Source organism: Vicia villosa, linkage group LG2 (assembly GCF_029867415.1).
Source record: "Vicia villosa cultivar HV-30 ecotype Madison, WI linkage group LG2, Vvil1.0, whole genome shotgun sequence".
Classification (NCBI taxonomy): domain Eukaryota; kingdom Viridiplantae; phylum Streptophyta; class Magnoliopsida; order Fabales; family Fabaceae; genus Vicia; species Vicia villosa.
Genome location: NC_081181.1, coordinates 120,208,898 through 120,279,836, shown reverse-complemented (window position 1 = coordinate 120,279,836; position 70,939 = coordinate 120,208,898). Strand labels below are relative to the sequence as shown.

General features: G+C 38.5%; 3 protein-coding genes, 2 long non-coding RNA genes and 10 other non-coding genes across 24 annotated transcripts in view; 6 read left to right on the top strand and 9 right to left on the bottom strand.

The window, feature by feature from the left end:
• The window catches only part of LOC131651922 (probable apyrase 7), a 3,504-nt gene extending 206 nt beyond the window's left edge, over positions 1–3,298 (bottom strand). The window contains exons 1-3 of the mRNA XM_058921647.1: positions 1,116–3,298; positions 582–921; positions 1–277 (exon numbers count right to left, since the gene is read on the bottom strand). The exon at positions 1–277 is cut by the window's left edge and continues 206 nt beyond it. Coding sequence (XP_058777630.1) covers positions 605–921; positions 1,116–2,934 — 2,136 coding nt within the window. The 5' untranslated portion in view covers positions 2,935–3,298 and the 3' untranslated portion in view covers positions 1–277; positions 582–604. The remainder of the gene's footprint in view (positions 278–581; positions 922–1,115) is intronic.
• Positions 3,299–18,613: 15,315 nt separating this feature from the next.
• On the bottom strand, positions 18,614–23,462 carry LOC131651921 (WAT1-related protein At4g19185-like). Of its 2 annotated transcripts, none has more exons than XM_058921646.1 (9): positions 23,206–23,462; positions 22,879–23,116; positions 21,949–22,011; positions 21,726–21,842; positions 21,317–21,602; positions 21,031–21,186; positions 20,570–20,721; positions 20,329–20,474; positions 18,614–19,010 (listed from the first exon to the last, which is right to left on the bottom strand). In XM_058921646.1, the coding sequence occupies exons 2-9, from the start codon at positions 23,079–23,081 to the stop codon at positions 18,931–18,933; spliced, it is 1,203 nt and encodes a 400-aa protein (XP_058777629.1). In that variant the 5' UTR covers positions 23,082–23,116; positions 23,206–23,462; the 3' UTR covers positions 18,614–18,930. The 2 variants fall into 2 exon arrangements, with proteins under 2 accessions (XP_058777629.1, XP_058777628.1); XM_058921645.1 differs by having other exon boundaries at positions 18,615–19,010; positions 22,879–23,110.
• Positions 23,463–28,338: 4,876 nt separating this feature from the next.
• LOC131651920 (uncharacterized) lies at positions 28,339–40,688 on the top strand. 8 transcript variants are annotated; one of them, XR_009298516.1, is made up of 10 exons: positions 28,339–28,678; positions 28,784–28,841; positions 28,948–29,515; positions 29,641–29,722; positions 30,864–30,963; positions 31,154–33,146; positions 33,691–34,520; positions 34,959–37,874; positions 38,427–39,976; positions 40,054–40,687. It is a non-coding gene; the product is annotated as an uncharacterized LOC131651920 (long non-coding RNA). The 8 variants fall into 8 exon arrangements; XR_009298519.1 differs by having other exon boundaries at positions 31,154–34,520; positions 34,959–35,078; positions 35,707–37,874; XR_009298518.1 differs by having other exon boundaries at positions 31,154–34,520; positions 34,959–35,078; positions 35,703–37,874.
• LOC131654248 (U5 spliceosomal RNA) lies at positions 31,969–32,085 on the top strand. The gene has a single exon (XR_009299293.1). It is a non-coding gene; the product is annotated as a U5 spliceosomal RNA (small nuclear RNA).
• On the top strand, positions 33,449–33,565 carry LOC131654235 (U5 spliceosomal RNA). The gene has a single exon (XR_009299280.1). It is a non-coding gene; the product is annotated as a U5 spliceosomal RNA (small nuclear RNA).
• LOC131654255 (U5 spliceosomal RNA) lies at positions 35,253–35,369 on the top strand. Its single transcript, XR_009299300.1, has one exon. It is a non-coding gene; the product is annotated as a U5 spliceosomal RNA (small nuclear RNA).
• On the top strand, positions 36,357–36,507 carry LOC131654221 (U4 spliceosomal RNA). The gene has a single exon (XR_009299269.1). It is a non-coding gene; the product is annotated as a U4 spliceosomal RNA (small nuclear RNA).
• LOC131654213 (U1 spliceosomal RNA) lies at positions 37,300–37,460 on the top strand. The gene has a single exon (XR_009299262.1). It is a non-coding gene; the product is annotated as a U1 spliceosomal RNA (small nuclear RNA).
• Positions 40,689–45,844: 5,156 nt separating the features above from the next.
• LOC131651919 (uncharacterized) lies at positions 45,845–54,224 on the bottom strand. 2 transcript variants are annotated; one of them, XR_009298513.1, is made up of 4 exons: positions 52,305–54,224; positions 50,977–51,761; positions 50,419–50,538; positions 45,845–47,069 (listed from the first exon to the last, which is right to left on the bottom strand). It is a non-coding gene; the product is annotated as an uncharacterized LOC131651919 (long non-coding RNA). The 2 variants fall into 2 exon arrangements; XR_009298512.1 differs by having other exon boundaries at positions 45,848–47,069; positions 50,977–54,224.
• Positions 48,037–48,197, bottom strand: LOC131654212 (U1 spliceosomal RNA). The gene has a single exon (XR_009299261.1). It is a non-coding gene; the product is annotated as a U1 spliceosomal RNA (small nuclear RNA).
• LOC131654220 (U4 spliceosomal RNA) lies at positions 48,990–49,140 on the bottom strand. Its single transcript, XR_009299268.1, has one exon. It is a non-coding gene; the product is annotated as a U4 spliceosomal RNA (small nuclear RNA).
• LOC131654232 (U5 spliceosomal RNA) lies at positions 50,128–50,244 on the bottom strand. Its single transcript, XR_009299278.1, has one exon. It is a non-coding gene; the product is annotated as a U5 spliceosomal RNA (small nuclear RNA).
• On the bottom strand, positions 51,886–52,002 carry LOC131654234 (U5 spliceosomal RNA). The gene has a single exon (XR_009299279.1). It is a non-coding gene; the product is annotated as a U5 spliceosomal RNA (small nuclear RNA).
• On the bottom strand, positions 53,344–53,460 carry LOC131654247 (U5 spliceosomal RNA). The gene has a single exon (XR_009299292.1). It is a non-coding gene; the product is annotated as a U5 spliceosomal RNA (small nuclear RNA).
• A 1,489-nt stretch (positions 54,225–55,713) lies between the features above and the next one.
• On the bottom strand, positions 55,714–59,339 carry LOC131651918 (phosphoribosylamine--glycine ligase). Its single transcript, XM_058921644.1, has 4 exons — positions 58,665–59,339; positions 58,196–58,566; positions 56,970–57,500; positions 55,714–56,465 (listed from the first exon to the last, which is right to left on the bottom strand). The coding sequence occupies exons 1-4, from the start codon at positions 58,930–58,932 to the stop codon at positions 56,055–56,057; spliced, it is 1,581 nt and encodes a 526-aa protein (XP_058777627.1). The 5' UTR covers positions 58,933–59,339; the 3' UTR covers positions 55,714–56,054.
• Positions 59,340–70,939: the final 11,600 nt, after the last annotated feature.

Here is a 70,939-nt window from a genome sequence, read left to right as displayed (position 1 = left end):
GATGTTGTCTAAATATGATGAAACAGATCCATTCTTTTGCATGTTAGTCTTTTGATATGCTTTACTTCACTTCCAAAAGCTTAGGAGCACCATAAAAACTAAACCACTGAGGCAGAACTCGAACACGTCAAGTAGCATAGTATTGGAGACGTTTGAGCTATGCAACTTGTGGAGGAATCCAGTTTAGAAGTGAGCTTCATGAGAAGTGAATTCACTTGGAATCAACTGATCAGACTGCATGCATCTTCAGCTTCAGTTATCTCCATGACAAATACCTCTGAAATACTCAGACAGAAATAAACCTTTTACAAATTTCAGATTTAGCGAAAAACAATATATTGAAGGACTTTCAGATGTCCTTTTATGAAATAGATTGGTCTTTGTTGATGGGGCAAGAAAATAACAGGATCAATGCGCCTATAAAAATTTTAAGTACAAGATTAACTTAATCGATCTACAATTCATAACCGACAAATATAATTTCCGCCAAGTATAAATGCAGTCCAAAATCTACAACTAGTGTTGTCTATAGCAGATTGCAGAAAATAGAGGAATACCAAAAGTCTGATATGTAATCATACCAATATTTTCAGAAAATGATGCCTTAACCCTTCGCCAGGTGTGCTTCAGCCACTGAGGAATTCAGGTCTTCTCGAGACTGCGATCTTCTACTTTGCAGACGCATCTGACTTCTATTGGGAGGCCAGAAGGCACCCATATTACTACCGCTGCTGTCAAACTGCATCTGTCCTAAACTATTTGAAGAATAACTATGTGAGACGCCACTAGATGATGGGTACAAAGAAGACCCGACAAGCTGGATGCCACCATTGTTATCACCAAAACCACGCCCCAGGCCAAATGGGCTTCCACGTGAACCTGCAACGGTTGGGCTGAGCGGCATCTTTATTCTTTCATCCACTGCAGCATCATCGGTGTAAAATGGCATCAAAGATCAGTTCTAAACGGAATTTCAGTATATTATATACAGAATGCATAATCTATCCCAAAGCAACAAAAACATATGATTGGTATTTGGTAAGCATCTTGGAAACAGTTCATCTGTGAAGTTATTATTGGGTAATCAGAAATCAGTGTTTGTGTAAATAGCTTACCAGATCTCATTGGACTCCATCGCTGAAACCTAAAAGGTGAAGGAATATTAAGAACAGAAGCACCAGAAACGGTGTCATGCCTGAACATGGGAAGATATTGCCTCCGGAAAAACCTTGGCATCCAATTCGAATTGCCAACTAATGATAAAGCGCAAAGAAGGATAATAAAAGAAAACAACAGAATGGCAATAAGAATAAGAGGATTTATTTTCATCCGGAACACTTCAAAGTTCCGAAGGCCGAATCCCGTGGAATATGCCCTCCCAGCTTCTAACAACGCAACCCCAAGTGTCCAAGTGATGCTGCCAGATCCAACAGAAATTTGGTTATCATTGATGTGCAAACCCTCTCTTAGTAGCGAAGTAATGTATGGTGCCCTGAAGCAGTATTGCTCAATAAAGGGCTGAGGCACAACACTTTTCTCGGCAACATCCCATCTTTTTTCACAAAATTCTTCACCCTTTTTCAACACGTCATCAAGTGTGGCATCAGAAGTCAAGTTGAAAAACCGATACACAACAAAAAAACCAGAAATCACATAAAAGTGTCCATACGGGCGAGGGAGATTATCACGCAAAGCACAAGGTGTCACTCCGCAATCAAGTCCTGGACTGAGATTTGACCATTCAGACAAATTGACGACAACTTTCGCAAGTGCACTGCATTGTTGCCAATTAGGTGCACCAACAAGCACTAACGGAGTTCCCGACCCTCCTTGCTTACTTAACTGTTTCTCATCACCAATACTTCCACTTTTATCACAACGAGAGCACACGTACTGACCCTTGTATCCAGACTGCAAACAAGGATGCTTGAGCTCTATATCTTTACCATCCATATCTGCATTGGCTAATGATCCAAACTCTTTCTGAAACAGATGCTTCACAGACTTCCCAAACGCCTCATTGAGACCATAACCCTCAAGAGAATAGGCAGTAAGATGATGATTCACCGATCCAATCCTAACATACAAACTAGTTTCGCTATTAATTTGTTGATCACTCTCGAAAGTAACCTGCAACGACGATCCCCCCAAGTCAAGTGCCCCATAAGTCGCCTTCCTAGGAGTAACACCCAAAATACCACTATGATAATTAAGTGAAATCCATCCAAAATAAGCTTCCTCGGTACCAGAAATAATCTTAATCCAATCCTTCTTACACATAAAAGGAGAATCCTTGATCACAGACCAAGCATGATCTAACAACCACTTAGACTCCTTCCTAGGAAGTTTCCTAACACCAGCAGTAGCATAAAGAAACACAGAAGTACTCTTATGAGCATGAACCGGTATCTGCTTCTTCGCCCACCTAACCAACGGTTTCAAAGCAGTTCTCAAACCAGACACATTATAAACCAACTTATCAATCCCAGGTTCAGTTTCCACTCGATCGTAAGCACGGCCAGTAGCCTTCTTCTTATGCAAGCCATCTCCTAATGACTTAATTGCTATAGGAAGACTACTATGTCTCTTATATTGAATGTTAGCTTTATACACATAAACACGAGTTCCGGTACTTCCACAATCAAGCACAACATAGTATTTACCAGACCCAATATTCCAAAAAGAGAAAACAAACATGAAAAACACGTATGTGAGTAAAAGTAACAATGTGAGTAAAAGTACAAGCCTGATTGCTTTGATGCATTTCTTCCGAGAAGTGGTTGGTATTGTTGGTGTAACTGATTCAAGGGGTTGTTTCAAATGGGAATAGGAAGAGAAATCCTGAAGGGATGAAGATATTCTGAGATTGTTGTTTGGGTGAGTAGAAGAAAGTGAGGATTGTGAGTAGAAGGAAGCGATTTTAGCAAAGATCATGTCTTTTTGTGAAATAGAGAAAACCCAGATGAATTTTAGTGATGGGGTTTAGGTTAAGCATGGCATTTCGTGTGATGAATCAAGTTGAGAAAAACAAAGTGATGTTGAATTGGAATTGGTTAGGAGAATGAGATTCTGAGGAACAAGATGATGGGGACATTACTATGTTTGGAATTGGAATTTTGAAGAGAAAATTTGGGGTGAATTGGAAGAGATTGATAGAGAAATTGAAGAACATTCGTTTGTTAAGGTCGTCGGTTAGGTCGAAGGTAAATCACTTCAGACAAAAACCGAACAAGACGAACATTTTGACGACACTTTCTTTTATCTTAAAATCAACAACAACAACAACAACAAAAAAGTTAATTTAATTTTTAAAATTTTCTTCCCATGGTTTTATAAACTTATAAGTATAATAATTAAATTCTGGTAAAGTTTCTATAATGAGGGTGGTTGAGAACAAAATAAGTGGTAAGTTAAGAAAAATTACTATATTTTTTATGAAAGAAAATTTTCCATCTTTGAACTCTATTATTATGTTCTACGAAATAAATAAATAAAAAGAAGAGAGGTGGCTCAAAAAATAGTATTGGTTTTAAAATATTCCAACTTGCTATTTAAACATGCTTTCCATTATTTTTTAATTAATATTAAATAAAATGTGTATTCAAAAGATATTATAGATCTTGAAAAGATCTAAAGCCCTTCAATTTTTTCAATTTATTTCTCTTTATATTGCATCATCTAAACAAATTTTCGAGGTTGTGTGATTTAGGTATTGTTTGTCCTAACTTTTTATTAATTTATTTTCTATTTTAAAGAAAAAGTAGGCCAAACAATATAAAAAATCGCTTCTTATAAAAAAAGACTTTTATTTTATAAATAAAAATATAATTTAAGAAATTTCTATTTAAGTAGTTGAAAGAAACTTTATAATAACTTTTCGAAAGATTTACTCCTACATAATTATATATTTTTGAATCTTAGTGAATACAATTTATACTATCACATTATTATAAATTATTTTTTAATTTTTTATTACAACATACATTTTCAGAATTCTTCCCATATTATTTTATTTTATCTAATTCTGAAAAATATATTATTCATTCACATGCAAACATTATCTTCACATATTTTCAATATTTATAAAAAAATTATTTAATTTTTTTAACATATTTCATATCTTTTAGTATTATAGTAGTATTTTATTTTAATTTGTATCCATTTTTTTGAATCAAAGGATTATATTAATTAAAAAAAAAAGGTAATACAAGGTGTTCGCTAGGATCCACCCCTCAAATACACCAAAAGATAAAACCTACAGCTTAAGGCAACATTAAAATAACTATATGTGGTCTAAGCAAATGACTAGTCCACCATCTATAAACAATCAACTTAATGATTTTTTTCATCTATATTCCTATTATTCACACTATGCCCAAAACAAATATCATTACGATATTTCTAAATCTTGTATATGGTCTCTGTAAATACAAGTGGTTAATAGCTTCATCTTTGGTACATATCATACATTGAATGTTTTCCACCATTCCAAATCTATATAATCTAGCCTTAGTTGCTAGTTTGCCATGACAAACAAAGCATAACAACATTACATCCTTAGGTCGAGCTTTGTTATGGAGCATTAGATTGTACCAAGGAACAGTGGGAGTATCAGATGACAGACCATTATATAACTTCTTAACATTAAACTTAGCTTCCTGCAACATTCGGTTCTATTGTGAAAACAATGCCAAGAGAACACAATAGGAAGGCAAAAAGAACAACAAGGATTGGTTATAATTGTTATTATTTACTTTCTCCTTAAATCAAGATTACAAGTTACAAGAATAATAGATAACCCTCTCACCCTAAATTAGGATTTGTAGTATGCAATGATGAGAGACTAATATGTTATTTATAATAAACCTAACATACTAAACTAATGGGCTTTTTCACAAATACTCATCACAAGCCAACTTAGGGTACACGTTAACTTAAATAATTGGACATAACAAACATGCCCAATTCGAAATACTAAGAACCCTAGCATTTCGACCCCCACATACTAGAACACACTTTGGCTATAGAATGTAGGTCTTCGACACCAGCATGTGAGAAACCTTCGACTGCATGCTAATCTCTATCGAACCCGAAGCTACTCTTCGATCCACTAGAGTTCGATCCAATTCTCACAAATCTCCACCTTGGAACAAACTCTAATATCAAAGAACAAACTAGCTTTCGTCATGCAGCTTTATCAATTACATACAACGAAAAAACTTGCAACTCGGAAATTTCATGGTGATCATATCAGCAGCATTGTGATATAATGAACCCTTCAGCACTTGGACTTCTCCATGCTTAATTACTCCTCTGACAAAATGCAAACTCACATTGATATGCTTGGTTCGCTCATGATATGTTGAGTTCTTCGATAGGTGTATAGCACTTTGACTATCACATTTAACAGTGATACCTCGACCTTGAAGTTTCAGCTTCTTCGCAAAGCCTTCAAACCACAATTCTTCTTTCACAACTTCAGTTAGGGAAATATACTCCGCCTCAGTGGTTGATAAAGCAACAACCTTCTAAAGTGTTGCTTTCCAACTACTTGTTGTGCCAAACATAGTGAAAACATATCCAGAAATAGATTTTTTGGAATCCATACAACCTGCATAGTCAGAGTCGACATATCATTCGATTACTACTTGACTATCTTCACCCAAGGCTCCATCATAAATTAGGACTCTATTTCGAGACTCATTTATGTATCTTAGAATCCACTTCAATGCTTACTAGTGAGCCTTTCCAGGATTCATCATGTACCTACTTACAAGACTTACTGCATATGCTATGTCGGGCCCCCATATTTTTTTAATCCAATTTTATCCTTGATGAAAAATGTTGAAATACAAAGAATTTTTGGTATACCGAAAATTTGAAATTTCCAGTACATACCAGAAATTTCAAGTATCACAATTTTATTTTATTTTTGCAAAAAATACCGGAAATTTCAGTTATAAGAAAGTTTCTGGTACATCATACCAGAAATTTTAGTTAATTTGAAATTTTCGGTATACCAGAAATTTCAAATTTATGGCTTTACATTTTTTTTTTTTTGCAAAAACTATCGGAAATTTCGAAAAATCCAGTAATTTTTTCAAAATTTCTGGTATTTTTTTGAAATTTCCGGTAAAAACTCACAGAAATTTTTAAAAATCCGGTATTTTTTCAAAATTTCCGGTAGAAACGTATAGTTTTTGAAAATTAGTAACTTTAAGCAAGGGTATAATGGTAAAAGCATAACTTTGGAGGGGTTGCAAGTTCAATTTTAGGGGTGGCAGATAGATTTCTCCCATACATCTTGGAGGGCCGACCCAAAGAATTTGAAAGAATAAGGCAAAATATAAAATAAAGTTTTTAATATATATATATATATATATATATATATATATATGTATATATATATATATATATATATATATATATATATATATATATATATATATGTGTGTATATATATATATATATATATATACTTATTGTTCTGGACTGGGCCAAGGTTAGGCCCACTATGATTTTCGGCCCAATAAACCTCAGAGGCCCACGTTCCTCCTCTGCCCTCCTACGCACTTAGGACGCCCATCTCAGACATGCTCGGCTGTCCTATATCCCCGGAGCATATGACGCCCGATATGCTCGGCATCGACGACCCCGCAAACACCTTCGTTGCCGAGGACCCTGCTCCGCGCAGTGGTCCTTCACACCCAATCCTCCGAATACTGCGGAGTCCACGTGGCCCCTATTAGACCGCGTCTCCCTTGGATTCTGGAGCGGTTAACCAGGACAGAGGGCATCACGCACCTCCGATATTTCCGCCTAGGAAACCTGGCAGTCTCCTAGTTGGGCTTGGAAATCCAGTCCACTAGCGTGATCATGGCCCAGCGCTGGGGGCTATAAATACCCTCTCTCAGTAGAGGGTCAGGTATTCAATTCTTACTCACTCTTAGCTAGTACTTGCGCTCCTTTGCTCGTCAACTTACTTTGGCATCGGAGTACCTTGCAGGTACACCCCCCCCCTTCTCCTTCCTAGAAGATCCAGTCCGAGCAGCCTACGACGATTCTTCTGATCAGGTACGATCAGTGGCGCCGTCTGTGGGAAACTTGCTTCCCCATCTTTAACAAACAAAGATCAAAGCTAATCATCTCCAATCGTCATGGCTGACAACAACAACAACATCCCAAGCGCTGACCCCTTCCTCCTTCACGAGCTGATCGAGGAATCCTCCCGCGAGCTAGCTAATCGTCGTCGGGGGGATCGTCGGCAACAAAGGTCCGGGCATATAACCCAGGGCACTCAGCTGTTGCAGGTCCTACAACAGGTCCAGAATGTTGACCAAGTTCCTCCAGAGGGTCACGTTCAGAACGGCGAGCAGATCCGAACGACCAACGGGCCGGAACATGCCCAGAATGTGAATGAGATCGACCTCCGAGACGGGCAACATGCTTCCTCATTCACCCACACCTCCGAGAGGCGGAGAACCCGTCATGGAGAAGACGAGGAGCCACTCAACATTCCCGAGGACACTGATCCCATCACCGTCCGCTTGCTCAAAGAAATACAGTTGACAAATAGCCTCCTCAGAATCCAGGACGACCGAATTCACGAACTGGAAAGACAGCGACGACGTCGCCCCTCTCCGCGGAGGCGCCACAGGTCTCGCTCCTATTCCTCCTCGCGCTCACCGCCGAGAAGATACCGTCGGCGATCTCCGTCCTCTTCGAGGTCTCCCCCGAGAAGACATCGCCGCCGGAGGACCCGTTCCCGTTCTCCACCCAGAAAGAACAGGAAGAACCAGAAACCTGAAGCCGCTGAACAAAGGAGCCCCTCCCCCGAACAGGGCCGCCGGGGCCCCTCCAAGGCTGCGTTGGGTGACAACCAAGATGATTCCCGACGAAACAGGCACTACCATTCACCAGGTCCGAGCGACGAGGAGGACTTCCGCAGCCCCTTGTCCGCCAAGATCCGGAGAGCTCACCTCCCTCGAGGGATGGAAAAACCGCCAATATTGGACCAATACGACGGGACCACTGACCCCGACGACCATATTCGGAGCATCGAAGCGGTCATGGACTATCACGTCGTCAGAGGCTCGATCAAATGCCGCATTTTCCCGACCACCCTCAGGAAGGGAGCGATGAATTGGTACAGGAACCTCCCTCCGAACTCCATCCACTCCTGGACCGAGCTCAAAGAACTCTTCTTGAGCCACTTCACAGCCTCCCGACGACAACCAAAATCGGAAGCCAATCTCGAGGCCGTGATACAAGGACCCAACGAACCTCTTCGGGATTACCTTGAAAGATTCAACAAGGAGGCCGTCCAAGTGCAGACGGCCGACTACATGAAGAGGTACCTCTTGGAGCGAGGACTACTCCCCGGCAGTGACTTCAAGAAGGCCATCAAGATGGAGGAGGTGCACTCGATGAATGCCCTCCTTCGCAAAGCGAAGGCATTCATCGACTTTGAAGAAGTCGAGGCAGCCGCGGTCAAGACCTCGAGAGGCAATAATGCCGCTCGCAGCTCAAACCTCGAGGATCCAGGGTCACGCCGAGGACAAGACAAAAGAAGGGACGACAGGTCCCGAGATGTCAAAGAACGGCGAGGACCGGCAGGGCGTTTCAACGACTACACTCCTTTGAACACCTCCCGGGAGAGAATCCTGGCCGACTGCCAGAACGCCGAATTCAAAAAATCCAACATCAGGCCCCCGAAGTCAAATCCTACAAGACCGGGGACGGACAAGTCCAAGTACTGCAAGTACCACAAGAGTCACGGGCACTTGACCGACGAATGCATACATCTCAAAGATGCCATAGAGACCCTGATCAAAGAGGGCCACCTGGCAAAATATACCAAGAAGGGAGAACCCTCCAGAAGAGACATCCCTCGAAACTCTGACGAGGGGAACTCACCAGATAGCAGACCGCTTCAAGTCGCGTTGTCCGTGACCCGACCGGAAGACTTCATCCCTTCACTCGGCGTGACAACCGCCCTCAGCACCTGGGAACATTTCCCCACCGCGATGGTCATCTCCAACGGCGGCGACCCCGGCTCTCTCACCGTCAGTTCAGTCAAGAGAAAGTTCGACGAGTTACTCAGCGCCAATGCCGACCTCGGCCCTACTCTGCGGAAATTCCGAGGAAAGTCGGAGCCAATCACTTTCTACCTCGAGGAACTGCCCGGCGGAGCTCCAAACGCCACCATTCCCCTCCTCGTCCGAGCCAGAATGGCAAACTTCGATGTTCGACGAGTCCTGGTGGATGAAGGTAGTTCGGTCGACATCATGTACTCTCACCTTTTCCGAACACTTCAGCTGGACGACTCGCACCTCACTCCCTATGTGGGTTCCGACCTCCAGGGTTTTAACGGAGCCACCACCAAACCATGGGGCTACGTCGAGCTGATTGTCACCTTCGGGGAAGGGGAAGCGTCCAGACAAGTCAAAACCAGGTTTTTGGTGATCGACTGCAAAACATTGTACAACTGCATCATCGGACGCCCAACACTGGCCGAGCTAACCGCCGTGCCCTCCACGGTCCATCTGAAGATGAAGTTCTACACGAGGACGGGGAAAGTGGCCACCATCAACGCCGACATTAAAGCTGCGAGGAGAATCTTCGATGCCTCTGTCAAAGGACTAGAGCTGATCGCCCCTCCGACCAGCTCCAACAAAAAACCGAGAGCCGAAGACAAACGCCCCCGGGAAGATCAGGTTCCAACAGCCAACGTCTGCTCAGTCGACCTCGATGCAAGGTTCACACAAGAAGAACTGAAGACCGGGGGAGAGACGCCGGCCCCCCATCCCGTCCGGCCTGTCCCCGACGGAGATTTCGAGCTGATCCCCTTGGGAGACAACGCCGACAGAGCAGTGAAGATCGGCAAAGGCATCCCTGACCTGCCAAAGAAGCAACTCGTAGCCTGCCTTCGAGCCAATGCCGACCTGTTCGCCTGGAGCGCCGCAGAGATGCCCGGACTCGACCCTGAGGTCGCCTGCCACCACCTCTCCATCAATCCAACCGCCAAGGCCGTAGTACAACGTAGGCGTCGGCAGTCTCCCGAGAAAGCGGAGGCTGCCGAGAAAGCTGTAAAAGACCTCCTAGAGGCAAATTTTATTTCCGAGGCCAAGTATTCAACTTGGCTCTCAAACGTTGTACTTGTTAAAAAATCTAATGGAAAATGGAGAATGTGTGTTGATTATACTGATGTTAACCGGGCATGTCCAAAGGACGCCTACCCTTTACCTAGTATTGATAGACTGGTCGACAACTCGGCCGGCTATAAACTGTTGTCCTTCATGGACGCTTATTCTGGTTACAACCAGATTCCCATGGCGAAATGCGACAAGCAATGCACGGCTTTCATGACCGAATCGGGCAATTATTACTACAACGTAATGCCCTTCGGACTCAAAAACGCCGGGGCAACTTACCAGCGGATGATGAACAAGGTCTTCCGAGGAGAAATCGGTGACACACTCGAGGTATATATGGACGACATGATCGTCAAATCTCGAGAGGACTCCGACCACACGCTACATCTCGAGCGGGTCTTCAAGCAGGCCAGGTCCTGCAGGATGCGCTTCAATCCAGAGAAGTGCACCTTCGGAGTACGGGCAGGTAAATTCCTCGGCTTTTACTTAACAGAACGAGGAATAGAAGCCAACCCCGATAAATGCCGAGCATTCTCAGACCTCTCTACCCCCACCAATAAAAAATCCATCCAAGTACTAAACGGAATGCTCACGGCATTATCCCGCTTCGTCGCGAAATCCGCCCAGCATGCACTTCCATTCTTTAAGCTTCTTCGGAAGGAAGCAGCTTTCGAGTGGTCCGAGGAATGCGAACAAGCATTGTCCCACCTCAAACAAGTGCTATCCAAACCCCCGGTGCTATCCCGACCAGACAGCAACGAGGTTCTCTATCTCTACTTGGCCGTTTCAGGCGAGGCGGCCAGCGCGGCCCTAATCCGAGAAACGGAAGACGGGCAGAAGCCGGTGTACTTCACTAGCAAAGCCCTTCAGGGACCCGAGGTCCGCTATCAACTGATAGAAAAAATCGCGCTAGCCCTAATAACGGCCGCCAGAAGACTGAGGTACTACTTCCTCGCCCACACTATTGTCGTCCGAACAGACCAACCAATTAAACAGCTACTCAGCCGACCGGACATGGCCGGGAGAATGCTGAGGTGGTCCCTCGAACTGTCCGAGTTCGACATACAATACGAGGGCAGGAAAGCGCTAAAAGCCCAAGCACTCGCCGACTTCGTAGCCGAGATGACGACGATCTCCAACTCCCCAACACCCACCGAGAATAAGTGGACCATCTATGTTGATGGCGCCTCAAGCCACGCGGGCAGCGGAGCCGGTATCATCTTGGAGAACGACGAGGGGCTCGTCATCGAAGTATCCTTAGTCCTATCCTTCACCACGTCGAACAACCAGGCTGAGTACGAAGCCCTCCTAGCGGGCCTGCGCCTCGCCGAGGACGTGGGCGCTCAAGAAGTCATGATTTATACCGACTCTCAACTGGTCGCGTCCCAAGTCAGCGGCGACTACCAGGCCAAAAACGACACTCTAGCCGAGTATCTATCGCTCGTCAAAGAAAAGATGAAAGGATTCACAAAGGCAGACGTCGCACACATCCCTCGGGAGCACAACTCACGGGCCGACCTTTTATCCAAGCTTGCGAGCACGAGGAAGAAAGGAGGGAACAAGTCAGTGATACAAGAAATCTTGTCCGATCCAAGCATAGGCAAAAACGCGCAAGCCATACAAGTGTTTGCCATCGGAGACGACCATTGCTGGATGACCCCGGTGTACAAATACATCACGAACGACGAGCTCCCCGAGGACCCGAAGGAAGCCTCAGCCATTAAGAGGAGAGCATGCTCGTACACAGTCATCGAAAACAAACTCTACCGACGAGGCTTCTCCGTCCCACTCCTTAAATGCATCGACGGCTCGCAAGCACTAGAAGTACTGCAAGAGCTTCACGAGGGGATTAACGGTCAGCATCTCGGCGGTCGGTCGCTGGCGAGAAAAGCCCTCAGAGCCGGCTATTATTGGCCGACTATGCAGCAAGACGCCAAAGAGCATGTTCAGAAATGCGACAGATGTCAGCGGCATGCCGACATGCACCTAGCTCCCCCCAACGAGCTTAAATCCCTTTCCTCTCCTTGGCCTTTCTCCACCTGGGGAATGGACCTCCTCGGCCCCTTCCCAGTCGGATCATACCAGAATAAGTACCTGGTGGTCGCCGTGGATTACTTCACGAAATGGATAGAGGCCGAACCTCTCGCCAAGATCACGTCTCAAAACGTACTACGCTTCTACAAACGGAACATACTCGCTCGGTTCGGGGTGCCACAGGCTATAATCACCGACAATGGCACCCAATTCACCGATAGGAAGTTCCAAGAATTCGTGGCCAAGCTCGGCACAAAACAGCACTTCACCTCAGTCGAACACCCTCAAACGAACGGGCAGGCGGAGGCAGCCAACCGAGTCATCCTCCGAGGACTGAAAAGGAGGCTCGGCGAAGCTAAAAAGGCTTGGGTCGAGGAACTACATAGCGTACTTTGGGCGTATAGAACGACGCCCCATTCGAGCACGGGCGAGACTCCCTTCAGATTAACCTACGGCACCGAAGCCGTAATCCCCGTGGAAATCCGAGAACCTTCTCGGCGCACCGAATACCCCCTCGAGGAAGAACTTAACGACGAGGCCATGAGGGAAGAGCTCGATATGGTAGAGGAGATCCGAGCAGGATCCTCCCTCCGAGAAGCTAAACTAAAACAGCAAATAGCCCTTCGCCATAACGCCAAAGTTATAAAGCGCGAATTTGAAATCGGCGCCCTAGTGCTCCGCAGAAACATGAAAGACTCACGCGAGGGAAAACTGGCCCCAAACTGGGAAGGCCCGTACCGAGTTTACGATAAAACAGAGAACGGCGCCTATTACCTCGAGGATCTCCTCGGAGTAAGACTTGCTCGGCCCTGGAACGCTGAAAAACTCAGACGTTACTACAGTTAGACCCGACCTAACACTCCCGGACGCCTGTATCCGACACAGGTGCTAACCGGGTATGGACCCACGTCGTAGGTACAAACGCGAGGACTCCACGACAGCAGCGGTCGGATACTACCACAAAATGGGAGAACCGACCACACGGAAGACTCTACACCTAGACCCTCCGTGGAAGTACCTGCATGGCAGAACCCCAGCTCGCGATGGGACCGTTCACGCCGCGAGGACTTGGCCATGATCATGGACTCGTACTCGCTAACAGCGCACACCTGCTCTGCGCACCCGGGCCGTACTCAACACGCCCGGGCAATCAATCTAGGCCGAGCATAGTCCACAAAACCGATAATATCACAAGTATATGAGTAACTCTCCGGCGTTCCGAGCATAAGCCATCAGTTACCTAAAACAATCGAAAAATATTCTAAGTATGGAGGAAATACCTCGTCATACGAGCACAACAGGAAAGTTATCAAAACACGAGCATACAACGATAACACCGAAGGTGCAGATAAACAGATATAAGCAAGCAAAGTTATAAAACATTAAAATTGCCGACCAACATGGTCGACGATGTCCAAAAATTACAATCAAAATGCCGGGCACGCAGGCCCCCAAAGTAATCCGGGCATTACCCAACAAAAGATAAAATGGCACGCAGGCCGAAGAAGAAGGGCACGCAGGCCCAGGACCACTACCTACTCTTCACTCTCTGGAGACTCGGGCACCAACGCACCGTCCACAATCTTCGAAGAAAGCCCGACGTTATCCTCCTTCAAACCAGGGTTTAGAAGCCTAAGTTGACGGACAGCACGCTCGAAACCGACTTCAGCCATGTCGGCCAAGCTTATCTTCAGGCTATCTATCTTCTCCACGAATTCAGCCCTAGTCCGCAGAACGGCCACATCCGACGACTCGTCAGCCGAGGGAGCCCACTCAAGCTGAAGGTCGGCGAGCTTTTTCTTCTCCGCCGCAATCTCTCCGTCCTTCTGCTTGAGAACCGCGTCGATCTTTCTCTTCAACTCCTTGCGGTCGGTCTCCAGGGTCTTCACCCTGTCCTCGGCAGTCTTCTTTGCCGCCTCCGCCTCTTTCAGGGCCTCGGACGAGCCCGAGCCACCACTGGCTAACATTTGGGCCATCCCCAAAACCCTCACCACGGCAGCAGCGTCGCACGCCAGCTGTTTCTGAAGGGACGGAGGGTCCATCTCACTGATCCGACGAGCTTCATCCGGAGAAGTAACCATGGGAAACTTTTCAAAATAACCTCCATCCTTGTAGCAAGGAGGCAATACAAAACCACGCTCGGGACCTAAGCTCGACCGCTCATGACGCCCCTCGGTAGCACGAGGTCTCTTGGAAGACCTCTCGTCCTCCTTCATCCGAGGAGAACCTGCTGAGGCCGAGTTCTCTGCAGCACCAGTGCCCCGATTCTTCTTCTTCTGATTCCTCTTTGCATCCAGGGCCATCTTCAGGACTGGGTCCTCCTTCTCCGGCATGGCATCTGCAAAGAAAAAATAAAAGGAGTTAGCGAAAACACAGGACAGAAAAAGGAAAGCAGGGTGAATAGGCACAACCTAACAACGCCCGAGTCTCCTCGGGGGTCCGACAAGATAGCAGAGCCTTGGTATTAATAGGCCGCTGCTCCACGACCGGCACACCATTCTCGTCCAATATGGGACTCCCATTCCTCGTCACCCACCGGGACATAGTAAAGCTGTCCACATATTTGCATAGGACCGAATAGGACTCTGCGTCTTGCTCGTCCAGGTCCCCATCTTCCCAAACGTAATGTTTAGGGGGAGACGAGAAGTGACCTTTCCACCAGAAAAACGGGAACCTCGTACAGAATTCCCTTGCTACCTGCCCGTCCTCACCCCTCACTAACTCCCCGTCGGCGTCACGAAGGACCACGGAATCCGACACATCGTGGTAAGCCGCCGGGCTGAGCGGACGAACGACAAAGTATCGATCCTTGAAACCCTTCAGAGTCAGTGTACATCCCGAAGAGCTTCCGCTCGGCATTCTTGAACGAGACCCAACCATATTGCCCGTCTGCCGCCTGTCTTTGAACACGAAAGCACCGGCCGAACAATGCGGTCGTGGCGCCAATACCCAAGTAGTCACAAACAATCTCGAATGCTCGCATAAAAGCAAAAGCATTGGGGTGCAATTGGGACGACGCCAAATTTAGAAACGCCATCATCGATTTCTGAAAGTCGGAGAAGGGCAGTCGGAAGCCGAGCTCCTTGAACACGTACTCGTACATCGCGAAGCCATCCCCGTTGAACCGAGAACATATGCGCTCGTCCTGAGATGGGCACGTCACTTGGTAATTCGGCGCTTCGCCCTCTCTCAAAACCTCGATTTCTGTAAAGACCCCATCTAGAGACTCGGTATATCGGGAAGTAACCGTTGAGGCTTCCTCGGCTATCCAGTCGGCCGCAACCGTGCATTCGTAACTAAACAAGGGCATTGGGGAGACCCCTCCCTCGGCGTCCGGGCCAGGTGAATCAACATGGTCGTCGTCGGCCAGAGAGGGCGCATTTTGATCCTCGATAATCTCGACGTCTGAACTTGTGGCCGTCGAGGCATCCGACTCGCTACTCCACGACGAACCAGATCCCGAGCCGGACTCCGAGCTAGCGCTCGAATCAGATTCACCTGCACACAGAAGGGAGAAAGTGAATTCGACAGTTCATCGAATCCACCCTTCCACCGCAATGCAAGCGAAAGGGTAGAGCAGGAGCGGCGGAGCCCCCGGCTAAACCCCCATCGAGGAAAGACGCCCGTCAGCCGAGGACTCGCGAAAGCACGCGACATGACAACGAAAAATCATCCGAACAAACACGGTGGCCCAACGCCACGTCATCTAGTCCGCCGACCCATACTACCCCCGGGCATCGCCTGGATAACCCGAGGAGGAAACAACGATCGCTCGTTGATTCCAGCCTACGTCTACGACGACGACCGCGAAAATAAAGCACACAAACCCTACGGAAAAGAATAAAGCAACGAAGAGGGAAGCGAACTTACGTGAAGACATGGTAACGATGACCGGATGAGCTTCTCGGTAGACGAATGGTATGGTGAACAATCTGGAAAAGTATCTTCCGGGGAACGCCTGTCTGATGCCGAGCAGGTAGACAGAGAGAGTGAAACTTCCAAATGAGAGGATTCGCCCCCTTTTATAGGGAAAGGGCTCGGAAGGCGAAACGTCGCCTCTTCTGACAAACGCCGCCTCCTAGACCCTAGGCCATTATTACCTACGCCACGTCAGCGCGTGCCACCCACGCGCGACGTTTCGTCCCTCCACAGGTTGTTCCTCCGAGCACGCCTGGTTGACGAGGAGCCATCTCATCGAGCATCTCCCCGGCCCGAGCATCAGGTAAAGTCACAGCTTCTTGACCAGAAAACTCCGACTTGGGGGGCTCCTGTTCTGGACTGGGTCAAGGTTAGGCCCACTATGATTTTCGGCCCAATAAACCTCAGAGGCCCACGTTCCTCCTCGGCCCTCCTACGCACTTAGGACGCCCATCTCAGACATGCTCGGCTGTCCTATATCCCCGGAGCATATGACGCCCGATATGCTCGGCATTGACGACCCCGCAAACACCTTCGTTGCCGAGGACCCTGCTCCGCGCAGTGGTCCTTCACACCCAATCCTCTGAATACTACGGAGTCCACGTGGCCCCTATTAGACCGCGTCTCCCTTGGATTCCGGAGCGGTTAACCAGGACAGAGGGCATCACGCACCTCCGATATTTCCGCCTAGGAAACCTGGCAGTCTCCTAGTTGGGCTTGGAAATCCAGTCCACTAGCGTGATCATGGCCCAGCGCTGGGGGCTATAAATACTCTCTCTCAGTAGAGGGTCAGGTATTCAATCCTTACTCACTCTTAGCTAGTACTTGCGCTCCTTTGCTCGTCAACTTACTTTGGCATCGGAGTACCTTGCAGGTACACCCCCCCTTCTCCTTCCTAGAAGATCCAGTCCGAGCAGCCTACGACGATTCTTCTGATCAGGTACGATCACTTATTATATTTATATAATTTAAGAATTGTTTTAAAAAATGAATATTAGTTAAAAATATTTATTTTATTCATGTATAATATTCTAGATCTTAGTCAATTTTTATGATTAAATGAAAATACATAAGATATTAAAATCAAAATTACACATAATTTCTCAAATACAATTATAACTTAATTATATTAATTTAACATTAATTTTATTTTTCATTAAAAAAATATTTGTGAAATCTTAAAATAATTAATTAATTATACTATAAATGTATTGTTAAATAATACACATCTAATACTATTAGGTATGCAGATTTGTTAAACCATACTAATCATTATACAATTGATTAAAGAAAAGAAAAAAATAATAATACTAAACCTAAAAATCCAAAGGAAAAAAGAATCGAACTACCAACCTCTAATAGATTGAAAACATACCTGGCCAGATTATTAGCAAATCAAATTAAAATTATGCTTTGGATAAATTACATGTATTAACCATATTTAACACCCTAAAAAAGTGAGGCACAAGGCACTGACCTTGCTTGCCTTTGGGTCGGGCCTGACACCATGAGAAGTTACCTCAAAAGAGAAGAAAAACTCTACTTCTATGGTAGAAGTAGCAACCACAATTTACTTAGTACTTGTCCATGAAATAGCTCCACCGACCATCATAAAAATATATCTTGATGTTGATTAGCAGAAGGAATAAACACAACCGGGAAAGTCAGAATATGAATAGCCAATCACATATAGATTGTAACTCTACCTATACATTAGCATATAACATTTTTTCCTTGAAGGTGCCTCAACGCCTTTTTTTTTCCGTCTTTCTAGTGGTCCGTACTTGGATTACGCTGATATCTTCCTAAAATTCCAACAATAAATGTAATGTCTGGTATTGTGCACACTTAAGCTTACATAAGACTTTCAACTACAGAAGCATAAGGGATATGCTTTATTCGTTCTCACTGAAAAATCATTCTTAGGACATTGTCTCAAATTAAACTTATCACCTTTCATAATGGGAGTAACACTTGGTGAATAATTTTACATATGAAATTTCTTTAAAACCTTATTGATATAGGTTTCTTGTGATAGTCCTAAAACTCCTCGACATCTATCTATATGGATCTTAATGCTAGTGATATAAGATGACTCACTCATATCCTTCATATCAAAGTTTGTAGAAAATACTTATCATTGGAAGCAATTCAAATATTATCCGCATAGAAAATAAGAAGAAAAAGAATGCACTCCTTATAACCTTATGGTATATGCATTGATCAATGGGATTTTCAACAGAATCAAATGAGAAAATAGTTTCATGGAATTTAAGATACCATTGACGGGAGACTTGTTTTAAATCATATATAGATTTCTTAATTTTGCACACCAATTGCTCACCATCACTAGAGAAGAAACTTCCAGGTTGTTTCATATAAACCTCCTTTCTAAATTACCATTATGAAAGGCTATTTTCACATTCATTTGATGCAATTAAAGTTCAAAATATGCAGCCAATGCCAACATGATAATAAGATAATCTTTTTTAGATACAAGAGAAATAGTATACGTGTAATTGATTATGTATTTTTTGAGTAAATCTTTTCGCAACGAGCCTAGCCTTAATGAGTTCTTTTTGGTTTTAAATACTTATTTGCAACCCATGGTATTCGCCTCATTAGATAACTCTACAAGATCTCAGACAAAATTGTCTTTCATAGAATTCATTTCATCATTCATAGCATCATACCAATTTGACTCCTAACAACTCATAGCTTGTGCATGAACGGGAGCAGCATGTGCCTTGTTATGAGCCGGAGAAACATGACCACGGGAAAAAGGATCTTTCAGTAGTACAAGATGATTCTCCAACAGCTTGCATTAATTTAGCTTAATCCTGACGCACTTAAGCATGTTGGGACACTTGGCCATGTATGTATGGTTATTCATCATCCATTTTTCTGTAATTAAACAAGACAAGACATATCATAATTAAAGAAGAAGAATCAATGTATAAACAAGAAATGACAAACAAAGAAATTCAAATTTTGTTATCTGTATTGAGAGTTAGGATTTTGAAATTCAGATTACACACAAAGAGCAGACAGAAACCAACATTTTGAAAGTTAAACATCAATCATAACCCTGAAATGTTTCAAATTCATATCGAATCTAAATAGAAATTGCATTTCTATTGATGTACCCTAATGTATCTTAACTACACTCTATTAACCTACTACATGCTTAAAAAACATTTAAAAAAAAAAACAAAGATATGAGAAACTTACTAAATGTGAGAGATGAAAGTGTTTAATTTGAATGGAAAGGAGTAGAAGTTGATAAATTGTTTGATTTTAATGAACAGTTGAAGGAAAGGTTGAGAAAATGTTACATTCGGATGAATAAGTTTTGTTCCGTTTTTGAGAGAAGTTATTTCAAATGTAATGGAATGGTAAGGACTATCCATACACATTTAAATGAGTGTCTAGATATCAATCTTTGGACTTGATCTGAGTTTCAATCTATGGCTTTATTTTTTACCGGTATTAGGTGTGGTTTTGAGATTGAATTTGTTGTGTTTAAGTGCATGTGTAATACATGAGGTGCAATGAACTTTCATCGCTCAAAATTTAAACTAAAATATAGTCCTGAATCGGTCCCTAATTGTTTATGTTCAAATTCAATGCCACAATCCATTTGCTTCTGAGAAGTTTCTTTTATCATGAAAGCACATGTTTTGCCTATTTAGAAACAAATTATAATCTATTATTGAGCAGAGAAGTTTTTGTGTTAGAATATCAAGGGCAGACTCCCAAAGATTCCCAATGCTGCCAAAATGCAGAATTTAAACCATTTTTTTAACTTCATCACTATTTCATCTCAATGCTTTTGATGCATAAACTTTCAATATGCTATAGAAGTAATCTAGAGGAAAGTGTGCCAAATATCTTCAAATGGTTCTATAACCTGCACTTGAACTTCATATAGTTTTGTATTTGGGGTATCTACAAGCAGGCCCTTCAAACATAATGCAAAAACAATTATACATAAATCAAGATATTTATAATTTTACAACAAAACCCTTAACAATATTTGAAGTTTTCCAAATTAGTTCGTGATTTGCTCTGGTTTATATCTAATTTTATCAATTAATGTAACAGCAGTAACAAATTGAAGAACCATGACAAAACTTTTTTTACAAGGCATTGATATTTTGCAATTCATTTCTTTAATCAGATAGCTTTGGAGATAAACTAGAAAGTCCAGAAAAAATGTGACCTATCTGATATGCAGTTTTATCAAGGATAAGTGGCTCAGTTTCCCCGGGACCGTGAGGAGTAACTACAACTGTTGCTCGTCTTTCTCTATACGATCCCCAAGTAACTGTATATAGACCAGCAATGATAAACGATCCACCTATGATGCTGTTGTTTGTCACACGAATAAAGATAGTGTTAGGTTTGTAACCATTTATTCAACCAATAACTGGAAGTAAAGGGAGGTATATATGATACTATACCTTCCCAAGTAAACTGGACTTCCGAGGAATATCTGAGACAGTATGGCAGAAAAGCCGGGTTGAAGTGGATTGTATAGGGCAACCAAAGCTGGACCTAAAATCTTATTGCACCATGTAATGAGTCCATAGTTAAGCGCAGATGCAATAGTTCCCTGAACAAATAAATGAAAGTATTTGTTGGAATAAGAGAATAACCGTTCCCCAAAGGGGGAGATTAGTAATAAGTTGTAACAGAAACAGATTCAGTATTGAATTTCAAAACAAAAGTTGAATACCGTAAAAACAAATCTTTCTTCTAACAATAATTAATAGCTGATGTGTTGCAAACAATTAAGAGAGGCCAAGTTTTGAAGACAGCTCAAAATATTCAGTATATTAGTAGTAGTATGGGCCAAAATCATAAGCAGTTATTAATAATGAATCATGAAACTGGAGACTGATTTAAAACTTTGGTAACTCACAGCATAGATAACAGCAAGTATTTCGGATGATGTCAGACTCCAGTTAGTTGATTCGTTAGTAATTAAAAATGACACCATCACCATCAGAGCAGCTCCGAAGAAGTATGAATATGCCGTGACAGATAGGTTTGAAGGATACTTTTTTAACACCGGTGCCTGAAAAATAACTAAAGGTGGTAAATTAAATGCACCAATATTACACATACTGAAGACCACTAAAGTTTTTGCTTAATGCTGTAACTAATAGCGCCATCTAATTTAATAAATATCATAAAAAGATGCATACCTGAATGGCTAGAAAAGCAGCCATACACATGCAGTTCCCTATCAAGCACAGAACCCCAAGATGAAAATGGTCAAACCCGAGATCCTGTAAACCGCCAAAAAACCATCCAGAAGGCTCTGGCTGACCTCTCGCACTAATTTCATTTTGTGCTACATGATCAATTTCTGCATTTCCTATTACAGCTGGACCGCGATACAAAACCATCAATATGGCACCCGAAACACAGATAATAGTTCCTACAACCTTTGCCAGACCTTCATATCTGAGCAAGTTCACTCTTTCTGTACTGCATTAAAAAGTTTATTGAGGTATGCATTACTGTATGTCCTACGTTATCCGTATAAGTTAAGTAATATTTAATATTATACGATTTGTGTCTGTGTTTTAAGATACACGACACAAAACTGACCCCATTATTACAGCAAATAAAAATGTAAAGACTGGAATGGCCGGCTGTGTGGCAGCAGCATAAGTTGGATTTGTATAGCTTAAGCCAAGAAGAAACAGAAGTTGGTTGCCAAATATCCTGTTCATGAATCACAAAGCGAAAAATTCCACACTCATCAATAAGAGATTCTATTATTCATAAATGATGGAAATAGGAAGTAAGTGACTAGTATTGAAAACCTCACCCAGTTAATCCAAGGAAAAAGAATGATATCAGGAGGTTCTTAGTAATGGGCGGTCGTGTCCGTCTTCAGCCAACATGGTTTGATCAAAATAGTCATACAGCATTAGGAAAGTGAAGAATATAATAAGACTTAGAGAGCCCAGAGTGGTTGCAAGTTAATTTTTTATATAAAATTTGAATATGTAGATTGCAGAATAGTTAAATGTACTGAGGAGTGAGGAGGTCATGACCTATGATGCTAACAATCAAGATTAGCAGTCATCGTTATATATGATGATAATGGAAGTCTATAACCATTAGCCACAAACAAACAATAACATTACTAGAGCAAGATCTTTAAAATAAAAATTAAGAACCTCAAACTAATAAAAAAAAAAGAAGGATAAACTACATGATACTAGATAATGATAGAATGTATTCTAAATTAACAGCCATAGAGCTCCAGATATCACTAAACTTAGGTGTATACTCTCTCCTAATCATACCATACTATCTGTTCTGGGCCGCCTAGAAGGCCCAGTAAGAGAGGCCTAAGGGCGAACACTATTGAGGATAACCGCCACATTCCACATGAAGAGGTTATAACCGCCCTTGTTATATAAAGAGAGAAAGTGCCATTTTATGGGTAATTCAAATCTATTCTCATTATTCATCATTTCTCGTTGATTTGATTTTTGGAGTGTTAATCTTACAGGGTCACCCAGTACATCGCAGAGGTCCAATAAGGATCCATCTCACATTTCCGCTCCCCTCGCGGAACACTATCTATTGTTAAAGGTTATGCACAGGTCTTAAGAAATCATTAATCACGCTTATTTTTAATGAAACAGTGTAACATTTTTCAATTGCATCCAAACCCAGATAAATAACTGAACAAAGGGGCACAATTTTACAACATGATTTTGAAAAGGAAAGGAAAAAAGGAACATACTTTTCACGGATATAAGCGATAGGAGCAAGGATAGAGAGTGCAAGTAGATCTCTATAGAGGCAAAAGACTAATTGGTTAACCCCAACGTTAAGGGCCACTTTGGTAATTACATGGTAGCCACCATTGAAAAGCTGCACCAATGCCATACCCACATGCGCCTTCCATGCGTCATTCCCCATTGATCCTGAAACTATTGCTGCCATTGAAATCAATCAAGTTTCTTGCTTGATTCCTGAAACTCCCAAACAAGAAGAAATTTTTATGTGACGTGTTAGAGAAATGGAGAAGAATTGGAAATTGGGGTTGTTGGGTTGGTGAACACCAAACCTGATGGTTCTCTTCCTTGCTTTAACTCGAAGAAAAGTGATGTGATTTTTGACTGAGCGGTGGTTGATTTTGATGAGCTCTGAATTGTTGATGCCAACCTTCGATTTCTACATGGCATTACCGGCGATTTCCTTCATTTCTTATCGTTTACTTTCTTCCAAAAACTTTTCTCTGAATAGCTCTGCATCTATATCACTAATAAATAAGTGGGATCTTAGATAATAATAACTCGGTGATGAATATGTGAAAATGTCACAAAGAAAATATTAAAATTTAAATCCTATTAAAAACTCTTCTTAACCAATTGTTTCAACTATAATAAAAATAGTTGAGGATATCTTATTACACTCCTTATATCTTTATTTATATGACGAAATTTCAATTATGCTTTTTGATTTTATAGATATACATTCGAAAACACCTTTTTTAATAAAATTTGATTTTTTTTATGTACATCTACGAAAGCATTAAAAACATAGTGAACATTGAAAAAATTCAAATTAATTTAGTTCGGTGAATCTTCTGTAGATGTATCTACGGAACATGTTAAAAACATAATGTTTCGTAAATATGAAATGTTGAACACGTCACTACCTTTTGTTACGTGGTAATGTGCATAAATTTTAAAAAAAATTATATTTAAAAAAATTCATTTTGAGATCTCTAGACATTGGGTCCATATAAGGGTTCTTATTTGCTCATTTTAAGTCCGATTTGTCTTGCAATGAAAGCATGTCATCATACCATTTTTCTCCGTCAGAATTGGTATAATACCCCAAACAAGGAAACTCCTATTTCTAAAAGACCAGACGATTTTTTCTCCCCCTTGAACGAAAGTAGATTTGTGGGCTAAATACTCTAGTTCGACCCAAGAGTAATCTTCCACTGCGATCTCCACCATCAGAACTAGTTAGGCGAGTAAAGATTTAAGTTCACAAAGCGGAGCAGAATAATATGATGAGAATGGACAAGTATGTGGTAACAAAAAAAAAAGAAAATTGGAGAATAGCGTCTAACTTTTGTAGGAAAGGGCAGTACGAAGATAAATAGTTTAGATTGGGTAACGAGGAAAAAATCTGAGGGTAATCAACATCTTATTCCATCAATCCACACGAGGCTAAAAGATACTTAAGTACTCTAGGTAAGGTAATAGTTCCCTAACCTACATACCCATGGATTGGTGACGTGTTAACAAGGAAAAGTGACAATAGGTCAATGATAAGAAAGTAGTAAATGCGACTGTCCCCCACTACTTTCGTGACTGACTCTAAACATTTCGAAATTAAAACGACAGTGATAAATTTCTAAGAGGCTGCAGCCACTGAAGACTCCCCGATATATTAAATGTTAAATTTAATTAAGATAAAGATTTCAATTAATGTTAATAGACCAAATATATCTCAAATAATATAAAATTGTTTTTGTATTTTTCTTTCTTTCTATTTTTCACTTATTTCTCTTTTTACTCTATCTTATTTTGCTTTTGGTTTTCATGTTCTGTACTGTAACTCTCCAGCACTTCTTATGCTGGTTTTTTAAATAAATTTTGCTTCTTCGAAAGAAAAAAAACCTCTATGGTCGGAAAACGTGTCCCATGAACTGAAAAAAGCTCTCCACCATTTCTTGATGTAACTTTTACTAACTGTTTTTGCGGGTCACTATCACCACAATACCTTTTTTTTATTTTAATAAACAAAATATTTGTACATATTTATACTTATCACTGATATTTATAAACATTTATAGTTATAAGTCATATTTCTAAATATTTATATTTATTAGACATATTAAATTTATCATGTTGGTGATTTGATAAATATTTTCAGTTATTAGTGTTTAGGGTTATCGAATGATCTGCGATATAAATGACTATTGCATTTCCATGTTCTTTTTTTTACATAGCTACTATGTATAAATTCAATTAATCTATATTATGTTTTGATAATCTTAAATTAACATTCCTCATTCAAATTTTTAAACTTCTTTTCTTACGTTTGTAATACATTATTCATCATAAGATTTGACTTACCCGTGCGGATGCACGGGTTAGATAATAATAACTCGGTGAGGAATATGTGAAAATGTCACATACAAAATATTAAAATTTAAATCCTATTAAAACTCTTCTTAACCAATTTTGTTTCACTATAATACAAATAGTTGAGGATATCTCATTACACTCCTTATATTTTTATTCACCTCACGAAATTTCAATTATGCTTTCTATTTTTGTAGATATACATTCGGAAACACCTTTTTTTAACAAAATTTGGCTTTTTCTGTAAGTACATCTACGGAAGCATTAAAAACATAGTGAACGTTGGAAAATTCAAATTAATTCAATTCGGTGAATCTTCCGTAGTTGTATATACGGAACATGTTAAAAACATAATGTTTCGTAGATGTACCTACGAAACCTTCTGTTATATTTTCAAATCAACTACATTTCACTCTTAAACTCCAATATTTTTAACAAAAATGAAACATCAACTTTTAATACATCAAAGTAGTGCAATTTAAAGGCAATGGAATAAAGTACACCAAAAGAATACATCGTACAAATCATCCAAATAGTGTCAAATACATTATCAAAATAAAGTATATAAATGTAATCAAAATACAGACGTCAATAAAATCAGAGGCATCACTATTGTGTGTGTCGGACAAGATCCCTCTCCACTCCTCTACCTCTGACCCCGCCTCTGCGTCCACCACGTCGTCTGCTAGCCACTCTGCCTCTACAGTCAAGTGCCCACCTGTCTTGGCACGATGTCGACGGTACAAAAATGTCACATCTGCCACCCTAATGATACCATCCAGTATAAACCAGTGATCAGACTCCATCAGGGAAGAAATCATCGGCAATGTCTGCCTGCGCCATGTGACCATGTCAGCTATCTCACAACAGCGAGGAAAAACGTTGTTAGTGTGGTCTAACTGAAACTGATGAGTATGTAAGATCTCCTCATGGAATGGTCTGGATGGTGATCCCGCTGCAGTGGGGATCATGTAGGAGTGTGACACCGTGAAGTACCAAGTGATGTACCCGTCGACACAGCTTCAGTCTCTCTCTGATCTGGTCGCCCGAGCCTCATCAAAAACCATGTGATGCTCAAATTCTGCAAAGAACTCATCTATCTCCCGACAGGAAATGACGATATGAGCGGAGACAAAATGGTGGTGATGTATCGTCTGACAAAAGTTGAACTACCGCATGACGCGCTCTGGAAGATTATGAACAGTAATGGTCAAACTGGAAGCCAATCAACCAGAACATAAATCAACGTCATCCCACACAATAGTCTCACTGTGAGTAGCATAACAGTCGTATCGGATGTCCTCTGCAGCCATGCGGTCAGGAGAGTGCCTGTAAGGATCCGACATCTGGTTCCCTCTGAGGGGGATGAAGGCACTAGCACGCCACATGGCCTCAGTGTAGCCAAACACCTCTCCCCAGCCAATGATCATGGGGAAGTGTTGTAATATCAAACCCTAGAAAAAACACGGGGATCAAACATTATCACAAATATATAATAAACAACTTTTATATAAAGTAGAATGATATAAGATTGTTACCACTAAGAGGGAACAACTGCCAGTCACAGTCCTTGCCTTCCACATGCATCCTTCTCTAAGTTTGTGATAGATGTACGCCAATGTAGTCGCTCCCAAATTGTACTCATGGATACGTGAGGTATCCGATAAGTACCTCGGGTAAACGATATCTGTGTGTGAAGAGCTTGTGTCCATAAACATCTGAGTGCCTAAGAAAAATAGGAAGTAACATCTCAGCACTTGCTGTCTGTGTATCTCCACCTCTACTGGGTCACCAGCAGTCTGCTGTGCCGCAAGGAGCTCGACCTTGTACTGCCGCATCAAGAAGGAAAACCTCACGTGCGCGTCGCGGGTCCTCTTCACCTCCTCAAGCGCGTCCTCAAGATCAACCTCGATCTCCTCAATCAGAGTCTTCCTTGCTTCCTTCTTCGTCATCCTACCGTGACCAAGGAGGATACCCCTGATAGGTATATGCAGGAGGCATGCGATGTCATCAAGAGTGATGATAATCTCACCATGAGGCAGATGGAATAACGACGTCTCAGGGTGTCACCTCTCCGCAAATGCCACCAGCATCCCATTATGTACGGTGGAGTACCTAATCTGACAGAAGTCCTTCAGCTCAGAAGTTGCGAGGACATCCTAGAACCACGACTCCTCAGGCTATTGCAGAGCAGTAATCTTCTGACCGTGGTTTTAGAACTTTTGGGGATTCCTATCCTGAAATTTTCCAAAGAAAACACTGTTAATAATTAGTAAAGTTAGAAATAATAAATTCTCACTAAGGACAAAAAAGAAATAAGTAATAAGTCTAAGAAATTTTACCTCTCAGTCCCAAACATGTTTGATTGTATGATCTACATACCCTGTCAACATGGATAAATCTGAAGGACTCCCTGGGTAGCCCACAGGCGCCTCATGCGCATCAAACTCATCCATTTGCTCCCAATCTCTACTCACGACCAGGATGGTGACATGTTCATCAAGCCTCTGCACTTTTCCACCTTAAATTCTATCGTAACCAAGTTGGGCCTTGATAATATATTAGCATATATTATCACGGCCTTTCATAACTTGCCACGTGTACAACTGGAGCAGTCAATCAAAGTGTACCAAATGTATATTTTGTTATTCATTTATGTCCATACAATGTATCTTATCATATAATATATATTAGAGCTGATAGGTAATGTAAAATAATATACAATATAATTGAATTTCTGTAACTTATCTTTTCTACCATCTTCTCCATAAATCTTCTTGGTAAGCTTCCTGAATTTCTCACCATTAACAATAATCCTTTCATTTTATCTCGACTTAAGACCAATTATATAAAACAAAGCTAATTTATACATAATTTATATTTATATACCAATGTAGAATATAAATTTAAAATATACAATGGAATTAGTGTGATCCATTTTAAAATTTTATATAAGTAACATAAATACTTTAAAAATATAATTGAATTGTTTAAATACTTAAAAAAAATATAAAAAAATATAGTATATAATATTGAGCATAGTTCATTTATGCCATATATGAATGAATGTTACTCTACTTACGTGGCATCTCCATAAACCAACATAAAGCACTTCAAGTTGATCAAAAACTGGAAGAAGAAGAAAAAAAAAAAGGGTAAAACAGTGTTGAAGTCTTCAACAAACCAAAAACTGGAAGAAGAAGAAAAAAGTAAAAGCAACTGAACGTTTGGTTTTTCCACTGGAAATTTATAGTGCATTATGTTTTTGCTATGTAGCATGAATCTCTTTGCCATTCTTCTGAACAAGGAAACCGACCAAGTTATTTATGGGGAGGGAATAGAGTAGACCCAACCCAGGTTCTCTTTTAACCTGCAAGGTTTTACAAACAACGATTATCTTCCATTCCGTGTTCCGATCTTTGGGAACCAACCAAGGTAAACAATAATTACTGTACTTTCTTATAAAATCAACTTTTTTTCCTTCTGTTTTGCTTTTTCTGGGTTTGTCATAAAAATTTGTACTTGATGATGATGTTATAGGTTTTGTTAAGGTTTGAAGAAGTATGCAAGTTATCTTTGTGAGAGAGAAGCAAGCAAGGTAAGAAATACAATGCCACTCCTTTCCCTTTTTTTTTGTTTTGTTTTTTGAGGGTGTGTTTTGTCACAAAAACTTGTACTTGATATTCTCTGTTTGTTACAAAAAGGGATTTTTTGAGGATGGTTGCCGTGTGACCACACAGTCAGTAAAACCAACCGAGAAAGATCGTCTACGGCTGAAGATGATGCCCACAACACTGAGATCATCCTGTCCATTAATCACGCGCTGATCACGCAGTCATGATTCATTCACCAGTGGTAGTTAGCTGTAGCAAATTCATTTGTTTAACCAATTTTAACTTGTCAAATTGAGATTTTCATTAAAATTTGCATGCTTTTTTTAAACAACACTTTTCACCTTAAAACTCACTTCTACCTTGGATGGATATACTGTTTATGCAAAGTTAAATTAACCGATAATATGTGAGAAGCAAGCAAGGTAAGCAATACAATGCCACTCTTTTTTTGTTTTCTTGTGCGTGTGTTTTGTCATAAAAACCTGTACTTGACATTCTCTGTTTGTTGCAAAAAGAGGATTTTTTGAGTTTGGTTGCCGTGTGTCTACCCCGTCAGTAAAACCAACCGACAGCTAAAGATGATGCACAGAATATGGTTCCTTCATGATACATCGCCCAGACTTATGTTCTTGTCTCTTTAGAATCCAAGTACTCAGCAGTAAGAGCCTATAGAACACATCATGTTCAAGTACTATCTTGTTTGTTTTTTTATGTTACTCTTGCTTGGGGATCTATTTATATAAAAAATGGTTCTAATTCTAATAAGTCTTGTAATCCTTCCAGATTTTGTTACCAGACAAAACAGCTATGGTGGTGGTGATATCATTTCAACAAGTTAGGGACCACTTTGAGCTTTTCATGGTTGGTAAGATTTTGTAGGTGACATTGTAAATATGTTTCTAAAGTGCTTTTTTATTAAACTTCAGTGGTAGTTAGCAGCAGCAAATTCATTTCTTTAACCAATTTTAACTTGTCATATCGAGATTTTCATAAAAAGTTGCATGCTTTTTAAACAACACTTTTCACCTTAAAACTCACTTATGCCTTGGATGGATGTACAATTTATAAATTTTATTATAATTTTTAAAACTGACAATCAAACCTTAAAACAAACCGTAGCTCTAAATCTTGTCAATGGATGGAAGCACACTTGAAGATGGAGAGATCGCAGATTCACAAAGCTCTGAGAAGGAAACGGCACAACGCTCTGAGAAGAAACGGCACAAAGCTCTAAGAAGGAGGCGCTACAAGTTTGATACAAAAGTTAGGGTTAAAACAATTAGAGACACTAAAATATATACTACTCTCAATCTAAATTGGGCTGGATTATAGTCGTAACAAGGAAATAAATGGGTTGGGTTAGGATTAGATTGGGCCTAGATGCTTAGATTCGGTCGGAATCGGTTTCCGACGGGCCCAAAACCAACCTCCGAATCCGACCGCACAAGCCCGCAAGAACCCATTTCTACTTTCCGATGCAATCCGTCAACCGCCTCAACCCGAACCGTGTCTCAAAGATTGGATCGGAACGGTCGGTTTCCGGCGGGTGGTCACCGTTTGTCCACCCCTAGAGGCTAGTTACCGTAACTTTGCCGCCTTAAAGTTGAGTTAATGAAACGTGACCCAAAAATTGTCTCTTCAACTTCATTTCCAAACTAAATACTACTAGTACACTCTATTGTCGGAAAACGTGTCACACGAACCGAAAAAAAGCCCTCCACGAAACCAAAAACCCGTAGAAGAAAAAAAAGAAAGAAGGTAAAAGCACTTACAAGTTTCGGTTTTTTAATGGAAATTCGTAGTGCATTATGTTTTTGACATGGAGCATGACATTCTTTGCTATGCTTCTGAAAAAGAAAACCGATCAATTTATTTATGGAGAGAGAATGGACCTAGGGTTCCCTTTTAACATGCAAAGTAATCAACCCTTTTTTTTCTTTCTTTCTGTTTGTTTTGCTGGGTTTTCATAAAAATTTGTACTTGATGATTTTATGGGTTTTGTTAAGGTTTGAAGAAGGAAGCAAGTTATCTTTGTGAGAGGGAAGCAAAGGACACTAAATCACAAACGGCTAGAATCTTTCATGTTCTCCCTGAGAAGCAAGCAAGGTAAGCAATACAATGCCACTCTTTTTTGTTTTTTGTTTTCTTGTCTCTTTAGAATCCAAGTATACACAGCAGTAAGAGCCTATAGAACACATCATGTTCAAGTACTATCTTGTTTGTTTTTTTATGTAACTCTTGCTTTGGGATCTATTTATATAAAAAATGGTTCTAATAAGTCTTGTAATCCTTCCAGATTTTGTTACCAAACAAAGCAGCTATGGTGGTGATATCATTTCAACAAGTTAGGGCCCACTTTGAGCTTTTCATGGTTGGTAAGATTTTGTAGGTGACATTGTAAATATGTTTCTAAAGTGCTTTTTATTAAACTTCAGTGGTAGCTAGCAGTAGCAAATTCATTTCTTTAACCAATTTTAACTTGTCATATGGAGATTTTCATATAAAGTTACATTCTTTTTAAACAACACTTTTCACCTTAAAACTCACTTCTGCCTTGGATGGATGACTGTTTATGCAAAGTTGTGTTAGGTTCTAGCTCTACTGATGGTGCATATCTAATCAATGATGATCTAAGTGTATGTTGTTTACAAGCAGTTTGGTACACTAATATCTGCACTTCTAATTTCATTAAATAGATACAAAATTATCTTTATGCATTCACACTTAAGCTGTTTCTTTTTATACTCTAAGTGAAATCTGATGTTTGACAATAGTATACCTTACATGCTTAAACAAAAGATAGAATAGATCGATTAGCGCAATATAATTCTTTTGTTGCAAGGTGAGTTCTTATTCATATCTTTGTGCTGATTGTTGTCATTCAAATAACATATGTCGAGTTAAGATGAACCTAATCCATCCCTGTTTGTTTCATGTCAATGTTTGGTGTTAGTTTAGCTTCTGGAATGAATATAGAGGTTTATTCATTGTAGGGTAGAAAAAGTAGAGGCCAAGTAAGTATCCGACTAAAGTTCCACATCGTCTAATTGGTAAAAGAAATTAAGCTGCTCAGATATAAAATGAAAGGACCTCTAATTAAGCTAATTACGGAGTCGTGTGATGATGACATAGCGAACTATTCTTTCGCCTTTTACTAAAGAATACCGTGTCAGCGTCACATTTAGCGGCATACGCTAGTTTTTGGAAGAGTCTTCTTCATTGAGGGCTCTGCAACTTTAGTTCAAGATTATGTTTGAATCTTTCTTATTTTTGATAATTCTCACTATTTTTTTTAGTTTTAAATTTAAATTAATTCTGTTTTATTCTATAAAATTATGAGCTTCTAAGTGTTGTTATAATCAGAAAAATATTATGAGATACATAAAGCTGGATGTGTATCAAATTGCTATGCAACTGAGTTTGGGTTGGTAAGATATTTTTGAAAAAACTTATCAGTAACAGCTGAATGATTTGATTTGTAAAACATTAACCTCATAGTTGGCCTCTACATTAACTTACACTCTAATGAGAACCCATCTATCTGCAAATGATGTTATATTGAGTCACAGATTGGAAAGCATGATCAAACTCGTCATCGCAAAATTGCGATGAACCCATAGGCCAAATAATTAAATGAACCTAGCAGACTAATACCCCAATAACAAGAACAATCTCTTGGCAATTTTGATACTGAAACCAAGTTGATTTAAACTAAACAATGGCAGGTATAAAACATCAATTAAGATGATAGAGTCAGTGACATGCACTTTCATTACAAAATTCTGCTATGGAGGTCACTGTAGTGAGGCAACATCTGCTCCTCCTTTCAATGTATTAGACTTGAGCATTGCTATTAATCCTCTACAGTAAGATTTTCAATTTCTTTTTGTTCAGCATCCCCAGGTGCATTTGCTTCTGAATTATCTACTTCAACCCAATTACTTCCTGTATAGTTACTTCCAAGTTTGCCACAGTATGAGCACGTCTTAGAATTTTCTCTACTTCTCTCGAAGAAATTTCCACTAGATCCATTATTAAATCTTCTGCCATCAGCCGCATTAACAATCATCTTTAATGTCATCCAACCAAACTATTTGGCCTCTCACGTTTAATAAGACTAGAGAAAACCTTGTTCATATAAGGAAAAGAAGGCAATAAAAGCAGTTGAGAGCATACTGCTGCAAAGGACTCATTCCATCGTAACAAATAGTTTCATCTTTTTCGGATATGGTTAAACAAAAGATGGAATAGATCGATTAGCTCAATACAGTTCTTTTGTTGCAAGCAAGGTGAGTTCTTATTCATGTCTTTGTGCTGATTGTTGTCATTAGAATAACATAGTGTGAGTCAAGATGAACCTAATCCATCCCTGTTAGTTTCATGTCAATGTTTGGAAGAATGTTGTACGGTACTGGATCATATAAAGGTGTTAGTTTAGCTACGGGGAAGAATTTAGATGTTTTTTCATTGGAGGGTAGAAAAAGTAGAGGCCAAGCAAGTATCTCACTAAAGTCCCACATAGTTTAATGCGTAGAAGAAATTAAGCTGCTCAGATATAAAATGAAAGGACCTCTAATTAGGCTATTTATGGAGCCGTGTGATGATGACATAGCGAACTATTCTTTCGCCTTTTACTAAAGAATACCGTGTCAGCGTCACAATTAGCGGCATACGCCAGTTTTTGGAAGAGTTCTCTTTATTGAGGGCTCTGCAATATTAGTTCAAGTTTATGTGTTTTCTGTTTTTCCGATTGATGTTTTTGTTTGGATGTTTAGTTTTTTTGTATTTCTCCCTATTTTTTGTTCTTATACTAAAATAAATCATTCCATACAGCTTGTTGCTTCAAGGATTCTGCTGTATCAAAGTAGAGTAAGAGTAAAATATACAATAGCAAGAAGAAATGGCAGGTACAAAACATCAATTAAGATGATTGAGTCAGGGAGATGCACTTCATTAGGATTCTGTTGTCTCAAACAAGTAGAGTCCATTTTACAAAAACCGTCTTGTATGTGACACATCTTGTATCAAGTAGTCCTTAATTTAACTGGTATTGTGTTTATCCCTAAGAAAACATGTCTAAAGTAAGCATACGTGGTCCGCAGCACCATTATAAAAAAATTCATACCGTGTGAGGCAACATCTGCTCCTCCTTTCAATTTGTTAGGCTTGAGCATTGCTATTAATCCTCTACAGGAAGATTTTCAATTTGTTTTTGTTCAGCATCCCCAGGTGCATTTGCTTCTGAGTTATCTACTTCAACGCAATTACTTCCTGTATAATTACTTCCAAGTTTGCCACAGTATGAGCACGTCTTAGAATTTTCTCTACTTCTCTCGAAGAGATTGACCAAAATTTCCACTAGATCCATGATTAAATCTTCTTCCATCAGCCGCATTAACAATCTCCTGCGGATCTTTAATGTCATCCAAACTATTTTGCCTCTCATGTTTAATAAGACCAGAGAAAACTTGTTCATATAAGGAAAAGAAGGCAATAAAAGCAGTTGAGAGCATACTGCTGCAAAGGACTCATTCCATTGTAACAAATAGTTTAATCTTTTTTCCTTGAATTTAAGATCCAGGTGTTGGCCGCGTTATACATCATGTATGATTTCAATGATGCTGCGGCCGGCCATGAAGTGGGCTGTGAGACGCACTCAGAAGGTATACCTACCTATGAAGAAGATTTACAAATATTTCATCATTGTTATAGTAGTTTTGTTGGGAGATATCATTTTGAATGTTGTTGAAATCCGTGGCTTCTAATCTAGCATGATAATTTATGATGTGCTTTGAAAATCATAATCATATCAGCAAGCATATATGATTTTACACAAATGGGATAGTATAAGAGACTGTTTTGAAATTTGTGAAGTGATGGACGACTAGTTTTTAAATTCTATTAGTTGTCTCCTGATATTCTAAGTGAAATATCATGTTTGGCAGTAGCTCAGTTTGATATGCTTGAACAATTTGGCGGGGGTTTGATAAACTTAAATTGATCACCTTGCTGTTTTTCATTGGTGTTTTTGAATGAAATATGTTATGCCTAACTGTTTACAGTGCATAACACCAAGGTAAATCCTCTTTTGTATTCTACAGGATTCTTTTGTTGCTATAGCCATGGTAGGTTTTGATCATGAAAATGGCGAGGTTCGTAAAGACTTACTTAAAACAAAAGATGGAACAGATCACTGGTTCATACAGGTCCTCTGTTGTAAGGTGAGTTATTATTCATGTGCTGTATTTGCATTGAAATTCAATTGTGCTAGATTGGGATACTTTAATGTTTAAAGTGAGTGGGTATCAGACTGAAGTCCCACATCGTCTAATTCATAAATGAAACTATACTGCTCAGATATAAAATGAAAGGACCTCTCCTGATAGTAGGCACGGAGCCGTGTGATGATGACATAGCGAACTATTCCTTCGCCTTTTACTAAAGAATACCGTGTCGGCGTCACATTTAGCGGCATACGCTAGTTTTTGGAAGGGTCCTCTTCATTGAGGGCTCTGCAATTTAGTAAAAGTTTGTTCATCTGTTAAGTTTATTGATGATTTTAGACTATTAATCACTAACTGGAGTTTTGATTAGGAATTTGTTAGTGTTTTGATACACAAACATGTGGTTAAGTGGTTCTTAGGCAAAAATTAAAATATGAATCCTTTGGTCACTGTAGATGCCTGATCCACACTTTGTGAGGCAACATCTGCCCCTTCCTTTCAATGATTTGGACTTGAGCTTTGCTATTAATTCTTAATATTCCTTTGCAATAAGATTTTTAATTTGTTTCTGAGTTATCTACTTCAACACAATTACTTCCTTTACTATTTATCAATTGAAAGCCAGTGGGAATTGAAGGCCGCTGCAGCAACATCCACATAGATCCCATTATGCGTGGTAGACAGAGAGACTAAATCTACGTTCCAGATGCATGATAGATCGAGAGTACTGTTTGTTTCATCTCTCATTAGTATTTGGTGTTTAGTATTTTCGAATAAAGTATGTTATGCCTAACTATTTATAGTGCATGCATAACTTGCATCAGTACACTAAGGTAAAACATCTCTGTCTTCAACAGAATCTTTTGTCTGCTATAACCACTATAGATTTTGATCAAGAAAATACTGTATTGAATGACTAATTGCAAACATAACCAAACTCACACCATCTAATACCCAAAATGAACACATTTGTCATTTTGTGGCTGGATTAGAAGGAAGTAAACTTCAACAACTTTGGTATTGGTTTGGTGACTGGGCTATTTTACTTCTGTAAATGTTATTTTCTTGTCCTAGTTTTTGAACAATTTAGCTCTCTTCATCTCAAATTTATTCTTTGCGGTTTAATATTTGCTTGTCTAAGTTGTTAGATTTGTTTATGGACAAGAATGATAAGTGAGGACTTCACAGTACAATTTCTTAGTCCCACACTGCTAATGAGAGAAATAAGATGAATTTGAATTTGTATAAAAGTAAGCTTATTCATTAGTGAAATCTATCTTTGCGCTTGGGGCAATGACGCAGCTAGTGAGGTTCTAACCGAGGCGCGTCTATTGCTGGTTGAAAACTATTTCCAAACCCCCTCTTAGGCTTGGGTTCAACTCAAGCCTTTGAGAATTTCTGGAAGGACTCCCTTTGGGGTAAAGTCCTACAATTTTAGTTCAATATATAATAATTAAGTCTTACAATATTAGCTAATATATTTATATTTATTCTAAGAATTTCTAAATTTCAGTCTCTTATTAATTAGTCATTCTTTAATTTCCAATCTCCGATATTCCATTATTTTGCATAAGATATATGACTTAGTATGGTTGCAACTTAACATTACAATAGTAAAAAAGCCCAGTCATCAAACTAGTATCAAAATTCTCATCCAGCCACAACAATCAACTCACACAAACCTTAGTTTACTCTTCAGCTAGTTATTGAACTTGATAAAAAAATAAAATTGATTTGAAAGGTAAGATTTGGTATCAGTTCTCTAAACAAAATAAAGATTGATATGAAAGGTAAGATATGATCTCAGTTAAATAATTGTTCTATAAAACATGATAAAGGAGATCATGGAACAAAATATTGCATACATGTTGATTCCACTAAGCGAATATAGACGCCATAATATTGTTATAAATAGTTCGCAATGTGAGTTGGTGTATAACATGTTGATCCACTAAGTGGATTGGTGTATAACTTGTTGATCCACTAAGTGAATATAGACCATATATACAACTCTGACACTAAATTTAGGGAATAATTAGTCTCAGTTTAGATTTATATGATTATTATCTTTGTGACGATATGACACTTGACTAATCTTTTTTTCTTTTTCCTCTATAGAATGAATTAGTCTTATGTTGTCTGAGTCCCACATCGGAATTGTTAGAGTGAATAGTATGGAACATCAAGTATAAAACAGAAGTGTGTGATACATTGCAACATACTTACCTGGATGGGGTCAATGGGTGATCAAGAAGGCCCATGGCCTAGGCAAGTGACCTCCATTGCACTTAGGAGGGGTGCTAGCCTAAGGTCTACCCAAGTGGTGGAGCCTACATCATAATTTGTTGCTGTGGGGGCCTGCGTTCGCGCGGCCCCTCCCAATTGAGTTTTAATTTTTCTTTAAAGATCCAAAAGCATTGTTTTTTTGAGGGAGGCTGTTTCATAAAAATTTTGCTGGAGAGTATGTTGGATTGCTCTGTCATTTGTGGAAATTTTGAAAGCTTGGATCATCTGGTGAGGAGTTATTAACATATTGCTTTGGCAAATTGGACTTTGAAATAGTTCAAAGTATGCTGAAGGATGTTGGCAATCAATCAAACTGAGTTTTTGTATCATTGATGTAGCTTAGGTGATTGTTTTGGGATGGATTTAACATAGGTTTTTCGTTGCAACATTTGTAGTGCAAATGTTGTGTGCTAATGTGTATTACTCTTATACCCGTTTTGTTCACATCTGGTTCATATATTATCCATATATTATCTGGTTGTTCAAGAGCTGAAGGGAAATTGGAATGTAAGGGATTGTTTATTTTATTTTGTTTTAAAATTTTCATTTTTGACTCGATTTGTCCTTTGTTTTTTTTACTTAATATTGTGATAATATTATGATGATATTCTGTTTTTACTAACATATTTATTTTATTCTTGTATTTTTTTGGTTTGTAGTTGAGATTGTTTACGCTTGTGATTATTAATGTTTTACCTTTTTTTTTATTTTAATATTAATATGTTTTTTATGTTGGCATCTATTATGAGCAAGAGTTTCACCAATACTGCTAGACTACTAATTTATTTTCTACACAAATGACATTTTCTAAAAATACAGTAACATGAGCTGCGTTTAGGCTTTATTTTTGTGGTAAAAGGGGTTGAGTTTGAGGTTAGGATTTTGCGAGGATTGGTCTGTCTTTAAGGAGTGCAATGCTTTGTGCTCTATTTGGATTACTTGTTTGTATTATAACTTTTTAAGACTTGTTGTTTGATTGTATTATGGCTGCCATACGCAGCATATCTTTTGTTGTTTGGATGTATTTTAAGTAATTTTACTCACTATTAAAATTTGTAGATCTGCCATCTGTGTTGAGTTTGACGTAGTTACTTTGAAGAGGTTGCCAACTAATCATAACCAACCATCCGTGTTCAGCTTGACGTAGTTACTTTGAAGAGGTTGCCAACTAATCATAATAACCGACGCCTTATCCACCTTAGTAGTAACTGCACGTTGTGGGTTGTGGGGGATGTTGTAAGAGATGCTAATGGTGTTTGGTTAGATGGTTTTACGAAAAATACAAGTGTGTGTTCTGCCTTTGTAGCAAAATTGTGAGGTGTGTTTGAAGGCCTTAATTATACGATCAAATTAGGGAAGAAGGTGGAGTTGAATGTGGATTCTGTAGCGGTGATGAATGTTATTAAAAAAAAGGCGCGTTAGAAAGCTCTAAAGGTTATGCCTTGTTAAGGTAAATTACAAGGTTGATTGAGCTTCAGGATGATGCGTAAATTAGTCACTCTTATCGAGAAGCTAACAAGTGTGCAGATGCGTTGGTAAATGAAAGATGCAACTTAAATTGCAATTTTGTTGAATACATAGTTACTCTTATTTTTATTAGTGGGTTGTTAGAGGATGACTTGTTAGGAGTTTTTGTTCCTAGGTTGATCCCTGTGTAGCTTTTCTTTCTTCGGGCTTTGGCCCTTTTGTTTACCAAAAAATTAAATTTGTAGATCTGGCTCCATTTGAAAACATAAGCCAATTTGATTCATTCATAATCTTAACTTTATTGTTTTCAGTTTTGACTCATTTACATTAAGATATTAAGATACAATGTTTTTAAAGAAAAAAAAAGTTACCACTATCCAAATATAATTTAAAAAAAAAGGTCTAAATAGCAAAACTTTAAATGAAAAAAAAGTTTCAATAACCAAATTTTACACAATTAGAAATGAATAAAAAAAATTAATGATTTTTAATTTGGGCCAACTTTCTAAAATGGCTTAATAATTGCTTGTTTAATCGAATGAACCAAAATAAAAGTAGATTTGCGACCAAAAAGTTAATTTTTGAAGATATAAAATTGGACCGTCAATGGCCGTCTAATGTGTAAAAAACTGGATTGATTTTAAAATGGACCCGATTATTGTTAAAACCCAAAAAAACTAGTAATGAAATCGAATTTGGGAAAAATTGATTGTTGAATCAGACGGAAATGGACCTATATTTCTCAACCGAGGGTTGGGCCAATTTGGGGTTTTGAGACTGAGTCCATTAGTTCTCCTTACTCAAATTCAGAGCTTTTGGAAACTTCCTCAACTAATGGAACTCATGTCAAGTTCTCCTTCCCGGCAACACTATATGAAGAGTACCTGGATGCAACAGCAGATTCTGCGAGCGAGGGCAATGATTTTTTTTGTTCAATACCATTGTGCTTGTGCTTTGCAGTGTAACGTCATGTTCTTGATTGACACGTCTATTTTTGTAGTGCATACCTCCAGTACTTCATTGATTTGAATAAAATTAGCAAGTGGAACTGGGGGTGTAGTTTGGTATACCTATACCAAAAGCTGAATGAAGCTTCTAACTGGAGGACAAGGAAGTTGACAAACTCTTGCACACTAATCGCGGTACTTTTCATTTCAGCTATTAATTTTAATTTGATATTAATATTTTATTCTTACATAGCTCTTATTTTTTATTTTAGGGATGGATCATTTTCCACCTCCTCTGTATTCATGGTTTCTACATTGATGAGGAGTATCGTGAAGAGTTAATGCGGGCTACCATGTATATCTTGCAAAGAGGGAATAATGTTGTGCCACCGTTCCGGGTGTATCTTGATCGAACTGTTCATGATGACATCAACTGGATGCTCTTGACACCATTGTCCGTCGGGATCTCGGTGACATCTTTTAGGATTGGGAGCATCATATGGTGCCGGAGGAGTATTGGATGTTGCCAGCATCGAGCAGTTGGCATTGTGTGGAGGAATACCTGACATGGTTCTACATAGTGTCACACCCTATCATGACACTGAACACTCCTGGACATCCACCTAGGCCAGCTCATGAGAAGATCTTGGAGAACCAGTAGGCCCAGAATGACCATACCACTAATGTCTTGTCGATTTGTCAGTGTATACAGTTGATTAGGCAAGACGCTTTGGAGTTAGAGGTGATTGAGAGAGGCAATCCTGAAGCGGTGTCCATCGTAGAAAGGTCAAAGGATGGTTAGAGAGACATCGAGTTTTGCGAGATACAAGGGGCGGAGGAGGGAGCAGAGGTTAGGATTAGGCATACGTAGTAGGTTATGCCCTTCTTTTTTTTATTTATCGATGTATTAATTTTACATTTCATACTTTCTGAACAACATTTGTATTATTTTTCGCTATATCAGAATAAACCTACCTTCATTGTGATTTTTTTATTGTTTTTTGTTTGTGTGTTTATTAACGATTTAAACCAAATTATTGATCACACCGACATTGATTTTTTTAAAACAAAAACAATTATATTCCTACCAACCATTATGTCCAGCCATGTTTTCGAAGAAGCATATCCGAAACGTCTTTAGGGTATCTTCGAAGATTCATATCCGAACTGTATTTTTTAAATTCATTATACTGCGTTCGGAGATGCATCTCCGAAGAGAAATTTGAGATTTTCAGAGGTGTTGTTCATCCCATAAGAGTGTATTAATAAATTGCCATTTATATTTGGATAGTGGTAACTTTATTTTTCTTTAAAAACATAGTATTTTAACGTAAATGAGTCAAAACTCAAAATAATAAAATTAAGATTATAAATGAATCAAATTGGCTTATGTTCTCAAATGGAGCCAAATTTACAAATTTTAACAGTGAGTAAACTTACTTAAAATACATCCAAACAAAAAAAGGTGTGTTACGTATGGCGGCCATAATGCTATTAAACAACAAGTCTTGACAAGTTATAATACAAACAAGTAATCCAAATAGAGCATAAAGCACTGCATAAAATCAGACCGAATCTCGCAAAATCCTAACCTCAAACTCAACTCCTTTTACCACATAAATAAAGCCTAAACAGGAAAGAAACGCAACCCATGTTACCATATTTTTAGAAAAATGAGAATGCGTACTTGAATTCGTGACCTCATTTAATCAACTCGCATATATTTTTACAAAAATTCTTCTTTATAAAAATTGAACTAGAAATCTTAAATAAATCCCCTTTTTCTATATGATGTTTTATGATCTATGTGTTTTATTTGTTTCCCGCATTTTTGCTTATGACAAAAAGGGAGAAGTATACTCTCAGGGGGGGTAGAGTATATTCTCTACTCATGTGAGGGGGAGTTTAACCACTCCAAATTTCTATCTACCTATTTCTCTTTTACCCCCTCCTTTAGAGATGCATTGTCATCATCAAAAAGAGGAAGAATATGGATCTATGTGCTTGCAGGTATGAAGTGATGGTCCTGCTGGCCACCTTTCAAAGTGTTTTGATGACAACAACGCTAATGATTGTTAAAGTCGATGGTAGTAACTTTCCAACTCTCTGATGATGGTGATTAACTTGAAGATATCTCAAGCCTTATCAAGTAGGAGACTAAAAGTTTCATTGAAGTGATTATATGAATGCTATATTTAAAAAATAAACTTGAAAGCCTCAGAGTTGTGATTGAGAGGAAATGTGGAAGTTTTCCTGGTTGAGTCTAAGTGACTAGAGTCTTGTAAAAGCAGGAGAGTAACTCCTAAGATACTAATGCAACTCACACTCACACTCAAAAGACTTTTTGAAACCTCTTTTACATAATAAATCACCTAAAAATGTTTCTAAGCCCTAGCCAATTTACTAGAAAACTACCAGCTTCATTAGAAGAAACTCTTTAACTACCTAATCGATTAAATCCTAAAGCTAAATGATTAGAAGAAGCAAAATCCATTATATAACTGATTATGACAATGTATTAATTATTGGTAACAACTCTCTATCGAAACATTCCAAAATAGACACAAACAATTAATTATTTGTGGTACCTAATCGATTAGACTTAGGACCTAATAGATTAAGTTAGTTAATTGGCCCATGGATCGTTTCTTTTTTTTGAGTCAATTCTTCTCTTATATAAAGGAGACACTTCCTTCCTTTTTTTACTATAAGAGACGTCAGAATCAAAGTCTTTGGCTTTGAGTGCTAGACTTTTACTTTACTTTTCTCATTCCTCGTCTATGACAAGTCTCTTCAATTTCATCCCATGTTCATGTAATATGCCAAAAAAAAAAGTGTGTGTGTGTATGTGTGTGTGTGAGTGTGTTAGATCCCTAAATTCCTAAATCACAATGATTTTAGATTTCCAACTACGGTTTAAGCATCTTATCTTTTTTACAACTAGTTCCTAATTTAAAAATGTTTTCCCCAAAGTTCTCATATGACTCACAATATGGGTAATCGTGTTTGCATTTGATTAATATTATCCTCTGGTTTCATTATGAAAAAGTTCATACTTATGAGTTAATGTGTCCAACCTTGCCCTTTTTACCTCAATAGTTTCTTTATGAATAATTTGGAGGATGTCCATATTGAAGGTGGAGAAAAACACAAGAAAGGGGCGGATTGAATTGTGTTCTTTACGAATTAAAATTCCCTTTCTTTTTCTTTAACGTCTTTTCTTTCACTTAATCATCTATTGGATTATGCTTTGATGTTGCGGAAACATGAAGTGTAGAACTACATAACCAATAAGATGTTCATTTTAACTTCTAAAGGATATCAGAACTTCTGACTTGCTCAGTACAGTTATGAGGAGCTTTTGCGTAAATGTTCTAAGTTAAAATGACATGTGCAGAAAGTAAAAGACACATTCATTTGTATCCTGGTTCACCTTCTAACTAAAGCTACCTCCAGTCCACCTTCTTCAGGTGATTTGCCTCTCAACAGAGGTCTTAATTCACTATAACCAAATCATGATTACAACTGCACGATCCTCTATCGTGACTAACTATCCTGCACAGCCAACTGTTGTGACTAACCATCTGGACAATGACCCGTTTTGTGATCTTTGCGAGATATAACTTCCATTGACTCAGGCACCCTGCACAAGCCAACTGCTCGTGATTGACTGCAAAGGACTGTTCAGTGATTTCCACGAGATATAACATCCCTTGACTTCCTGCACCACCATTTTGTTGTGTCTAACCCTACACAACAAACCACTGTGACTAACCTTAGATGATGAACCGTTCAGGGATCCCAGAAGGATATAACGTTCACCAGTCTACTAGAGATTACAAGATTGCTTCTTATTCAAGCTGGTTCTCTCCTATCTTAAGCACATATGTTTACGACACTCTGACTAGAAGTCACTTCTAGTGCTTAAACAAACTATCAGAAGTTTCTAAGATATTACACATTACGAGCAGCAACTCTATATGTTTCACAATGTATTACAAGTTATAACAGAACTTGTAGTCTTCTTCTTTTATCTTCTGATTGAGATCTTCTCCTTCTTCTCATAAGCAGATTTAAGAGACTCGACTCTTATGTTGGATGCTTCTGTCTTGATCTCTTGTATCTCCTGAAAGCTGATTAAGGGACACAACCCTTATTAAGAATGCTTATTCAGAGTGATCATCATCTTCTTCTTCTGTAAGCAGATAAAGAGCAACAATTCTTATTTAAATTGCTTCTTGAGCTTCTATTTCATTAAGCAGATTCAGAACAACAATTCTGTTTATGTGCTTCTTCATGTTGGTCTTCAGCTCCTCCTTCTTCAATTCTGATCATAAAGCTTGTTACAGCTTGATGGCATGTTGATGAACATCAGTATAAATGAATCACTATCGAGTAACAACTCAGTGCATCCAGTTACTTCTGTTATTCAACATGAACAATGTAGGCATTGATCAAGTATGAGTATATTTCATAATCTCCAATGGAGCATGCTGCTTAACAACAGATTTTCTTCTTCTTCATCTTCTATCCATAGGCTGATGATTAGTGAAATAACATCACTGTGGATCTGTTCATCACATACTGAGTATGTGTTGCCTCTATGTATCTTCTGACATGACAAACAGTACCCATGATCTGTAGTTGTTGTACTCTTCTTTTTGTAGTCTCGAAGTAAGATAGAAATATTCATTAAGACTAAGAGAAGTAATGATGATAGTTTTTGCTTTCAAACTACGGTGCACATTTTCTTTATCATCTTTGGTCTAATCTTTTTCATGTTTGTTCACTACAACACCAATGATATCATGTGTAGAAATGGACCTTCCTACCCAACCTTCCATATACCACCATACATTTCTTCTATGAAAAATTTCATTTTCTCTTTCCGCAAACTATACCATTCTCCATTAAAGGGTGAGGGTTTGTTTAGTGAATAGCTTAGAGTCATTTTCTTCCAGGGACAATTAGTATTTAACAGTATTTAGGCTCTCATGTCACTTGTTGGACAAGTGTCTCCAAGCACAAGAGAGGGGGGTCATTTGTGGTACTTAAGATTCGTGATTAATTTCAAGTTTTTGTTACTTAAGAAGCAAGTTGTCTATTTTTAAGATCAAAATAAAAACAACGGAAAGTAAAAGTAGTAACGTAAATAGCAGAAAATAAAAGATAAGGGTTAAAGGGATGACACTAGAGAATTATCTAGGCTCGACTGAACATTGGCCTACTTCGGTCCCCAAGAGATCTTGATATTTGACGATAATATTGAGATTTTACGGGTTACACCCATGAACCTTTAATACAAGTAGATCTAGAGATTTTACCCATGTTTATCCCAACCCAAAAGATATCTTTTTCATGGGTTGTGCTAACGAACCGATAAGAGATTTTACAAGCTGATCTCAAGAATCTAGAAGAACTTTTCCATGCTAAGTTCTAGAACCAAACAAAGATTTTAAGACTGATTAACCTCAATAACCAAAATATATTTGTTAAGAGTGTCACACTCTTGAAAGTATCAACAATGATATGATACCAATACAATTATTTTCTCACATGCAATTTTCACTCACAAAGCACTAAGATAACTTTCATGAAAAGAAAATATTTAGAGAGACATAGAGAGAGAGAGAGAGAGAGAGAGAGAGAGAGAGAGAGATAGAGAGAGAGAGAGAGAGAGAGAGAGAGAGAGAGAGAGAGAGAGAGAAAGAGAGAGAGAGAAGAGATAAATTGCAAAGAATTGGAGAAATCTGAAATTCTGATGTGAAATGAAGAGAGCGCCTCCTTTATATAGGAAAAGAATTGACTAAAAAAGAAAACAATACATGGGTCAATTAGCTCACCTGATCAATTAGGTAACAAATCAAATCGATTATTTGTGCCCATTTTAGAAAGTTTGGATAAATAGTCATTACCAATCATTAAGATATTGTGACAATCGATTTTTCCTTTTATAAACGATTAGTTTTAGGATCTAATCAATCAGGTAGTTCAAAATTTCTTCAAATAAAGCCGACAGTTTTCTAATCAATTGATAAGCGTTTAGGAACATTTTTAGGTGATTTATTATAGGGGTAGACATTCGGTTGGGCCGGTTCAATTTTGGGCTCAGTCTCAAAACCCCAAATTGGCCCAACCCTCGGTTGAGAAATATAGGTCCATTTCCGTCTGATTCAACAATCAATTTTTCCCGAATTCGATTTCATTACTAGTTTTTTTGGGTTTTAACAATAATCGAGTCCATTTTAAAATCAATCCAGTTTTTTACACATTAGACGGCCATTGACGGTCCAATTTTATATCTTCAAAAATTAACTTTTTGGTCGCAAATCTACTTTTATTTTGGTTCATTCGATTAAACAAGCAATTATTAAGCCATTTTAGAAAGTTGGCCCAAATTAAAAATCATTAATTTTTTTTATTCATTTCTAATTGTGTAAAATTTGGTTATTGAAACTTTTTTTTCATTTAAAGTTTTGCTATTTAGACCTTTTTTTTAAAATTATATTTGGATAGTGGTAACTTTTTTTTTCTTTAAAAACATTGTATCTTAATATCTTAATGTAAATGAGTCAAAACTGAAATTAAGATTATGAATGAATCAAATTGGCTTATGTTTTCAAATGGAGCCAGATCTACAAATTTAATTTTTTGGTAAACAAAAGGGCCAAAGCCCGAAGAAAGAAAAGCTACACAGGGATCAACCTAGGAACAAAAACTCCTAACAAGTCATCCTCTAACAACCCACTAATAAAAATAAGAGTAACTATGTATTCAACAAAATTGCAATTTAAGTTGCATCTTTCATTTACCAACGCATCTGCACACTTGTTAGCTTCTCGATAAGAGTGACTAATTTACGCATCATCCTGAAGCTCAATCAACCTTGTAATTTACCTTAACAAGGCATAACCTTTAGAGCTTTCTAACGCGCCTTTTTTTTAATAACATTCATCACCGCTACAGAATCCACATTCAACTCCACCTTCTTCCCTAATTTGATCGTATAATTAAGGCCTTCAAACACACCTCACAATTTTGCTACAAAGGCAGAACACACACTTGTATTTTTCGTAAAACCATCTAACCAAACACCATTAGCATCTCTTACAACATCCCCCACAACCCACAACGTGCAGTTACTACTAAGGTGGATAAGGCGTCGGTTATTATGATTAGTTGGCAACCTCTTCAAAGTAACTACGTCAAGCTGAACACGGATGGTTGGTTATGATTAGTTGGCAACCTCTTCAAAGTAACTACGTCAAACTCAACACAGATGGCAGATCTACAAATTTTAATAGTGAGTAAAATTACTTAAAATACATCCAAACAACAAAAGATATGCTGCGTATGGCAGCCATAATACAATCAAACAACAAGTCTTAAAAAGTTATAATACAAACAAGTAATCCAAATAGAGCACAAAGCATTGCACTCCTTAAAGACAGACCAATCCTCGCAAAATCCTAACCTCAAACTCAACCCCTTTTACCACAAAAATAAAGCCTAAACGCAGCTCATGTTACTGTATTTTTAGAAAATGTCATTTGTGTAGAAAATAAATTAGTAGTCTAGCAGTATTGGTGAAACTCTTGCTCATAATAGATGCCAACATAAAAAACATATTAATATTAAAATAAAAAAAAAAGGTAAAACATTAATAATCACAAGCGTAAACAATCTCAACTACAAACCAAAAAAATACAAGAATAAAATAAATATGTTAGTAAAAACAGAATATCATCATAATATTATCACAATATTAAGTAAAAAAAACAAAGGACAAATCGAGTCAAAAATGAAAATTTTAAAACAAAATAAAATAAACAATCCCTTACATTCCAATTTCCCTTCAGCTCTTGAACAACCAGATAATATATGGATAATATATGAACCAGATGTGAACAAAACGGGTATAAGAGTAATACACATTAGCACACAACATTTGCACTACAAATGTTGCAACGAAAAACCTATGTTAAATCCATCCCAAAACAATCACCTAAGCTACATCAATGATACAAAAACTCAGTTTGATTGATTGCCAACATCCTTCAGCATACTTTGAACTATTTCAAAGTCCAATTTGCCAAAGCAATATGTTAATAACTCATCACCAGATGATCCAAGCTTTCAAAATTTCCACAAATGACAGAGCAATCCAACATACTCTCCAGCAAAATTTTTATGAAACAGCCTCCCTCAAAAAAACAATGCTTTTGGATCTTTAAAGAAAAATTAAAACTCAATTGGGAGGGGCCGCGCGAACGCAGGCCCCCACAGCAACAAATTATGATGTAGGCTCCACCACTTGGGTAGACCTTAGGCTAGCACCCCTCCTAAGTGCAATGGAGGTCACTTGCCTAGGCCATGGGCCTTCTTGATCACCCATTGACCCCATCCAGGTAAGTATGTTGCAATGTATCACACACTTCTGTTTTATACTTGATGTTCCATACTATTCCCTCTAACAATTCCGATGTGGGACTCAGACAACATAAGACTAATTCATTCTATAGAGGAAAAAGAAAAAAAGATTAGTCAAGTGTCATATCGTCACAAAGATAATAATCATATAAATCTAAACTGAGACTAATTATTCCCTAAATTTAGTGTCAGAGTTGTATATATGGTCTATATTCACTTAGTGGATCAACAAGTTATACACCAATCCACTTAGTGGATCAACATGTTATACACCAACTCACATTGCGAACTATTTATAACAATATTATGGCGTCTATATTCGCTTAGTGGAATCAACATGTATGCAATATTTTGTTCCATGATCTCCTTTATCATGTTTTATAGAACAATTATTTAACTGAGATCATATCTTACCTTTCATATCAATCTTTATTTTGTTTAGAGAACTGATACCAAATCTTACCTTTCAAATCAATTTTATTTTTTTATCAAGTTCAATAACTAGCTGAAGAGTAAACTAAGGTTTGTGTGAGTTGATTGTTGTGGCTGGATGAGAATTTTGATACTAGTTTGATGACTGGGCTTTTTTACTATTGTAATGTTAAGTTGCAACCATACTAAGTCATATATCTTATGCAAAATAATGGAATATCGGAGATTGGAAATTAAAGAATGACTAATTAATAAGAGACTGAAATTTAGAACTTCTTAGAATAAATATAAATATATTAGCTAATATTGTAGGACTTAATTATTATATATTGAACTAAAATTGTAGGACTTTACCCCAAAGGGAGTCCTTCCAGAAATTCTCAAAGGCTTGAGTTGAACCCAAGCCTAAGAGGGGGTTTGGAAATAGTTTTCAACCAGCAATAGACGCGCCTCGGTTAGAACCTCACTAGCTGCGTCATTGCCCCAAGCGCAAAGATAGATTTCACTAAAGAATAAGCTTACTTTTATACAAACTCAAATTCATCTTATTTCTCTCATTAGCAGTGTGGGACTAAGAAATTGTACTGTGAAGTCCTCACTTATCATTCTTGTCCATAAACAAATCTAACAACTTAGACAAGCAAATATTAAACCGCAAAGAATAAATTTGAGATGAAGAGATCTAAATTGTTCAAAAACTAGGACAAGAAAATAACATTTACAGTAGTAAAATAGCCCAGTCACCAAACCAATACCAAAGTTGTTGAAGTTTACTTCCTTCTAATCCAGCCACAAAATGACAAATGTGTTCATTTTGGGTATTAGATGGTGTGAGTTTGGTTATGTTTGCAATTAGTCATTCAATACAGTATTTTCTTGATCAAAATCTATAGTGGCTATAGCAGACAAAAGAATCTGTTGAAGACAGAGATGTTTTACCTTAGTGTACTGATGCAAGTTATGCATGCACTATAAATAGTTAGGCATAACATACTTTATTCGAAAATACTAAACACCAAATACTAATGAGAGATGAAACAAACAGTACTCTCGATCTATCATGCATCTGGAACGTAGATTTAGTCTCTCTGTCTACCACGCATAATGGGATCTATGTGGATGTTGCTGCAGCGGCCTTCAATTCCCACTGGCTTTCAATTGATAAATAGTAAAGGAAGTAATTGTGTTGAAGTAGATAAATCAGAAACAAATTAAAAATCTTATTGCAAAGGAATATTAAGAATTAATAGCAAAGCTCAAGTCCAAATCATTGAAAGGAAGGGGCAGATGTTGCCTCACAAAGTGTGGATCAGGCATCTACAGTGACCCAAGGATTCAGATTTTAATTTTTGCCTAAGAACCACTTAACCACATGTTTGTGTATCAAAACACTAACAAATTCCTAATCAAAATTCCAGTTAGTGATTAATAGTCTAAAATCATCAATAAACTTAACAGATGAACAAACTTTTACTAAATTGCAGAGCCCTCAATGAAGAGGACCCTTCCAAAAACTAGCGTATGCCGCTAAATGTGACGCTGACACGGTATTCTTTAGTAAAAGGCGAAAGAATAGTTCGCTATGTCATCATCACACGGCTCCGTGCCTACCATCAGGAGAGGTCCTTTCATTTTATATCTGAGCAGTATAGTTTCATTTATGAATTAGACGATGTGGGACTTCAGTCTGATACCCACTCACTTTAAACATTAAAGTATCCCAATCTAGCACAATTGAATTTCAATGCAAATACAGCACATGAATAATAACTCACCTTACAACAGAGGACCTGTATGAACCAGTGATCTGTTCCATCTTTTGTTTTAAGTAAGTCTTTACGAACCTCGCCATTTTCATGATCAAAACCTACCATGGCTATAGCAACAAAAGAATCCTGTAGAATACAAAAGAGGATTTACCTTGGTGTTATGCACTGTAAACAGTTAGGCATAACATATTTCATTCAAAAACACCAATGAAAAACAGCAAGGTGATCAATTTAAGTTTATCAAACCCCCGCCAAATTGTTCAAGCATATCAAACTGAGCTACTGCCAAACATGATATTTCACTTAGAATATCAGGAGACAACTAATAGAATTTAAAAACTAGTCGTCCATCACTTCACAAATTTCAAAACAGTCTCTTATACTATCCCATTTGTGTAAAATCATATATGCTTGCTGATATGATTATGATTTTCAAAGCACATCATAAATTATCATGCTAGATTAGAAGCCACAGATTTCAACAACATTCAAAATGATATCTCCCAACAAAACTACTATAACAATGATGAAATATTTGTAAATCTTCTTCATAGGTAGGTATACCTTCTGAGTGCGTCTCACAGCCCACTTCATGGCCGGCCGCAGCATCATTGAAATCATACATGATGTATAACGCGGCCAACACCTGGATCTTAAATTCAAGGAAAAAAGATTAAACTATTTGTTACAATGGAATGAGTCCTTTGCAGCAGTATGCTCTCAACTGCTTTTATTGCCTTCTTTTCCTTATATGAACAAGTTTTCTCTGGTCTTATTAAACATGAGAGGCAAAATAGTTTGGATGACATTAAAGATCCGCAGGAGATTGTTAATGCGGCTGATGGAAGAAGATTTAATCATGGATCTAGTGGAAATTTTGGTCAATCTCTTTGAGAGAAGTAGAGAAAATTCTAAGACGTGCTCATACTGTGGCAAACTTGGAAGTAATTCTACAGGAAGCAATTGCGTTAAACAAATTGAAAATCTTCCTGTAGAGGATTAATAGCAATGCTCAAGCCTAACAAATTGAAAAGAGGAGCAGATGTTGCCTCACACGGTATGAATTTTTTTATAATGGTGCTGCGGACCACGTATGCTTACTTTAGACATGTTTTCTTAGGGATAAACACAATACCAGTTAAATTAAGGACTGCTTGATACAAGATGTGTCACATACAAGACAGTTTTTGTAAAATGGACTCTACTTGTTTGAGACAACAGAATCCTAATGAAGTGCATCTCCCTGACTCAATCATCTTAATTGATGTTTTGTACCTGCCATTTCTTCTTGCTATTGTATATTTTACTCTTACTCTACTTTGATACAGCAGAATCCTTGAAGCAACATGCTGTATGGAATGATTTTTTTTAGTATAAGAACAAAAAATAGTGTGAAATACCAAAAACTAAACATCCAAACAAAAACATCAACCGGAAAAACAGAAAACACATAAACTTGAACTAATATTGCAGAGCCCTCAATAAAGAGAACTCTTCCAAAAACTAGCGTATGCCGCTAATTGTGACGCTGACACGGTATTCTTTAGTAAAAGGCGAAAGAATAGTTCGCTATGTCATCATCACACGGCTCCGTAAATAGCCTAATTAGAGGTCCTTTCATTTTATATCTGAGCAGCTTAATTTCTTTTAGGCATTAAACTATGTGGGACTTTAGTGAGATACTTGCTTGGCCTCTACTTTTTCTACCCTCCAATGAAAAAACATCTAAATTCTTCCCCGTAGCTAAACTAACACCTTTATATGATCCAGTACCGTACAACATTCTTCCAAACATTGACATGAAACTAACAGGGATGGATTGGGTTCATCTTGACTCACACTATGTTATTCTAATGACAACAATCAGCACAAAGACATGAATAAGAACTCACCTTGCTTGCAACAAAAGAACTGTATTGAGCTAATCGATCTATTCCATCTTTTGTTTAAGCATATCCGAAAAAGATGAAACTATTTGTTACGATGGAATGAGTCCTTTGCAGCAGTATGCTCTCAACTGCTTTTATTGCCTTCTTTTCCTTATATGAACAAGGTTTTCTCTAGTCTTATTAAACGTGAGAGGCCAAATAGTTTGGTTGGATGACATTAAAGATGATTGTTAATGCGGCTGATGGCAGAAGATTTAATAATGGATCTAGTGGAAATTTCTTCGAGAGAAGTAGAGAAAATTCTAAGACGTGCTCATACTGTGGCAAACTTGGAAGTAATTATACAGGAAGTAATTGCGTTGAAGTAGATAATTCAGAAGCAAATGCACCTGGGGATGCTGAACAAAAAGAAATTGAAAATCTTACTGTAGAGGATTAATAGCAATGCTCAAGTCTAATACATTGAAAGGAGGAGCAGATGTTGCCTCACTACAGTGACCTCCATAGCAGAATTTTGTAATGGAAGTGCATGTCACTGACTCTATCATCTTAATTGATGTTTTATACCTGCCATTGTTTAGTTTAAATCAACGTGGTTTCAGTATCAAAATTGCCAAGAGATTGTTCTTGTTATTGGGGTATTAGTCTGCTAGGTTCATTTAATTATTTGGCCTATGGGTTCATCGCAATTTTGCGATGACGAGTTTGATCATGCTTTCCAATCTGTGACTCAATATAACATCATTTGCAGATAGATGGGTTCTCATTAGAGTGTAAGTTAATGTAGAGGCCAACTATGAGGTAATGTTTTACAAATCTAATCATTCAGCTGTTACTATTAAGTTTTTTCAAAAATATCTTACCAACCCAGATACACATCCAGCTTTATGTATCTCATAATATTTTTCTGATTATAACAACACTTAGAAGCTCATAATTTTATAGAATAAAACAGAATTAATTTAAATTTAAAACTAAAAAAAATAGTGAGAATTATCAAAAATAAAAAAGATTCAAACATAATCTTGAACTAAAGTTGCAGAGCCCTCAATGAAGAAGACTCTTCCAAAAACTAGCGTATGCCGCTAAATGTGACGCTGACACGGTATTCTTTAGTAAAAGGCGAAAGAATAGTTCGCTATGTCATCATCACACGACTCCGTAAATAGCCTAATTAGAGGTCCTTTCATTTTATATCTGAGCAGCTTAATTTCTTTTACGCATTAGACGATGTGGAACTTTAGTCGGATACTTACTTGGCCTCTACTTTTTCTACCCTACAATGAATAAACCTCTATATTCTTTCCAGAAGCTAAACTAACACCTTTATATGATCCAGTATCGTACAACATTCTTCCAAACATTGACATGAAACTAACAGGGATGGATTAGGTTCATCTTAACTCGACATATGTTATTTGAATGACAACAATCAGCACAAAGATATGAATAAGAACTCACCTTGCAACAAATTAATTATATTGCGCTAATCGATCTATTCTATCTTTTGTTTAAGCATGTAAGGTATACTATTGTCAAACATCCGATTTCACTTAGAGTATAAAAAGAAACAGCTTAAGTGTGAATGCATAAAGATAATTTTGTATCTATTTAATGAAATTGGAAGTGCAGATATCAGTGTACCAAACTGCTTGTAAACAACATACACTTAGATCATCATTGATTAGATATGCACCATCAGTAGAGCTAGAACCTAACACAACTTTGCGTATACAGTCATCCATCCAAGGCAGAAGTGAGTTTTAAGGTGAAAAGTGTTGTTTAAAAAGCATGTAACTTTATATGAAAATCTCCATATGACAAGTTAAAATTGGTTAAAGAAATGAATTTGCTACTGCTAACTACCACTGAAGTTTAATAAAAAAGCACTTTAGAAACATATTTACAATGTCACCTTCAAAATCTTACCAACCATGAAAAGCTCAAAGTGGGCCCTAACTTGTTGAAATGATATCACCACCATAGCTGCTTTGTTTGGTAACAAAATCTGGAAGGATTACAAGACTTATTAGAACCATTTTTTATATAAATAGATCCCAAAGCAAGAGTTACATAAAAAAAACAAACAAGATAGTATTTGAACATGATGTGTTCTATAGGCTCTTACTGCTGTGTATACTTGGATTCTAAAGAGACAAGAAAACAAAAAACAAAAAAGAGTGGCATTGTATTGCTTACCTTGCTTGCTTCTCAGGGAGAACATGAAAGATTCTAGCCGTTTGTGATTTAGTATCCTTTGCTTCCCTCTCACAAAGATAACTTGCTTCCTTCTTCAAACCTTAACAAAACCCATAAAATCATCAAGTACAAATTTTTATGAAAACCCAGCAAAACAAACAGAAAGAAAGAAAAAAAAGGGTTGATTACTTTGCATGTTAAAAGGGAACCCTAGGTCCATTCTCTCTCCATAAATAAATTGATCGGTTTTCTTTTTCAGAAGCATAGCAAAGAATGTCATGCTCCATGTCAAAAACATAATGCACTACAAATTTCCATTAAGAAACCGAAACGTGTAAGTGCTTTTACCTTCTTTATTTTTTTCTTCTACGGGTTTTTGGTTTCGTGGAGGGCTTTTTTTCGGTTCGTGTGACACGTTTTCCGACAATAGAGTGTAGTAGTAGTATTTAGTTTGGAAATGAAGTTGAAGAGACAATTTTTGGGTCACGTTTCATTAACTCAACTTTAAGGCGGCAAAGTTACGGTAACTAGCCTCTATCTCTCTCATGTTTTCCTCTCTCTCATCTTATCTTCCATCTCTTTTCTTTTTTTTTTTTTAAATAAAAAACCAAAATTGTACTACTAATGTCAAAATGACTTTACCCGCCACAAAGTCATCCAAACTGTTTCCACAATTTTCTTGGCCATAAAGTGTAATTTAAAAGTAATTGAGTAACATCAAAAAAAATTATAATTAAAAATGTTTATTATTTTAATATAAAGATGTATTAAATTAATTGAATTGGTAAAAGTACAATTCACTTCATTAAATATTTAAATGGTTTAAATTTTTTATAATTCAATTCAGTTAAGATTAGATATTTTATTCGGCTAACTAAATTTGTGAACACGCCTAAATTATATAGTAGATGTTGGTAGAGTTTTTTACTAGGAAGTATTAATACATAATGTATGATTAGACACCTTTGTGAAAGACGCACCATTTATTGACCCAAAACTTTAAAGTAATATAGGTGAGTGAAGATCGATTTCTGCTACTAACAGATTACATGCTGACAATTTGCTTATTTAAAACCAACTGCAGGTGTCGTGGTGGTGCTGCTTGTGACCAAGTTCCATGGTGCTGCTGCTGGTGACCGAGATTCCAATATTCACTGAAGACTTAACCTTCTTTTACTTGCTCCCACCAATCATTTTCAATGCTGGTTAAGCATAATTATAATCATTCTCTTATAATATAATCATTCTCATGCGTAGAATAATAAGTAGACTAAATACTCAGTTCACTGTCAACTTCTCTGTGTCTTTCTGCTCTTCGATAGGCATAAAAGATCACTAAGGCGAGACAGTTTTTGTTAAAAATAATCGTTATCACCCTCGATCTAATCATCATTTGTCCTACCAAAACTGTTATAGAAAAAAATAAAATACAAGCTTAGGTCAACTACGGATTATCCTCTTTCATCTTCGAGATGCTCTAGGTTTGTAATCTAATTCACGGTTATTGACTGTTGACCAATTATCTCTTACGGACATTGTCACGGTAGTTTATACTTATTTGGTGTGTTGTTTCTGAGGAAGGGCTCTCCAACCAATATCCCGACGATAGAAGCCCCCTGGCCAGTTAACATTCTCAACAGCTTGATAAGCTCGATCCCGTGCCTCTTCAAGATCATTTCCTTTGGCAGTAACCCCAAGGACACGCCCTCCGGTTGCAATATATCTTCCTTCAGAATCAAAAGCAGTTCCAGCATGGAATATCTTGATACCTGAAGTAACAAGTTCGGCTTCTTCAAGGTTTTCAATTATAGTTCCCTTCTCATATGATCCGGGATATCCTTTACTTGCCATTACCACAACCATGGCTGACCCCGGAGACCAATCCAGTGATACTCCACTCAACTCTCCCCTGCAAGCTGCAAGCAGAACTTGTACCAAATCAGACTCCAACCGAACCATCAAGACCTGTGTAAAATTCCAAAAGGAAAAATGATATGAGCAAGTTATAGTAGCTTCAATATTAGTAATATAAACATAGTGTTAATGTGATCATCTGTTATCAAAGGTTATACCCCTTTTTTTTTGTAAACAAACTAACGATTGTGCGGTGCATGTCTGTTACTTAAATATGATCTAAGATATGATGTTATTGTTAAAACGTTATTGTTAAAGAGTGAAAGAAGAAAGCTTTGAAAGTGTTGGATACAGTTTGTTTAGAAGCAGAAATATTAATTTCCATCATGTGATTTGAAAACCAAATGAAGAAGACCACAGACATTCAAAAGAACACAAGAAAGCTCACACAAGCATATCTAAACTACCTACTGTGCTCTGTGTAATAATGAGAAGTAAGGAATTCTAACACAATTTTATCATTAAAACCTCCTGAGTTCTAGCCTTTTACAGTGTATTTCAAGGGTTAAGTAATAAGTATGTATGTGAGAAACTGCGTGTTATGACTTAACTGACCTGGCACTCTGGATCACCAAATCGCACATTATACTCAATTAACTTAGGCCTGCCAGACTTCTTCTCAATCATAAGCCCGGCGTATAAAACACCAACAAACTTGCAACCTTCTGCGGACATTCCTTTTACTGTTGGCATTATAATAGAATCCATTACTATAGATTCAAGTTCCTTGGTTAATATAGGAGCGGGAGAGTATGCACCCATGCCACCCGTATTTGGCCCTGTGTCACCGTCGCCAACTCTCTTATGGTCCTGAGCAGATTCTAATGGAATTGCATTTTCTCCATCAACCAGGGCAAAAAAAGACGCTTCTTCTCCTTCTAGAAATTCCTCAACAATGACACGACAACCTGCAGAACCAAAATCACCTTTCACCAGCATTGAATCAACCGCTTCATATGCTTCTTCCAGTGTCATGGCAACTGTTACTCCTTTTCCAGCAGCCAATCCATCTGCTTTGATAACAATCGGAGCTCCTTCTTCTTGAATATATTGCTTTGCTGCGGATGGGTCTGTAAACGTTTTGTACTGCACTAATAAGTTCATTATAAGTAAACACTATGGCGAAAACCAGGAAGCAAAATTGACAAACAAATAGGATAGGAAAAAACACCATATACATGTAATAAAGAGAACAAGTGAGGGTAAAAACATGATGACTCCATTAATTATCACATGCATCATTTCACAAACTATATTCCAACCTGACTAATAGAGCTATTAAGAGACAAGACAAGTAGATAGATCATAAGAAAATGCTATCAACTTCACAAAATTGCATATCAAGAAAGAAACACTAAATGGTTTTGATTGATCCTCCCAGGACCTGTTTGGATCGACTAATTTGAGTTTATATACCGATATAATCACTTGTGAGATTATTTGAAAGATCTTATGGAAACAACTTATAACATGTTCCTAAGCTGTTTTCATCTTATTTTCATAAGCTCTCCAAGATAGCTTATGGAAGCAACTTGTTGCTTATATGAAAAAAATGACTTTTTTTTTTAACTTTTATTACAGAAATTGCTTATAAATGAACATTGATATGATAATCTCTTATGTTATAAGTGTTTAATTAAGCTAATTATCCAGACAGTGAAAAGAGCACATGAGCTTGTTATGATATACAATACATGAATGAGATATACAAAAATACCATTCCAATAGAACAAGGCTCAACAATTGATATGTTTGATGAGATTCAGAACAAGAAGACAGACCTTAGCAGTTGGAATTTCGTACTTGTCACACAACTGCTTCATGAAATTCTTCGAACCTTCTAGAGCGGCAGCCTCTGCAGATGGACCAAAAGTCGGGATTCCAACCTTAACTAAATAATTTGATAAACCTGCAACAAGTGGGGCTTCAGGTCCAACAACAACTAGCCCCACCCCCCATTTCCGACAAAACGACTCTACAGCTGCACCATCATTAACATCAAGGTCCGAGATGCAAGTCGCATTTCCTGAGCTGGCAATTCCCGCATTGCCAGGAGCACAGAATACCGAATCACAGGAGGGTGATCGTTGCAGCGCATAACAAAGCGCATGTTCTCGCCCACCTCCACCAATAACCAGAACAGCCACCCCTTCTTCATCATGGAATTAAAAACAGCACATGCAATAAAGACAGTTAGTATATAATTCACATTCATATACAAATACAAGGGGAATTAGAAGATTGAGTTACCCGAATTGTTTTTGGTTTCAACCCCAATAGAAGCTGATGGCTCTGAACTCTGAGCAATACATTTGAAAACACTTTGAAATGGGCGTGTACGGGTGTCGAATAAACTAAAACTACTGTTGGTTAAGCTTAAATTCAAGGTTTTTGATAAGTGAGTAGAAGATTTGGGAAAAGTGGAGTGGTTTCTGAAGCCGATTGGTTTAGAAAATTCATGCTTAATGCATCCGTTAAGATTGAAAGAAGTTCCAACATTGAAAGTGATGCAAGACATTGTAGTGAACCGTTCGAAAATTACAGAGTTTTGGAAGATGGAGTAATGGAAGTCAGAAAATGAGAGTAATGAAAATGAATGGCATGCGTAATGAGAGTGAAAGAAGAAATTAGTGAGCGTGAGAAGAAAGCAAAAGTAGAGAATGAGATTGATTGAGAGAAAGAATAACAAATAGGATTAGGGTTTGGGATTGGGATTGCGGTAATAAGATGACTTGAATGGAGAACACTTGGTGGAGGGAGGGTGTGAGTCTGTGAGAGAGTAATGGGGTGGAAGGCGGCTCTGGTGAGGGAAGAGGAAGACAGGGAGTGAGGGTTTGAACTTTGAAGTTGGCGTAGCCAAACGCAAACACACGGTGTTTTTTTTTTTTTTTTCTTGACAGATAAACACACGGTGTTTTAAGTTAAGGGTGACTACTTCATTACCCAACAAAATAAGTTGGGTAACATTTACCCATATGAGTTGTAAGCAATACATTGGTTCAAGAAAATACCACTTGACATATCATTATGAAAATCGTATATTATAAATTGTAACATTATATTTTTTAATAATTATAAATTTATCCATGTCATTAAATTCATGTTAATTCCCAACGTACAATTTAAAATTTATTAGAAAGACCATATATAGATTACTTCAATATGCATAGAAAACTGACACAATTGATTTCTTTTTCTTTCTTTTTTTTTTTTATTATGCATGCTTCGGTTTTCTTTTTTTCTTTTTATTTTTTATTTTTTATTTTAATTCTTATATTTTTAAATTTTGGTTTCAAATACTGTTCATAATAGTAGGATTTTTAATTTTATAAAAATAATATGATATAAGTAATTAAAATATATTTGGTGACTATTCCTCTCTCATAAAAAATTTATTTTATTTAGATTGTGTGCATTTTTAAAAAAAAATTAAATAATTAAATATATTATAGTATTTAGTAAAAAAAAATTATGAGTTTTAGTTCAATTAAGTGAATCTTTCAATAAAATAGAGTATATCATTGAAAAAAAAGCTTATTGAGATTTTAAAGGGGAAATTATTTTGACATAAAAATATTGTAAATGAGATTTATTGTTATAAGCCAAATATATTAGAAAAAAAAAGACACAAAATAACCAAATACACAAAGTTAATTAATTTAAAATGGTTCTTTAATCGGGTTATTTAAATATAAGGATCAACAAATACTTAAAAAAAAAAAAAAAGATTAAAGGTAGTGTAATGACAGTGTAAATTAATTTTACACATACAACCAATCAAAATTTTACACTTTACCATGTCATGTTAGTTTATTTAAATTAAAATTATATTTTAATTGGATACATGGTTGTGATTGGTTGACAGTGTAAAAATATTTTTGTGCATATTTTATTTTTCTCTTAAAAAATATTGAATTCATATTAATAATGTTAGTATAAATTTTAATTTTATAAATATATTATATATGATTTAAATAATGTCTTTTAAGGTTGTGAAATCAATTATTTTATTAGTGATCGTACCTGATCAGACGGATCTTCAAGGCCTGCACGGAACTGGATCTTTGAGAAATAGAGGGGGGTGTACCTGCAAGGTACTCCGATGTTAAAGTGAGAAGACGAGCAATCAGAGTACAAGTACAAGCTAAAGGTTAGAAGAGAATGAATACCTGACCCTCTAGTGAAAGAGGGTAATTATAGCCCCCAGTGTTGGGCCATGATCTCGCTACTGGGCTGGATTTCCAGGTCCAATTAGGAGACTGCCAGGTTTCCTAGGCAGAAATATCGGAGATGCGTGAGTGCTCTCCGTCCTGATAAAACACTCCGAATTTCAAGGGAGACGCGGTCTTTTAGGAACCACGTGGGCTCCGTATTATTCGAGGGGTGGATGTGAAGGAACCCTACGAGGAGAAGGGTCCTCGGCGGAGTAGGTGCTCGCGGGGAGCACGCTTGACATGCTTGGGTCTAGGTGAGGAGGTAAGTCCTCGTCAGGTGGGGTGCTCGCGGGGAGCACTCATGCCGGGCACCAGATAGCTTGCTTTAGTGGCGTTGGGTCCTCGAGGAGACGGGCACTGTTTGCTCTTTATGGGTTCAGGGATGCTTTGGGCCTCCGAGATTAAGTGGACCGAAAGTAGACTGGGCCGAATCTTGGCCCAGTCCAGAACAATTAGGGAGTTGATATTTTTTGAATAAAAATTAATAAATATTTAATTATTAATATGACAATTGTCGCTACCCGCAAAAATTAACAGAGTCGCCACTAACATATTTATCCTAAAAAGGAAGGGAATGCCAGCAAACCACAAAACAAAACAACGGTCTCACGACCAGAGAAGAGGGTAAGGGAGTCGGTTACGCGAGGGAAAGGTGCTAGCACCCCTCGCGCCCATCGTACTCGATGGTATCCACGCTAGTGTCTAAATCTATGGGTGTGTAACAAATCTACGCTAATCTGGACTAAAATGAATGCAGAATATAGGGAAAAGAAAGGATTACGCTCGCACGGGCCCTACCCCGCTGCCTACGCATCTGTTTTGCAGAATCAGAGCTACCGTAGCTCGGCTAACTAATTTCTGTTTGTTTTGTGTTTTTTAGGTGAACGAGTTACATTCACACTCCGTTGCTCGACCTTTGGAGACTTATGCTTGGGAATGGAGCGGAAATAACAAGCTCTTAAGAAAAGAAAATCAAAGAGTGTGGTTTGTGTTTTAAAGAATGCATGAGGAAAACCTAAGCTATGGGGGGAAAGCTTGCTACCTAATGTTAGCATACAAAGGGTACCAGTCTAAACTAAACTATGAACCTACGGGGAAGGAGGGAAAGCAAACAATAATATCACACAAACGAGCTCCGCTCGTAAAGCAAACAAAACCAACGACACTGGCCGAGTGGTAGAAAAGCGGTCCCGCCATAGCCAAGGGGAGCGAATCACCCGAGTCAACCAAGCATTAGACCTCGCGAAAATGATCGGGCCATAGACAAGAGGAGTGGATCCCTCTCAGCAACCAAGCCGTCACGGATCGGAAAGGAAAAACGGTGCGTGCGTACACCGAGCATCAACGTCGAGCGACGCGAGCTATAGGAAGTGCGGGGGTCCGGCTGCATGAACCCTTTTCCTGACATACTCGATAACAAGATCTTGTGCTGGTTCGGAAGCAAGCGACGCGTAGCGTGCGCATACCGAACGGACTCGATGAGACTGGAAGGGGGTTGATTGCTAACCCTTTCCGCATGCCTTCCAATAGGACTTAACGGAGCGCCATATAGGACTTATTACACCATGACTCCCTGCCGCAAAGCACAAATGTAAACACACCAACAAAAACAGAGCCTCTTTCGAGGACTTGGCCAGATGCATGCCTAGGTCCTACTTCTCATGTTATAGGATGATGCGGAAAGCGGTAAAAGGGACAAGGAGACGATACTGAACGGATAGCAAATCCGCAATGAGCTAGCAAGCGTAAGCAGAGAAGTCCGGAATACTTCGCGTAAGCCATCATCAAGCAAAGCAAGTCAGAAAGCGTCGTCGTGAAAATAAATCATGAGCGACATGTGGTACACGTCGAGCATAACCACACGAGCAACCTGCAAGAGGAACAATCCAGACAATACAAGAGTATACATCTCAATGAATAAGAGATCAGGTGACTGGCATCAGAAATAGGTTCGTGTCCCACAAATAAAGTGGAACACGATGCAAATCAAGTCGTAAGACAAATCGCACTGGAAGCGAATTCGTGTCCCACAAATAAAGTGGAATACGAAGCAAGTCGAATCGCAATCGAAGGCTCTCTCGAAGTATCTCGCACATCTCAACAAACAAATAAGTAGACAGTAGTAACAAGGAAGCACGCTGTAGAAAATACTAGCAATTAAGTTCTAATGCAAGATTAAATTCTAAAACAAAACCTAACGAGATTAATTGTTTTTTATGACATTTTATCTAAAATAAAAGAACAAAACTATGTAACAAAGTTCTAAACTCTAACAAGAAAAACATATTTTTTATCATCTAGAACAAATATAGAAAACAAAAATCTAATTCTAACTAGAAAAGAACACATGTTTTTACTCATTTTTTATCATGCAACACAAACTAATCAAACATAATATTTTTCATGGCATTTTCTATCTTAAAAGACTAACACAAAAATGAGAGATTACATGCTTTTATTATTTTACCATGTCAAAAGAAAATTAAACAAAACTACAATGATTTAGCATGCTAAAAAAAATAATAGGAAACAAAACTAGTAAAAAAACTAAATATAACATGAATTGGATTGAATCAGAGGGTGTATTGTGAAATCAGGGTGCAGTATTGAAAATAATGGTGAGCCTAGTGCAAGGCGCAGGCCCAAAAGCCACTGGCCCTAAGTGTTTTTTTGTACAATTTTCTCAGCCAAAAATGGCGTGAGGTGCTGGGCCTATGAGGAGGTGTGAATCGCATGAATATGCTAGGCCCAAGGAGTATTGTTCAAGCATTCAGACCTTATTCTAAATTTCTTAATTAAACCTAATTGAATTCATTACTCCAAAATCAATTCAGATTTAACATTCCATTAAACCTTATATCAATGCAATGACTAATGACATTAAACTCAATTAATCAGAATTAACATAGGAGGGAAATTAGGTTTACGTTAATGTGACTCTTGAAGTTTCTGCGTTCAATCTCCTTCCTTAAAACGGCGTCGGAGGCACTCTCTTTCATCTCTTCCGATCACCATTCCGATCACACCACGGACGATGCTAAGGCGTTCGCTCTCATCTCCTCTCTTTCTCTCGGTCCTCAGATGCGTCAATCTCACCGGCTGTCTCTCGATCTCGCTCTCTCCGATTCAAACTCCGTCTTAGATCAATCAATCGGAGATAAGTCCGATATGAACGCGACGATGAGAATCTAAAATCCAGTGAATCTCTTACTCCATTTTCCTTCTTCTTTTTCCGTTTCTCGATCTGAATCTTTACGCGGTGGTGTTGTTGCAGTTGATGATGAATATCGAGTGAAGGTTGAAGGAGCTTCGATTGTTAATGATTTGGTGTAGTTCTGTTGAAAGGAAACTCGAATGAGAAGTTGAAGTTGCAAGGATATTGTTGATGCAGATGAAAAGCGTTGTGATGAGGATGATGATGTGATAGTTGTTGTTGCTTGCAGATCGATGATGATTGTTGAACCGATGAGGATTGGAATTCTGGAATTACGGCGAGTGCGATGGCGTCGGTAGCGAGAAATTAAGGTGATCGTACGCGTTAATCTTTTACTTTTGTTTTTCTGATTCTCGTTTCTTCTTCCCCTTCTTAATTTATGCATTTTCGTTTATTGTTCATGGCGAAGTTTGTTACAGATTCGGTGATATTGATTCAACGTGGAAATCGAAGTTGTGGTGCGTTTTGCTGTGCGAAGATGATGAAGGTTGTGATGAAGGTCAGAATCGATGGAGGGAGAGTTTCTGAGGGAAGGTTGAATGGAGATTGAGAGAGAGTTCAGAGAGAGTGAGGAAGAAGATGAAGGTGAGAATTGGTTGAAGAAAATCTCAGAATTGTTGAACAATGAAGAAGATGGATGAAGATTCAAGATTGGAAAAGTTTGTTACGTTTTGGTTATCGGTGAGTTTTCAATTTCTGTAACCTTTCTTTCTCTTCTCCCCTCCTCAGATTTCTGTTATTGAGCTTTTCTTTTCTATCGTTTTTTCTCTGCTATCTGGAGATTAAAGTTTGGGAGATTTTTGTTAGAGATTTTGTTACCTCTTGCAGAGTGATGGTAAGCGTACCATTGAAGAAGAGAGGTTCCGGGAGGTTGAAGTTTGTTATGTTTTTGTTCAAGGTGAGTTCTCCCCCTTTTCTATTCTGTTATCGATTCTTCTTATATGTTGAAGATCGAATCCCTCTTTTTGTTATGATTCTTTTGAGATGGAATTCTCTGTTAGCTTTTCTTCTTGGACTGAACCGGTTTCGGTTTTCTTTTCCATGTGCAGGCTCGGTTTATTTGTTCTTGCAGGGGGCGGTTTTATGGCAGGATGTTTGGCTGAACCGTTTTTTTTCTCTTTGATTGTGCAGGTTCGGTGATGATATTGTGGATTGGATGATTGGAGCATGGATAAGGCACCAAGACTCAATGTGATATTTGGATATTTTGTAATAGATATTGAATGAATGTTTGGATTATACTCACGTATAACTTTTGTAATTTTGGTTTTTTCTAATGGAGTAATGTATTGGACATGTAATGATGGGCTTGTGATGAATGGAATTTTGAATTTTGTAATGAATATTTTGAATGATTAATATTGTTGAACAATCTTGAAACTTGTATGCTTAAATCCATATGAATGAATCCTCAAACTTAAATCAATTCTTTAACCAATCAAACGTTTAAGATCTTGGATCCAATCAATTAATCTCGAACATAAATTGAATTTATGGAATCAAACTTCAAATGATCATCTTATTCTTCAAAATGCAACCTTAACTTCAATCGCCAAGTCAAACTCACATTACAAGCCAAAACTAAAACGCAAGAATAAGCATGCCTTGAACAAAATGAACCCATGAGTCTAACCCTCAAGCCATGACATGTACTGTATTTCAATCTGACGTAACAATAAAGCTTTGAGGAATTCTTGAGGAAGATAAGAATTGAAGCACATAAGAATCTCTCGACATGAAATCCAATGAATCTCAGTTGCATTAGCGATTGCGGCCACCACGTATAAGAAACTCTTTATTATTTTTCTTTGATTCTTGAGAGACGAAATAAACGTCTTTCATAACTTATAGCACGAAGAAAGTGGGCAAATTTTGGGGTGCAACATCTGCCCCTATTCAAACTTCTTGAACCAGACGAGTGAGAAATGAACGTTTCGAATCGTCGAGGTGGAAGGAGATTGAATACCAGAATGAACTCGAAAATTTGCGCTCTTGATCAACAGAAGACCCCATCTTGTAAAAAGAAGGAATGTACCACCCCGCAAGCAAGGAGAAAAAACTTCAGTTGACCTGGATAATTAAACAACTCCAACTTGCGATAAGAAGGAACAGATAACCCCACAGGCAGGGGAAAAGACTTCAATTGACCTGGGCATCAAAAGAAGGCACATCTTCGAATGATTTGGGTATCAGACGTAGCAGATGTCTTCCGAACAGGAATCGGGGAAAGATGTCTAAGTCGATCTGGGAATCGAAATGAGATATTCCGGTTTGTCTGGGCATCAACGGGTAGTAAGTATCTCTGGTCTGGGCACCAAGGCGACATCTCCATCTGATGCAATTAAATCATCAGGCAGATATTCCAACTGATCAAGGTATCAGCGGCTTGCTCCTTCATAAGATCGACGAGATCCGGAGGCGGTTCCCTCAACTGAAAGTCTGGTTTATCAGGAATAGGAACAATATCTCTTCCGAACTGTGTACGCCGGGAAAGGAAGTCTTTAAACTGATCTAGGCTCGATGCTAGAAAATAAGTAGAACAATCCTCTTCTGAATGACAAAGTCAATCAGGCAGATATCTCCATCTGATCTAGGTATCAGTGGCTTGCTCCTTCGTAAGATCGACGAGATCCGGAGGCGGTTCCCTCAACTGAAAGTCTGATTTATCAGGAATAGGAACGGATATCTCTTCCGAACTGTGTGCGCCGGGAAAAGAAAACATCTTCAACTGATAGTAGGCACCAGGACTGGGCAGATGAGTTCTTCTTCTTAACGAAAAATAAATCGTCAAGACGTAGATATTTCCAACTGATCTAAAGCATCAGCAGGCTTGCTCCTTCGGAAGATCGACAGAGATCCAGAGGCGGTTCCTTCAACTGAACTGGAATCAGGATAGGAACAAATATCTTCAACTGATCTTGGGGCATCGGGAATAGGAATGTCTTCATATGGTCTGACTATGTTAGGATAAGGAGACAAACTTCTTCTGATTTGAACATCCGGATAAGCGCCTGTAATGATTTGGCGAGTTGCTCTTTGGGAGGCATTTGTATCTTGATAACTTTCCTGCAGAAAGAAACAGATATGATATGATTTATGCATGATGCATGTATGAATGTTTGTGGAATAACGTTCCTGAGAAGGAAGACGTTATACGCTTTGAGAATGCAATGCGAATGATGCATGATTCGGACGCTGCTTAGGGAGACAGCGGAGGAGCACTGAATTGCTGAAGTAGTCCTAGAGAGAGCATGGAACTCTGCGGGGAGGACAAGACGAGTGACCAGAAGTCACAACAATGAGCTGGCAAAGACGGATCAGAAATCTGCTGAAGACGATCAAATATAGACGCGAGCTCTGGCTGGGGAGTAAATCCTGCTTAGGGATATGAACATCCCAATTAACTGCTTGGGGAATACCCTGGCCACTTCACTGGAGAAGAAAATTCTCGACACTCGGGGGATGTGGAGATAAGGGTAAGTCATGGAGACAACTCTTATGGGGAGTGACCAACTTGCTTGTGTAAGATGCATTCCACTGGGGAAGTCCTTGAAGGAAACAGATTCTGCTGAGGATGCAAGTGAAACTCTGCTGAGGAGAGACTCGGTGGGGAAGATGAATAATTCTGCATAGCGATCCGCTGAGGAGATAAGAGATCCGCTGGAGATAAGGAACTTGGCATAAGAACCTCTTGTTAAGACAACTCCACTGGGGAATAAGATGACTCTCCTGGGGAAAACAGATCAATCTGTTGGGGAGAGAAACGCTCTACTGGGGAAAATGAGGAGCTCGAGCAAGGAACCTCATTAAGAGCTCGCTAGGGAATCAGATATCATTCAATCATGATTCAACTGGGGAGAAGACATTCCATCGGGGAATAGGGCTTCTGAAGTACGGAGATTGCATTGAGATGTACTTTGTTGAGGAGATGAGAATCTTGGAACAAAGAAAACCTCATGTGGATGTACCCAGCTGGGGAATGAGAATCTCTCACTTGGCTAGATCCGCCAACACGCTGACATGGCGCTCAAAAGGATGTACCTACGAAATAAACAGATAAGAATGCCCCAGGATATAGCATGACATCTCCACGGGATTTCCTCATATGGCAGAGGATAGTGATGCTCACCCATAATATGCAAATGCGAGAGCAACCAATTGTCAGACATCTGAGCTTTGAAACTTTCCATACAGGCAATGGATTCACGAGTTGACAAGCAAGCAGTGATTAGAACACCAAACAAGTACCAGTCATAGTATCAATTAGGCATTGATTTTCCGAGAAGATGCCACCAGGAAGTGGTCTTAAGGGGTCAAGCAAGTGTTGACTTCAAAGGGACCAAACAACCACTGGTTTTTTTTAAGATAATGCCACCAAGAAGTGGGATTGAAATGGTTCTGCAGGTTCGTACTGGTTGTAAGAATGCCAACAAGTATTGGACTTTCAGCTTCTAACTGCTGAGGATGATGGCCCTGACGGTTCTTAAATTCATAAGTTGTTTAGCTCACACCCGAACTTTAAACTGGACACCTCCTGATGAGGAAAGAATGCCACTGTATATTGCTTTGCCCCAGCTTGTAAGGACTTTGAAGAAATTCGTCTCGTAAGGAATTCTTGAGATTCGTGCTATCATAGTCAACTTTCTCCAGTATCATGAACTTTGAAACCGTGCCCCGATTGACCAGCGTTGTAGGTTGCTTCAACTGCACTTGGGTGAATGCCCCCCTGATTGCTTAGCATTTTGAGAGATTTTTCGAATCTTGAACTGATTGCCTCAGATTGACTGAAAACTTGCTTGACAAAGTATTCAAATGCTTTTGTGCCCCTGAGAGTGATCAGACTTTGAAATATTGTTACCTCTGCTCAACGGAGTTCTGAAGACAACTTGCCCTTCGGGAGGAATAAACTTTTCATCTGAAGTTCATGATAGAAACTTTCCTGATGTTAAGCACTTGTTCATATGCAAAGAATGTTTATTATGAGAAATATAATTCTAATGCAAAGAGTATGTTTATCTTGAAGTTTAAAGAAACTTTTTGAAAGGATGTCGTAACATCGAGTTTTTATGAAAGAAAGAAAAGATGGTGTGATACCAACTCAAGCGTTTAGCAAAACTCCTAGGAGTCAGTTTACCGTATTATCATGTGTAGCCTGATTTTGAATTAACCCATGCTTCAGTTAGGACTTTTCAGGGTTGTAACGTGGCCAGGTTAACGGTTTTTAGAAAAAAAGATTTTCAGGCTCAAATTATTTAGTGCCCACCCCCTTCGTGATGTTCTCCATTCCTAAGTTCAGTTAACTCGATGCAAGAATTCATCTTTCAAGAGGAGTTTGGAAATGATTGAGGAGTCAGTGAAGTCTTCTGGACACGACAATCACTTTACCTTTCGTTTTTAGTGTCTGATCAAACGACTTTGTTCTTTGTCGAGGATTCTTATTTTGTAATCCTTTTTTCGCTTTTGCTTTGCTTTTCTTTTTTCGTTTCCCTAACTTTTGCCTGGACAAATTCTTTTGAATTTTGATTTGAATGTCTAGTGGGATGCCCTAACTTTTGCCTAAGTCACTTATTTTCAAGTTGTTGACTTAGCGGGCTCTTTTTTCATTTTTTCTTTTCTTTTTGATTCATTCTTTTTTTGAACAAGTCATGTGATCCTGAATCTCTGATTTGTTGGAAGTGCATAATGACTGCCTGAGTCATTAATTGATGAAGAATTACCATTGTGGTATCGTCATATGTTGACCTCCTGATGTGAGGGGTAAACCACAGCGGTTTTGATGTTGGTCTCAACCTCCTGATGTGAGGGATAATTTTGATGTCTCAACCTCCTGAGGTGAGGGATAACCGTTGTGGATTTGACTTTCCTCAACCTTTTGAAAGATAGCCATTATTGTATCCTTAGATGTGTGCTCCTGATGAGTTCCGAATGCTCGACCGGGTTAACTGAACACTACCCTGTCCCTGGGTTAAAATAAGGCTTTTTGAATAGAAAAGAAACTCCTACTTCGAAGGCTCAGAGGGGTTATCGAGGGTCTATCTCCCTTATATCTCCAGTGTTTGGGAATTGAAACAATGCTTGTACATCATCAACAGGGTTTTACTCGAAAGCATACCATTTGAGACTATTGGTATTATGTTCATCATTCTCCCTTTGGAGCTGTCATGCTTTGTTAACAAGAGTTAAGTATCACAAAAAGCATATAAAAACACATAAGAGCAAAAAGCGAATGGATTTTTTTCAAGACAAACATATCCAATGCATTATGATTATAGTTCAAAAACAAACAAGTTTTACATGCAAACAGTATTGCCCAAAACAAGAAAGCTTAAACATGAACATGCACGATGATTTAAGAATTGCCAACGTTAAGGAGATCCTCTCCGTATGGACTTATTGCTTCAAAAGATCCTCTGAGTCAAAGGAGAACTTCAATTCTGGCCTTCAGGTGCGAATGTGATAGCCTTTGAGCCATTCAGGTCTTGAACCTTGTCTCTGAATGACTGACAACCTTCAATCCGATAACCAAGTGCCCCTATAATGGAAAGCACACCCAGCAACAGCATATGTTCCTGCAGAACCTTTCAGATTACTTCCTGGAAGAAGATTTCGGCGAGGCCATACAAAATTTGTAAGTGCTCAGCTTTAAGGATTTGAGTTGTGTCAGTGGTGCACAAACTAAAGATACAAGGCGTCTTGCTTATCCCTCGGTCGGGAGTCCTAAATATAGCGACTGGAGTTTGTGAATGCTTTAGGGATTTGAGCTGCCAATGATGCAAACTCAAGAACACAGAGTCTTGCTTATCCCTCGGTCGGGAGCCCTAAATATTGCTGCTAGATAGAAAACACCATCATGAATGGAGGAAACTTGTATTACTATCAGCGAACAACAATAACCTCTGATGCTTGGCCATCAAAGTCACGACTTAGAACACACAATAGTTGTTGGGAAGGAAGCCTCTGGCAGTACAGGTTGCAAGTGATTCTTGCGGCGAAAGAAATGGGATTGATCGGTAGAAACCATTATGAATAAACTCAAACATCTCTGTATCGAGCAAGTCCTAGGCTCTTTGTATCCCAACACCTTGTAAGACTTGACA

Excerpts from the sequence above, each read along its gene's own strand:
- LOC131651918 (XM_058921644.1), bottom strand. The coding sequence starts at position 58,932 with ATGTCTTGCATCACTTTCAATGTTGGAACTTCTTTCAATCTTAACGGA. Across the intron at positions 58,567-58,664 it reads TGAAACCAAAAACAATTCGG|AAGGGGTGGCTGTTCTGGTT; the intron begins GTAACTCAATCT and ends TCCATGATGAAG. Across the intron at positions 57,501-58,195 it reads ACGAAATTCCAACTGCTAAG|TACAAAACGTTTACAGACCC; the intron begins GTCTGTCTTCTT and ends TTATTAGTGCAG.
- LOC131651921 (XM_058921646.1), bottom strand. The coding sequence starts at position 23,081 with ATGGCAGCAATAGTTTCAGGATCAATGGGGAATGACGCATGGAAGGCG. Across the intron at positions 20,722-21,030 it reads TACTTGCTGTTATCTATGCT|GGAACTATTGCATCTGCGCT; the intron begins GTGAGTTACCAA and ends TTATTTGTTCAG. Across the intron at positions 19,011-20,328 it reads TAAAACTGCATATCAGATAG|AAAAATGGATGATGAATAAC; the intron begins GTCACATTTTTT and ends GTTTAATTACAG.